The sequence below is a fragment of the Ranitomeya imitator genome, chromosome 4 (genome assembly GCF_032444005.1).
Source record: "Ranitomeya imitator isolate aRanImi1 chromosome 4, aRanImi1.pri, whole genome shotgun sequence".
Lineage (NCBI taxonomy): Eukaryota > Metazoa > Chordata > Amphibia > Anura > Dendrobatidae > Ranitomeya > Ranitomeya imitator.
In genome coordinates this window covers 653,057,459-653,129,547 of record NC_091285.1, presented here as the reverse complement: position 1 = coordinate 653,129,547, position 72,089 = coordinate 653,057,459, and the positions used below count along the sequence as shown (strand labels likewise).

Sequence of the window (72,089 nt, the reverse complement as noted above, 5' to 3'; positions counted from 1 at the left end):
CTACAAGCGGAACTCGAGATAACTGTGTTATTTCCTGCAGAGACGAGTCCTGGCTGGATGAAGTGATGGCGGTCTGTGCTGGATGAAAGATGAAGGACTTCACCTAGAGACGTCACTGGTGAGTCAGTGTTACCTGTACACTGACACTATACACTGTATACTATATGCAGAGGTCCTGTGTACAATGTCACCAGTGATCACTGTATTACCTATACATTATATACAGAGCTCCTGTGTATAATACCACCAGTGATCACTGTATTACCTGTAGACACTGCTTACTAATTACAGATATCCTGTGTATAATGGCACTGATGGTGATAGTATTGTGGGGGTTTTTTTTATTACTGATCAGTATTGTAGTATTCAGTCATTGGTGGTAATATGTGGTCTGGTCATGATGCGGTGGTATTTGTTCCTTGTATTTGATATTATTCGATCACTGTGGTGGTAATATGTCATCTGGTCATAGTGCTGTGGTATTTGTTCCTTGTATGTAGTATTATAGGTCATTTTAAAAATTAAAAAATAAATAAAAATATACCTAAATTGTATTGCATATTTTAACAAATATTTAATAGGTTACAGCAGAGTAGGGCCCGGCCAAAAGTGTCTACTATGTTATGGTGGCGGATTAAAAAATCTTTTGGCCAAAACAAAAGCTGCCGGCTATATGTGTGATCTGGTGATGGGAACTATTAATGTGTGATAGGTGAGAAGTGGAGATTTTCCAAGAGAGAGCGGTGGGACTGTGGACAGTTAGAGGGGTGGAGCCTGGAGGCGGTGCTGGGGTGGAGCCTGGGCGGAGTCTCAAGGGGGCCCTGAAAATTTTGCCAGTATGGGGCCCCAAAATTTCTAGTGGCAGCCCTGACGCCAGTCCTGTGGTACAGACCCTGTTATTATGGAGTCTTTAAAGATCTATAATATAACGCTGGGAGCGTCACTCTGTCCGAAGCCTCTATAGACTGCGCAAGCGCAAGCGCCGGCGCAGTCTGGGCCTCACAGAGCGACGCTCCCGGGAGATCGCGGTATGCGTAAGCACTGAACGCATACCGCGATCTCCACCGGAGAGTCAGGGACCTCCAGGAGGGAGGGTAAGTATACTCACCTTTCCCGGTTCCAGCGCTGCTTGCGGCTCCGTCTCCCGGCTCCTCTGCTCCCGGCTTCGGAGGGCGCGGACTGCGCAGGCGCCGATTCCTGCTGCCGGAATCGATGCCTGCGCAGTCCGCGCTTTCCGGCGCCATTTTCTTGAAGACACACTCCGGCTCCACTGCAGGTGTGTCTTCAAGAAAATGGCGCCGAAAAGCGCGGACTGCGCAGGCGCTGATTCCTGCTGCCGGAATCGGCGCCTGCGCAGTCCCCGCTTTCCGGCGCCATTTTCTTGAAGACATACCTGCAGTGGAGCCGGACGATAGGTGAGTATGGTATTTTTTTTTTTTTTTATATGGCAGCAGCATTCGGGGGCATATAATACAATGGTGGCGCAGGATGGGAGCAGCACATGACAGAACGGGCGCAGGATGGCAGCAGCACATGACAGAACGGGCGCAGGATGGCTGCAGCACATGACAGAACGGGCGCAGGATGGCCGCAGCACATGACAACGGGCGCAGGATGGCCGCAGCACATGACAGAACGGGCGCAGGATGGCAGCAGCACATGACAGAACGGGCGCAGGATGGCCGCAGCACATGACAGAACGGGCGCAGGATGGCCGCAGCACATGACAACGGGCGCAGGATGGCCGCAGCACATGACAGAACGGGCGCAGGATGGCAGCAGCACATGACAGAACGGGCGCAGGATGGCAGCAGCACATGACAGAACGGGCGCAGGATGGCAGCAGCACATGACAGAACGGGCGCAGGATGGCAGCAGCACATGACAGAACGGGCGCAGGATGGCAGCAGCAAATGACAGAACGGGGACGCAGGATGGGAGCAGCAAATGACAGAACGGGCGCAGGATGGCAGCAGCACATGACAGAACGGGCGCAGGATGGCCGCAGCACATGACAGAACGGGCGCAGGATGGCAGCAGCACATGACAGAACGGGCGAAGGATGGCAGCAGCACATGACAGAACGGGCGCAGGATGGCAGCAGCACATGACAGAACGGGCGCAGGATGGCAGCAGCACATGACAGAACGGGCGCAGGATGGGAGCAGCACATGACAGAACGGGCGCAGGATGGCAGCAGCACATGACAGAACGGGCGCAGGATGGCAGCAGCACATGACAGAACGGGCGCAGGATGGCAGCAGCACATGACAGAACGGGCGCAGGATGGCAGCAGCACATGACAGAACGGGCGCAGGATGGCAGCAGCACATGACAGAACGGGCGCAGGATGGCAGCAGCACATGACAGAACGGGCGCAGGATGGCAGCAGCACATGACAGAACGGGCGCAGGATGGCAGCAGCACATGACAGAACGGGCGCAGGATGGCAGCAGCAAATGACAGAACGGGGACGCAGGATGGGAGCAGCAAATGACAGAACGGGCGCAGGATGGGAGCAGCAAATGACAGGATGGGAGCAGCAAATGACAGAATGGAGGCGCAGGATGGGAGCAGCACATGACAGAACGGGGGCGCAGGATGGGAGCAGCACATGACAGGATGGGGGCGCAGGATGGAGCAGCACATACCAGGATGGAGACCATATACCAATATAAATGCTCGCCACCCGGGCGTAGAACGGGTTCAATAGCTAGTTAAAAATAATGGTCTATCAATGACTGTACTTAATTCCTGCAGTACTCGAGGGTGTATCCTATCCGGGCCCCTGAGATTTGTCAATTTTAGTAATTTTTAGACGCCGCCACACTTCCTGCTGGGTTAAGCAGGTGACATTTAATTGGGAATTTTTATCACTAGTCATTTTGTCTGCCATGGGATTTTCTTGTGTAAATACTGATGAAAAAAAGTCATTTAGCATATTGGCTTTTTCCTCATCCTCATCCATCATTTCACCCAGACTATTTTTAAGGGAATATCTCACATGCAGTGTGACCAGATAATGAAAAATGGTCACCACTATGGTACTGATATATAAAAGACAATTTTAGTAAGACAAAATTTTAAAATTTTAAATTTTCACGAATACAGTAAACAACATGTAAGAAAAAAGGGTGTAGAATCCACAAAAAGGGACCTTGCTGCCATAGGCTAACTCTAAACCACCGGGATAAGCACTAACATCAATACATGAAAAAGGCCCATGGGAAAGAACCACCTAAGTATGTCCAAGAATAACTATGTGAGGAACTATGAAGGCAATGTAAAGATGGCACCTACTACAATGTAATACCCTAATAGGAGAACCTAACAGCCATGTCACTCACAAAGATAAATGGCCTAAAGCCAAATAGGCATAAACTAGTGGGAAATATGGGTAAGTACCTTTTGTGCGTCCCGTGTGAGAGCCTCGGCGTCCCTCTGCCCCGACGCGCGTTTCGCGTTCGCTTCTTCTGGAGGCGTGCCAGGGCAGGGGGTAGGCCAGTATATATATCACAATTTGCACAGTTCATTGGGCCATACTGATGGGAAACCACCATCAGCTGTGAGAGAGCAGAGCTGTGTAATGTTGCGCCGGCGTCTAGGCTCCGCACCAAATGTACGGAAACCGGAGGTAACTACAAAGTACTCCCCGTCTACCAGGTAAATTAAGCAGTACTACGTGCTACTGCGCAGGCGTCTAGTCCCCGCATAGCATGTACGGAATCTGGAAGTAGAGAAAAAGCTTCCCCTCTATTACGGAATATAGAGCAGAGCAGAGTAAAACTGCGCAAACGTCTAGTGTCCGCACTCCGTGTAGGGAAACCGGAAGCCATACTAGAAAACTGCCCGTGAGAAACAGTGTACGGATACTCATAGTCCGTGGGAATAACGGCGCATGTACAGATTTATAGGCACCCGAAACAGAGAAGGCTAAAGGGATCACTGATGACACCGCATTGAAGACTCTCCCAAAGCATTTCAAGCGGTACCATCAATGTAATTCTAGATTGTTGAAAGTTACGGGCATTGATATACTTGATCTTGGACCTAGGGGAGGGGATATGGGGAAAAGATTGGCTAAAAAAGAAAGCCAATGGATATACAGACTGGGTACTCTCGTACCTCAAGGGCTTAATGAGAGCTTCGGCTTTGGTGCGTTTTTGTGATTTGTTACATGGCTTAGGAAGTAGGATGGTAGGGGGTTTTCTCTGGGTTTAAATTATTTTTGGTTGTTTTTTTTTGTTTTTTTGTTTTCATATCTTTTTATTACTTTTTAGATGTTTGTGGTATGATGCTTTTATTCATTTTATGTTTATATGCTTTACTACAGTTAACCATCCATGTATATTGGCCGTTCATGACAACCATTCTAAGCCGTGGGAGCAAGGATGAGAATTATATCTTCTCAACAGACTACATTCAAGAAATTGCTATTTTGGGATTGGACGTTTTTTGAAGACCTGAGGAATATCCACTACCATCCAAGCTATGATTAATATGACTTTTCATGGATTACATCTTGTACATTGACTATATTTATTATTTGATGCTTTGGTAGGATTAGTGGGATTTTGCCCCTCAGTATATCATGTATCGTCCATCCATTTTTTTGAAGTGTAGGATTTTTCTCTTTAGGTTTTTTCTTCTATTTATTCTCTTTCATTATTCGTTATCATTGTTCTTTCAGACTCCGTGTAGGTTTTTGGGCTATTATACATATTTGTGTCATAGGGATGTCGCTGTCTCTTGAGGATATCACTATAGGGGTTTACATTACTGCCTTTTTCCGAGTGCACATTCGATTCAACATTCACATTGGTGATTAATATACCTTTCATGTCAGTTATATTGTTTCTGACATATTGGATTTATATACTGCACCATATTCCCATTAGGGGTTTGTTATTCATTTCACTATAATATATTGATATATTTATTGTTTACCTTTTTTTTAATTTTTATTATTTTTTTATTTTATTTTTTTATTATTTTCATTAATTCTACACCTTGTCACCATGGCTATGATTTTTGTCATGGTTGATATTTAGTAATTATATCTATCCATGTGTACCATGGACATAACATCACATATAGGCATTATCATCATTAAATAAGCACATTGCACTTTATTGTTCCACCTTTTTATACAGGACATCTCTGTTTAGGATTTCTCATATCCGTGGGGGGTGCGCATGAATGGAGTGCGGACCTGAGGGATAGCCGGGCAGTGGTGTCGTTTGAGGTATGGTGTTATCGAGTCGTACTTTTGGACGACCTGGTGCCGCCGGCCTCATTACCGCTATCTGGCTTCCCATAGTTTCGGGTGCCTATAAATCTGTACATGCGCCGTTATTCCCACGGACTATGAGTATCCGTACACTGTTTCTCATGGGCAGTTTTCTAGTATGGCTTCCGGTTTCCCTACACGGAGTGCGGACACTAGACGTTTGCGCAGTTTTACTCTGCTCTGCTCTATATTCCGTAATAGAGGGGAAGTTTTTTCTCTACTTCCGGATTCCGTACATGCTATGCGGGGACTAGATGCCTGCGCAGTAGCACGTAGGACTGCTTCATTTACCTGGTAGACGGGGAGTACTTTGTAGTTACCTCCGGTTTCCGTACATTTGGTGCGGAGCCTAGACGCCGGCGCAACATTACACAGCTCTGCTCTCTCATAGCTGATGGTGGTTTCCCATCAGTACGGCCCAATGAACGGCACAAATTGTGATATATATACCGGCCTACCCCCTGCCCTGGCACGCCTCCAGAAGAAGCGAACGCGAAACGCGCGTCGGGGCAGAGGGACGCCGAGGCTCTCACACGGGACGCACAAAAGGTACTTACCCATATTTCCCACAAGTATATGCCTATTTGGCTTTAGGCCATTTATCTTTGTGAGTGACATGGCTGTTAGGTTCTCCTATTAGGGTATTACATTGTAGTAGGTGCCATCTTTACATTGCCTTCATAGTTCCTCACATAGTTATTCTTGGACATACTTAGGTGGTTCTTTCCTATGGGCCTTTTTCATGTATTGATGTTGATGCTTATCCTGGTGGTTTAGAGTTAGCCTATGGCAGCAAGGTCTCTTTTTGTGGATTCTACACCCTTTTTTCTTACATGTTGTTTACTGTATTCGTGAAAATTTAAAATTTTGTCTTAATAAAATTTTCTTTTATATATCAGTACCATAGTGGTGATCATTTTTCATTATCTGGTCACACTGCATGTGAGATATTACGTTTGGTCGGTACTTCCTCCACCCATGTAGGAGGGATGTGTATTATATTATTTTGAGCATTTTTTTGTGTATATATTTTTAAGGGAACCAACACTATCGTTTTTTAGTTTCTTACTATTTATGTAGTTAAAGAATATTTTAGGATTAGTTTTACTCTCTCTGGCAATGAGTCTCTCTGTCTCAATTTTTGCTGCCTTGATTTGCTTTTTACAGAATTTATTTAATTTTTTGTATTTATTTAATGCCTCCTCACTACCTACTTCCTTTAATTCTCTAAATACTTTCTTTTTGTCACTTATTGCACCCCTTACAGCTCTATTTAGCCATATTGGTTTCCTCCTATTTCTAGTATGTTTATTCCCATACAGTATATACTGTGCACAGGTGCTATCCAGGATGCTAATAAATGTCTCCCATTTTCTTTGTGTATTTTTGTGGCTCAGGATATCATCCCAGTTAATTGCACCAAGATCCTCTCTCATCCGTTGGAAATTTGCCCTCCTGAAGTTTAGTGTCCTTGTAACCCCTCTATTACACATCTTTTTAAAGGATACATGAAAACTTATTATTTTGTGATCGCTATTTCCCAAGTGACCCCCAACCCTTATATTTGATATGCGGTCTGACCTGTTGGTTAATATTAATATTGTCTAGCAGTGCCCCCCTTCTTGTTGGGTCCTGAACCAGTTGTGAAAGGTAATTGTCTCTCATAGTTGTCAGACACCGATCACCTTTGCTGGAACTTCAGGTTTCTGTTCCCCAATCTATTTCAGGGTAGTTGAAGTCCCCCATAATAATGACTTCTCCTTGAGTCGCAGCTTCATCTATTTGCTTTACGAGGATATTCTCCATTGCTTCCATTATTTTTGGAGATTTATAACAAACCCCTATCAGTAATTTATTATTTTTTCCCCCTCCCCTTATCTCCACCCACAGGGATTCTACATTTTCATTAAATTTACCTATATTATCACGCAGGATGGGTTTTAAGGACGATTTTACATATAGACACACCCCACCCCCTCGCTTATCTGTACGGTCATTTCTGAACAAGCTATAGCCCTGCAAGTTAACAGCCCAGTCATGGCTCTCATCCAGCCATGTTTCAGATATCCCCACCATGTCATAATTATGCTCCAACAACATTAGTTCTAATTCCTTTATTTTGTTGGCGAGGCTTCTGGCATTAGTATACATGCACTTGATGTTCCTCTCTGTACCTCTATTCTTTCTTAAATTATTAACTGTTCTAACCCCACCCCCCATGCCACCGCCACCCCCAACTTCCTTATTTGTGCCCAGGTCTCTATCTGCACTATCTTACCCTCCTATAAATTGAATACCCTCCCACCCAATTCCTAGTTTAAACATACCTCCCAACTTATGAAGATGGGAAAGAGGGACAAAGTTTGCGGGGCGCAACGCGGCAAATTTTAGGCTACGCCCCTGACTACACCCATTCATAATTAGTTACACCCATATCCACGTCCCAACCACACCCATTTAGCACTGCTGATCACACTGTTTCATATACAATAATTATAAGCAAAAAAAATGGCCACACAGTGCTCCATACTGTATAATGGCCACACATGATGCTCCATACTGTATGATAGCCACATATGACGCTCCATACTGTGTAATGGCCACACATGATGCTCCATACTGTATGATGGCCGCATATGATGCTCCATACTGTATAATGGCCGCACATGATGCTCCATACTGTAGATTGGCCGCACATGATGCTCCATACTGTATAATGGCCACACATGATGCTCAATACTGTATAATGACCGCACATGATGCTCAATACTGTATAATGACCGCACATGATGCTCAATACTGTATAATGACCGCACATGATGCTCCATACTGTATAATGGCTCCACATGATGCTCCATACTGTATAATGGCGACACATGATGCTCCATACTGTATAATGACCGCACATGATGCTACATACTGTATATTGGCCGCACATGATGCTCCATACTATATATTGGCCGCACATGATGCTCCATACTGTATAATGACCGCACATGATGCTCTGTACTGTATAATGACCGCACATGATGCTCCATACTATATAATGGCCCCACATGATGCTCAATACTGTATAATGACCCCACATAATTCTCCATACTGTATAATGACCGCATATGATTCCATACTGTATAATGGCTCCACATGATGCTCCATACTGTATAATGACCACACATGATGCTCCATACTGTATAATGGCCACACATGATGCTCCATATTGTATAATGACCGCACATGATGCTCCATACTGTATGATGGCCGCATATTATGCTCCATACTGTATAATGGCCGCACATGATGCTCCATACTGTATATTGGCCGCACATGATGCTCCATACTGTATAATGACCGCACATGATGCTCAATACTGTATAATGACTGCACATGATGCTCCATACTGTATAATGGCTCCACATGATGCTCAATACTGTATAATGACTGCACATGATGCTCCATACTGTATAATGGCCCCACATGATGCTCAATACTGTATAATGGCCCCACATAATTCTTCATACTGTATAATGACCGCATATGATTCCATACTGTATAATGGCCCCACATGATGCTCAATACTGTATAATGGCCCCACATAATTCTTCATACTGTATAATGACCGCATATGATTCCATACTGTATAATGGCTCCACATGATGCTCCATACTGTATAATGACCGCACATGATGCTCCATACTGTATAATGACCGCACATGATGCTCCATACTGTATAATGACCGCACATGATGCTCCATACTGTATAATGACCGCACATGATGCTCCATACTGTATAACGACCCCACATGATGCTCCATACTGTATAATGACCCCACATGATGCTCAATACTGTATAATGACCGCACATGATGCTCCATACTGTATATTGGCCGCAGATGATGCTCCATACTGTATAATGACCGCACATGATGCTCAATACTGTATAATGACTGCACATGATGCTCCATACTGTACAATGGCTCCACATGATGCTCAATACTGTATAATGACTGCACATGATGCTCCATACTGTATAACGACCCCACATGATGCTCCATACTGTATAATGACCCCACATGATGCTCAATACTGTATAATGACCGCACATGATGCTCAATACTGTATAATGGCCCCACATAATTCTCCATACTGTATAATGACCCCACATGATGCTCAATACTGTATAATGACTGCACATGATGGTCCATACTATATAATGGCCACACATGATGCCCAATACTGTATAATGGCCCCACATAATTCTCCATACTGTATAATAACCGCTTATGATTCCATACTGTATAATGGCTCCACATGATGCTCCATACTGTATAATGACCACACATGATGCTCCATGCTGTATAATGACCACACATGATGCTCCATACTGTATAATGGCCCCACATGATGCTCCATACTGTATAATGACCGCCCATGATGCTCCATACTGTATAATGACCGCACATGATGCTCCATACTGTATAATGGCCCCACATGATGCTCCATACTGTATAATGGCCCCACATGATGCTCCATACTGTATAATGATGACACATGATGCTCCATACTGTATAATGACCGCACATGATGCTCCATACTGTATAATGGCCCCACATGATGCTCAATACTGTATAAGGGCCCCACATAATTCTCCATACTGTATAATGACCGCACATGATGCTCCATACTGTATATTGGCCCCACATGATGCTCAATACTGTATAATGACTGCACATGATGCTCCATACTGTATATTGGCTCCACATGATGCTCAATACTGTATAATGACTGCACATGATGCTCCATACTGTATAATGGCCCCACATGATGCTCAATACTGTATAATGGCCCCACATAATTCTTCATACTGTATAATGACCGCATATGATTCCATACTGTATAATGGCTCCACATGATGCTCCATACTGTATAATGACCGCACATGATGCTCCATACTGTATAATGACCGCACATGATGCTCCATACTGTATAACGACCACATATGATGCTCCATACTGTATAATGACCGCACATGATGCTCCATACTGTAGCACTTCGTACCATATAATGGCGACACATAGCACTTTGCACCATATAATGGCGACACATAGCACTTTGCACCATATAATGGCGACACATAGCACTTCGCACCATATAATGGCGACACATAGCACTTGGTACCATATAATGGCGACACATAGCACTTCGTACCACATAATGGCGACACATAGCACCTCGCACGCACACGGCTCCGCACACCTCGCACGCACACGGCTCCGCTCCGTACGCCTCGCACGCACACACAGCTCCGCTCCGTACACCTCACACATGGCTCCGCTCCGTACACCTCTCACGCACACACGGCTCCGCTCCGTACACCTCACACACGGCTCCGCTCCGTACGCCTCGCACGCACACACACGGCTCCGCTCCGTACACCTCGCACACACACGGCTCCGCTCCGTACACCTCGCACACACACGGCTCCGCTCCGTACACCTCTCACACACACACAGCTCTGCTCCGTACACCTCTCACACACACACGCTCCGCTCCGTACACCTCTCACACACACACGGCTCCGCTCCGTACACCTCACACACGGCTCCGCTCCGTACACCTCACACTGTACACCTCCTGACCCCACACAAGGCAGCATACTTACCTCATCCTGCGTCTGCAGCACCATGTGGCAGCAAGTTGGCAATCAGCACAGGCAGCGAGTCCTGCAATCCACGGAGGTCCCGATCATGTGACCCCCTGACTCCTCCCCTCCTGTGACCTCATCACAGGTCCTGTGCACAGAAAGCAGGCAGCCATACGGAAGGGTAAGGGCACGGGGAATGGCTTAACATAAGGGGGCGTGTCGGTCCTGCTGTCTGCGGGTGCGGGATCGGAGCGTCCCGTGCAGGACAGCAGGGCAAAGGTTCAAATCCGGGACCATCCCGCACAATGAGGGACGGTTGGGAGCTATGGTTTAAACACTCCTCCAACCTTCTAGCCATTTTCTCCTCTAGCACAGCTGCACCTTCCCCATTGAGGTGCAGCCCGTCCCTAGTGTAGAGCCTGTAGCCAACTGAGAAGTCGGCCCAGTTCTGCAGGAACCCAAACCCCTCCTTCCTACACTAATTCTTGAGCCACTCCCTAATCTCCCGTTGCCTCTCTGGCGTGGCACGTGGTACAGGCAGTATTTCGGAAAATACCACGTTGGAGGTCCTTGCTTTCAGCTTGCGGCCTAATTCCCTGAAATCATCTTTAAGGACCTTCCACAAGGTGATTTTCTGGATTTGTGTTCTCATTTTGACTCTCATAGTTGTGGTCTACCTATGATGTCAATTACAGGCCTCTCTCATCTTTTTAAGTGGGAGAACTTGCACAATTGGTGGATGACTAAATACTTTTTTCCCCACTGTATACTCATCTCCTGTGCCAGTGACATTCCCACAGTGTCTGCACTCGCGGTTTCGGGGACTCATGCTGTGTTGTGACACGTGACGCCGGCACACAATCAGGACTGGAGTCACTGTCCCCGCCTTTGGACAAAACGAACATGAAGAGGAAGTCCGGGGTGCATCTAATCTCTGACTACCTCCTCCTGCTCAGTTCAACAGGCGGCGAGGACAGTGACGCCAGCGCTGATTGGGCACTGGTGTCACATGTCACAATATCGCATAAGAGCCCCAGGGAAAGTGTATGCCGACACCACTGGAACAACAGGTGAAATTAAGCTTTTTTATTTTATTGGGGCCAAGCGAGGGATGTGAGAAGTAGTTGTCCAAGTGGAGGACAACTTCTTTAATATTAATTGTATCACATAATATTGAGCAGAATTAAGTAAGCTGCCATTCAATTATATACCATATGAACCCCCACACAGTGCCTAAATACCATGATTGTAGATTGTAAGCTCTCACGAGCAGGGTCATCTTAATTCGCTTTAATTATTGTATTGTTAACGTTGTTACTTATGACTGTTGTGTTTGAAACTGTTAAACTGTAAAGCACTGTGGAATATGTTGGCGCTATATTGTCGGGATCACACTCAGTCGGAGCAGCCTTTGGAAGTGGGAAATCACCAGAAATAATACACTATACAAGACGTGTCTTGTGTATCACTGGGAAGTCTCTGAAGCACGCCTGCCTTCAAGCTGCTATCCCTTCTTTATATAGTTGTTTCAGTAGGTTTAGTGGTTATACAAGTTTTGCATGTTTAAACAAAGAGACAAAACAGGAAAGAAAGAAAAGAAAAGAAAACAGTTTCGTGGGCGGCAGTTTCACAACAAACAGTACAAAGGCAATTCCACAGACAAGAAAAACAGGATTTCATACTATAGCTAAAATGTCCTTGAATGGACAGGTCAATATTTATCACAAATTCTTTTTTTTTATTTTTGTTCATTGAGGTAATCATTTTTGTTCTGCTCTTCACAATCCCCCCTTTGACATATTCCATTCAAAACCTTGTCGATCATTTTAGTCATTCTTTTTGTGATATTACAAAAAAAAAAACTTTATATTCTCGCATCCATTACACAAAATTTATTTGTGCATACCGAGATACCCTTGAGTACAACCTTGAATAATACATATATAATTACAATAACCATAACTGTATGTATTAGGCTTTGCATAATCCCGGTAACCCACCCACCGATCCCTCTGAACCAATTGGCCGGGTTAAGAAAAGAAAAGGTATCTGACCACCAGCTATCCTTATTTTGGTCATTGTCTTTGTCATACTGATCCCTGAGTCGTTGTACGTCTTTTAGTGCTTTTTTGCAATGGCTTGCATGTATCCATGATGCCTTTCCTTCAAGCTTGACTGCTGTTGGAGTTGTTAACAGGACTTGGAAAGGTCCGTCAAATCTCGGTTCCAGAGTCTTTCTGGTGTGTCTTTTCACGTAGACTTGATCACCAGGTTCCAACTTGTGGCCTCCTTCGAGATTTTCTGGATCTGGAAGGGAAGCAAAAACTTGCGAATGCACTTTAGTTAAACGTTTTTGTAATTCTTGTACATAAGCAGTTAAAGTCTCAGTATTCAACATCAGTTGTTGTGGAAAATAACAACCCAAATTTGCTGCTCTACCAAAAAGAATCTCATGTGGTGACAGCTTAGCCTTCCCCCTTGGGGTGTTTCGGATGGAATACAGGGCAAGTGGTAGACACTCGGTCCAAGGCTTTCCTGTTTCTGCCATGGCCTTCTGGATTTTTTATTTTATTGTCCCATTTAATCTTTCCACTTTACCTGAACTCTGTGGATGATATGGAGTGTGAAACTGGTTTTCTACTCCCAACATTTTCATAACATTCTGGAATATTTCCCCAGTAAAATGGGTACCCCTATCTGACTCGATCACCTCAGGCATGCCGTAACGGGGTATCAGTTCATGTGCTATTTTAATGGCAGTAGTTTTTGCTGAGGCTTTACGAACTGGATAAGCCTCTGGCCACCCTGAGAACATGTCCACACACACAAGCACATATTCGTATCCATTGTACCTAGGAAGTTGGATGTAGTCGATCTGGAGTCTTTGAAAGGGATACAGTGGTCTTACATGATGCTTGGTTGGGGTTTTAATGGCCTGACCTGGATTGTGTGCCAGGCATATAGCGCTTGCAGCACACATGTTCCGAGCAAAATTACCAAAGCCTGGAGCCAACCACCTTTCTTTTACCTTGAGCGTCATACCATTTGCCGACACATGCGTGGGTAGGTGGAGGTCACTTGCCACTGCGGGGTACCAGGCTCTGGGTAAACACAACAAAGTTCCTTTTTTCCATAATCCTTGCTGATCTTCTGCCCCTTTTTTCTGCCACTGCCCTCGTTCTTCGTCGTCTACCTGTTTCTGAGCTTCCTTCAATCTTTCCTCATCATCTTCAGAGCTATCTAGTGTGTGGGCATGATGTAAGGGTTTACGTGCTGCCTGTTTTGCTGCCTTATCGGCTTTATCGTTACCCCTGGCTTCCTCGGTGTCGAGTCTCACATGTGCAGCTACCTTTATCACCGCTATTTCTTTAGTTTCTTGTGCTGCCTCCAGAATCTGTCTAATGAGGGAGGCATGTTTAACAGGTTGGCCTGAAGCAGTCATATAACCTCTGGCTCTCCATATTACGCCAAAATCGAAAATAATGCCATGTGCATATCTAGAATCAGTGTATATGTTTGCTGTCTGATCTTTGGCTATTTTTAGAGCTTCAACTAATGCCGTAAGTTCTGCTTCTTGTGCAGACTGATTAGCAGGGAGAGGTTCTGCTTTCAGCACTTCATGCTGAGTTACTACCGCATAACCTGTATGAAATTGTCCATTCATATCTGCATATCTACTGCCATCTATGAAAAGTTCAAATGTAGCATTACAGAGTGGCTTGTCACGTACATTACATAAGCCCTGAGTCTCTTGTTCCATTAATTGTACACAATCATGCATTGACTTTGATGGGTCAAAGGAGTTGGAGAGTGCAGTTGCAGTTTCCTCAGGTATGGTACCCCCCCTCAGACTCTAAAGGGAGCAAAGACGCGAGATTAAGAGTCTGAATCCTGGCAAAGGAAATGTTGGGCGGCAGTAGTAGGGAACATTGGAGACGGAGGTGTCTGGCCATTGAAATATGTTTAGGTTGGACCTGGTTAAGAATGCCATGTACATCATGAGTGGTCTGAACTAGAAGTGGGTGATCAAGAACAATCTCAGAAGCTTTATCTAATAACAGTGAAATTGCGGCTACTACTCTAAAGGTACCTTCACACATAACGATATTGTTAACGATATCGTTGCTATTTGTGACATAGCAACGATATCGTTAATGAAATCGTTCTGTGTGACAGCGACCAACGATCAGGCCCCTGCTGGGAGATCGTTGGTCGCTGAATAAAGTCCAGAACTTTATTTCGTCGCTGGACTCCCTGGAGACATCGCTGGATCGGCGTGTGTGACACCGATCCAGCGATGTCTTCACTGGTAACCAGGGTAAACATCGGGTAACTAAGCGCAGGGCCGCGCTTAGTAACCCGATGTTTACCCTGGTTACCATGCTAAAAGTAAAAAAAAACAAACACTAGATACTTACCTAATGCTGTCTGTCCTCCAGCGCTGTGCTCTGCACTCCTCCTGTACTGTCTGTGAGCCGGAAAGCAGAGCGGTGACTTCACCGCTCTGCTTTCCGGCTCACAGTACAGGAGGAGAGCAGAGAAGCAGAGCGCAGCGCTGGAGGACAGACAGCGGTAGGTAAGTATCTAGTGTTTGTTTTTTTTAACTTTTAGCATGGTATCCAGGGTAAACATCGGGTTACTAAGCGCGGCCCTGCGCTTAGTTACCCGATGTTTACCCTGGTTACCGGCATCGTTGGTCGCTGGAGAGCTGTCTGTGTGACAGCTCTCCAGCGACCAAACAGCGACGCTGCAGCGATCCGGATCGTTGTCGGTATCGCTGCAGCGTCACTTAATGTGAAGGGGCCTTTACACAAGAAGGTGCGGCTCTAGCTACAGGGTCCAGATGAGCTGATATGTATGCCACAGGTCTCTGTTTGTTTCCATGTTTTTGTGTGAGCACCCCTGTAGCATGTGAGGATATCTCAGCTGCCATCAATTGAAAAGGTTTAGTGTAGTCTGGGAGTCCCAAAGCCGGAGCTGATACCAGTGCTGTTTTCAAAGAGGAAAATGACTGTTTAGCCTCTTCACTGAGTGAATATGGTGTGTTGGCAATACAGTCATATAAAGGCTGCATGAGTTGACTTGCATGTATGATCCACTGTCTACAGTGTGAAACAATACCTAGGAAAGCACGCAGCTGTTTGTGATTCCTGGGTTCAAGCATGTTACGTATGGCTTCCGTACGGTGAAGTGTCTGATGCCCTGTGATATGCAGTGACCTAAAAACACGACTGTTTGTTGACAAGCCTGGAGTTTCTGTCTATTTACTTTACAGCCTTCTTGCGCTAGGAAAATTAAGAAATTAACAGTTGAGGTAACTGCCGTCTGCTCATCAGGGCAACAAATAAGTAAGTCATCTACATACTGTAGAATGACTACTCCTGGTTCTGGGATGAAATTTTTTAGCACGGTCTGCATTGCTTCAGAGTACAAAGTTGGTGAGTGTACCATACCTTGTGGCAATCTTGTCCATGCTAATTGTTTACCCTTGAATGTAAAGGCAAACAAATGCCAACAGTTCTTATGTAGTGGCACAGAAAAAAATGCGTTTGATAAGTCAATTACCGTAAAATATGCAGCAGTGCTGGGAATTTGAGACAGTAAGGTATGAGGATTCGGTACCACAGGGGTGACCGGTGCCAAAACCTTATTGATTTCCCGTAAGTCGTGCACCATGCGATATTTCACCATAGTTTCTTTGGAGGACACTTTCTTTTTAACAGGATATAAGGGTGTATTGGCGGGTGACCTGATTTCTACCAAAACACCTTGTAACACATAATCCTGAATTTGTTGAGAAATCGCCTGTTCTTGCTGGGCGCTGATGGGGTATTGCCTAAGCTGAGGTAATATGGTTCCCGGGGCAGTTTCTAACAGTATAGGAGCTACTGATAAAAATCCTACATCAGTGTCTCCTTTTGCCCATAGGCTGTCAGGAACCCAAGACAAGTCAATTTTTGCTTGTTGAGTGTAAATTTCGGGAAAATCCTCCATTGCCTGTATTCTAACATATGGTTCCAGAGTTTCTGCATCTTCAGGGATGGTCAGCATAACTGTGCCATCTTCTCTAAAATGGATGTTTGCATGCATTTTACTTAAGACATCAGTACCCAACAAGCAGGCAGGTGCACCTTTAGCAAATAAAAATTTGGATACAAAAGTTTTAGGGCCAAAGCTCACATTTAAAGGTTTTGTAAAGGGCAACGCCTGAATTTTACCATCATACCCTTCTGTATATGTAACCTTTGAGGATATATTGTCAGGATATGGTAAAAAGTCCTGATTTAAAATGGAGGATGTTGCTCCCGTATCTATCAGAAAAGGTACATTTTTACCCTCAACTTCAACTTGTATTATTGGTCTTCTAGAAGGAAGAGAGACCTGCATAACTTTCAGTCATTCTGAGCTGTCTGTTTGATCAGGCACTGGGTTATTTATCCTATTTTTGGGTACAAAGGTTCCTGAATCTATATCTGTCTTTCTCTTCCTACATTCCCTTTGGAAATGTCCTGGCTTCTTACAGTAATGACAAGTAAACTTTTGATTAGCAGAGCCAGTATTAGCCTGTGCAATTCTTACTGGCTTAGAATTTTCTCTTAAGTTCATTTCTATCCCTACAGCTTTCTGTCTAGCCAGGTGTGGGTCTTCCAAGGTTCTCCAATCAGGGGTTGCGGCCTTAAGCTTTTCCTTCACTTTTGGAGACAATCCATCTATAAAGGTTTTTGTAACTAACCTCATCATTCCTGGAGCGGTTAGATCCATGCCTTCATCTCTGAAATTATTTTCTACACTTAGATAATATTCGTCTACTGATTGTCCAGATTTCTGAGCCACCACTCCCGTTGTTCCTCTCTGCCTCTGTCTCTCCCTCATGAAAACCATTAAGTGATCTACAAATTGTGTACCTGATTCTATCGTTTGTAAGGCACCATCTCCTGCTTGGGGCTTATGTACCTGTAGATTTGCTAATAGCTCCTGGAAGAGTCCAGGAGTCATTTTCATTCTACATAATTCTTCTCCATCTGCCCAAACTCCAGCGTGAGTCTGCATAATTTGCTGTATATATTGTGCAAATCTAACTGGACACTGGGTGGGATCTGGTGCGTTATGCAAGAGAGACATGCCTTCAGCGGGGGACCAAGGGAAATATTGTCGAGTTTGGTGATATCTAGTTCCCATTACTCCGTCAGCACCAGGTTCCCTAAAGGGTCTTGGTACTACCCTAACAGGGGCAAGTACAGCGCCATGTCTAGGTGTACCACAGGCTAGGCAATCATTTCTCCAGTCTGGATTTTGTTGTCCACAGTGCGGACATACCCATCCTCCTGGTCCGGCTAAACTTTGAGGTGGTGTTTGGAGAAAAGATGGGGCATGTGGGTTAAGGTATGGGGGTGGGGTATTTTTAGATTCCACATTTTGTTTTTATCCACAGCCTGTGGGTCTAATACACCACTTTTTACTCTGTTGATTATATGTCCATCCCTCATTTTCTGCTACCCTAGAGACATCAATCAATGCTTGGATCTGATCTATCCATTTCTTGTCTCTGATTATGCCTTTTTTCCTTTCCTGAATTCCTTCCCATAGTTTTCTACTAAAAGCTTCTGCCCTAGTAACGCCAAACTTACTAAAAATCTTTTTCAGCCCCTTAGTGGCATCTTCACCACTTCTCTCCTTTATGATAGTATAGATATCTAATTCTTCTGGTTCCGACTTTGTTTGCTTATTCCCCATTTTCTTATCCTGAGCTTTCTTGCCCTAGGTGGCGTTTGGGTATGAGAATACCTCGTTACCTTCTTCCTAAGGAGCTAGGATGTCTTTTTCTTGCCCTAGGTGGCGTTTGGGTATGAGAATACCTCGTTACCTTCTTCCTAAGGAGCTAGGATGTTTAAACTGTGTTGATGTAAGAAAATCCTGATTCCTACACCTATAGCAAACAACACAAATGCAACCAGACAGAAAAAGAAAAAGAACATACAACGTATCTTGTCCCAGGCTAATTTATCTGTCCTGGGCTTATACTATCACATACAACGTATTCTTGTCCCAGGCTAATTTATCTGTCCTGGGCTCATACTATCATACACTTATCCGTCACCAGGTTTTTGTCAAAGACAGGATCAGAGATTGAACATAGGCGCGGAGGTCTCCCCGAAAGGACGCAACCACGTTGCCCAGTGGGACAGTCACTTCTTCTGTTTCAACCCCCTAGGCGGCTTATAGGGCTATTCCCAACTTCCACACACCTTCTATTCACATTCACTCTCATTCAATGCCGTACTCCGTGAGGTGATCAATTCCTAAATAGTTCAAGAACCCGAGCTATAGGTATCCTCCTCTACTAGAACTACCCGCTAAAGAACACGACACAGAAAATCTTACGGACAGTGCAGGGCAGATATAAGAGATCTAACAGTGTCTCTTACCTGGCCAGGTTTTTGTTCATCTGCCGTCCATTATCCCAGATTCTCTTTTCGTTCGTATTCTGCCGGTGTTCTTGAAGGAATACACAGACCTCGGGTCCCTGTTCAGGCGCCAGGAAATGTCGGGATCACACTCAGTCGGAGCAGCCTTTGGAAGTGGGAAATCACCAGAAATTATACACAAGACACGTCTTGTATAGTGTATCACTGGGAAGTCTCTGAAGCACGCCTGCCTTCAAGCTGCTATCCCTTCTTTATATAGTTGTTTCAGTAGGTTTAGTGGTTATACAAGTTTTGCATGTTTAAACAAAGAGACAAAACAGGAAAGAAAGAAAAGAAAAGAAAACAGTTTCGTGGGCGGCAGTTTCACAACAAACAGTACAAAGGCAATTCCACAGACAAGAAAAACAGGATTTCATACTATAGCTAAAATGTCCTTGAATGGACAGGTCAATATTTATCACAAATTCTTTTTTTTTATTTTTGTTCATTGAGGTAATCATTTTTGTTCTGCTCTTCACAATATAAATAAAGATTATTATTATTATACCCCCAGTCATCCCTTCATAAATGCCCACACATAGCCCCTACATACAGTATAAGCCCCACATAAACCCTGTATACATGATGAGCCCCCACATAGCCCCTCTATACAGCTTGAGCCCACACATAACCCTCTATATATAGTATGAGCCCCCACATAGCCCCATATATACACTATGAGCCCCACATAGCCCCATGTATACAGTATGAGCCCTCACATAGCCTCTCTTTATAGAGTATGAGACCCTCACATAACCCCCTATATACCGTATGAGCCTTCACATGGCCTCTCTTAATACAATATGAGCCCTCACATAGCCCCTATATACAATATGAGTCCCACACAGGCTCTTATATACAATATGAGTCCCTACAAAGCTGTCTATATACAATATGAGTCCCATATAGCCCACTGTTTACAGTGGGAACACCCACATAGCCTCTGTATAAACAGTATTATGAGACCCTAACATAACCCACCATATAGAGTATGAGCCCCGACAAAGCCCCATGTATACAGTAGGAGCCCCCCATAGCCTCCTATATACAGTATTATCCCCCACACAGCGCCCTTTATACACAGTAAAAGCCACCACATAGCCTATATATAATGAAACCCACATATAACCACTATCTATGAGCTCCCATATAGCCTCTCTGTATACAATATGACCCATTGTATAGTCCCATATATAGTATAACCCCCACTTAGACTTTTCTATACAGTATGAGCCCCCAAAAAGCCCTCATATAGTCTATATATATACAATATGAGGTCTCACATGGCTCCATATGCAGGGCCGGCATAAACACCCAGCGCACTCGGGCAAGTGCCGGGGCCTTGAGCCAGCAGGTGGGGCCCAAGAGTCGGGGAAGCCAAGTGCCAGGGCTTTGAGCAAGTGGGGAGGGGGGCTCACTGACGGGCACTGGCACTTGGCTTCCCCGACTCTTGGGCCCCAGCTGCTGGCTCAAAGCCCCGGCACTTGCCCGAGTGCGCTGGGTGTTTATGCCGGCCCCATATGCAGGGCCGGCATAAACACCCAGCGCACTCGTGGCAGTCAGTGAGCCCCCTCCCCCCCCCCCACTTGCACAAAGCCCTGGCACTTGCAATACTTACCTCTCCCTGTTCCGGTGTCTTTCACGTCTCCTGACTTTGTGATGCCTCAGGGCAGAGCGCACCATGAAGTCACTACAGCGTGGCCTCTGCAGAGAGTCAGAAGACGATAATGCTGAGGAGTCTGGACCTGCAGCCAGCGAGGATAGGTGAGTATTTATATAGGAGGAGGCTGATGGTGGGGTTAGACTTTGCTCCAGGTGGATGCCAGGTGCTACTCAAGGACAGACCCTGGAGCCATTACAGCTGACCCCAAAAGGAACAGGGAAGCAGGATAGGCCAGTAACTGGTTAAAGAAGAGCTATATGGCTGGTATGCAGATGATTAATCAGGCAGGTCAGGAAAAGGAACATAGGACGGCCACAGGTATGGAATTATAGATGCAAGTACACGGGTGCACGTTAAAGCAGATCAGGAGCAAGACCAGGCACGGGCAGGATGGATACGGGTGTAGACTCAGCTGGGACGGATTGGAACAGGTGAACACAGGGCGAACAGGATCAGGTAAGTGGAGCTGACAAGATCAGAGAGTACAGAGACCTTACAACTAGCTAGTAAGCTTTACACTGTTTGACTAAAGTTGCTAAAGCTCCTCCCAGGGTGCCTTATACAGGTCCTTCTCAAAAAATTAGCATATAGTGTTAAATTTCATTATTTACCATAATGTAATGATTACAATTAAACTTTCATTTATTATAGATTCATTATCCACCAACTGAAATTTGTCAGGTCTTTTATTGTTTTAATACTGATGATTTTGGCATACAACTCCTGATAACCCAAAAAACCTGTCTCAATAAATTAGCATATCAAGAAAAGGTTCTCTAAACGACCTATTACCCTAATCTTCTGAATCAACTAATTAACTCTAAACACATGCAAAAGATACCTGAGGCTTTTATAAACTCCCTGCCTGGTTCATTACTCAAAACCCCCATCATGGGTAAGACTAGCGACCTGACAGATGTCAAGAAGGCCATCATTGACACCCTCAAGCAAGAGGGTAAGACCCAGAAAGAAATTTCTCAACAAATAGGCTGTTCCCAGAGTGCTGTATCAAGGCACCTCAATGGTAAGTCTGTTGGAAGGAAACAATGTGGCAGAAAACGCTGTACAACGAGAAGAGGAGACCGGACCCTGAGGAAGATTGTGGAGAAGGACCGATTCCAGACCTTGGGGAACCTGAGGAAGCAGTGGACTGAGTCTGGTGTGGAAACATCCAGAGCCACCGTGCACAGGCGTGTGCAGGAAATGGGCTACAGGTGCCGCATTCCCCAGGTAAAGCCACTTTTGAGCTACAGAGAAGCAGCACTGGACTGTTGCTAAGTGGTCCCAAGTACTTTTTTCTGATGAAAGCAAATTTTGCATGTCATTCGGAAATCAAGGTGCCAGAGTCTGGAGGAAGACTGGGGAGAAGGAAATGCCAAAATGCCTGAAGTCCAGTGTCAAGTACCCACAGTCAGTGATGGTGTGGGGTGCCATGTCAGCTGCTGGTGTTGGTCCACTGTGTTTCATCAAGGGCAGGGTCAATGCAGCTAGCTATCAGGAGATTTTGGAGCACTTCATGCTTCCATCGGCTGAAATGCTTTATGGAGATGAAGATTTCATTTTTCAGCACGACCTGGCACCTGCTCACAGTGCCAAAACCACTGGTAAATGGTTTACTGACCATGGTATTACTGTGCTCAATTGGCCTGCCAACTCTCCTGACCTGAACCCCATGGAGAATCTGTGGGATATTGTGAAGAGAAAGTTGAGAGACGCAAGACCCAACACTCTGGATGAGCTTAAGGCCGCTATTGAAGCATCCTGGGCCTCCATAACATCTCAGCAGTGTCACAGGCTGATTGCCTCCATGCCACGCCGCATTGAAGCAGTCATTTCTGCCAAAGGATTCCCGACCAAGTATTGAGTGCATAACTGAACATTATTATTTGTTGGTTTTTTTGTTTGTTATTAAAAAACACTTTTATTTGATTGGATGGGTGAAATATGCTAATTTATTGAGACAGGTTTTTTGGGTTATCAGGAGTTGTATGCCAAAATCATCAGTATTAAAACAATAAAAGACCTGACAAATTTCAGTTGGTGGATAATGAATCTATAATATATGAAAGTTTAATTGTAATCATTACATTATGGTAAATAATGAAATTTAACACTATATGCTAATTTTTTGAGAAGGACCTGTATACCAGAAGTCTTGCAGCAATTGGCTGGGGACAATTTTGCAGCGCGCGCTGGCCCTTGGAAAGTCCGCACATTCCAAGGAGCCTCATCTGTACAGTGTAATCTCACCCATAGCCTCCTATGTACAGTATGAGCCACCAAATAAGATCTCTATATACAATAAGACCCTTCACATAGCCTTCTATATATAGTAAGAGCCACTACATAGCCCCCTTATATACAGTATGAGCCCTCATCTAGCCTCTTAGATACAATATGAGCCCTCACAAAGCCTCCTATATACAGTATGAACCCTAGTTTAGCCTCCTGTGTACAGTATAAGCCCCCACATAACCTTTCTATATACAGTGTGAGCCCCCACATAGCCTCCTATATACAATATGAACCCTCACATAGCCTCATATATTCAATATGAGCCATCACATAGCCCCTATATACAGTATGAGCCGATACACAGCATCTCCATATACATTATGAGCCCCTACATAGCCTCCTATATACATTATGAGCCCTCACGTAGTCTCAAATATACAGTATGAGCCAACACATAGCCTCTCTATATACAATATTAGGTTCCTGATAGCCTTTCTATATACAATATGAGCCCTCACATAGCCACAGATATTCAATATGAGCCATCACATAGCCCTCTACATACAGTGTGAGCCCCCACAAAGCCTCTCTATATACAGTACAAGCCCCTAAATAGCTTCCTATATATATTATGAGCCCTCACATAGTCTCCTTTATACAGATTAAGGGAGGTAAGAATCCTACAGTTTGATATAGAAATAACTATGCTTTTGTTCTCTTAAGATATGCTGCCACCAGAGATTTCTGGCAGGTTTCACCCATAGAAAGCATAGAGAGCATAGGAGTGGTTGTCAGTACAAGCGTCCCTGTGTATGATGGAGTTGAGTGAGATATCTGCAGACCAAATGATTGGCCAAACCACGGTTCATCAGATTGATATCTAAAGTGTATGGAGGCTTTAGTCAAACACTTGTGCAGCTGTCATATTTTGCCTAGTTCAGACAGCTATATTTTCAGTCTTTGTGTTATGAAATTGTACAATGGACAGCACACTGACCCTATATTGATCTGTTGTCAAGTCCACATGCTCATTATTACAGTATCAGAACCACCTTTCAGTACACTAATACATTACCAGAAGCATCATCAGTAAATAAATATATTGTTAGAACCATGATTCATACATAAATACTGCATCAGAATCTACATATGTACATTAATATATCACTAGAACTATCAACAGTACCAAAACAATCATCAGTCAAGGAATAAATCACAAGAACTGACGTACGTACGTGAATTCAGCACCAGAATTATCATCAGTACATGAATACAGCACTGGACCTCCAATGCCTAGTGGAAAATGTGTCCCTGACTTCTTGGCATGGAGGGAATAGCCAGTCACACGTTTCTGCTAGAGGGGAAATTCTGTAGAACCATCATCAGTATATGAATACATCACCAATCATCAGTCACGGAGTAAAGGACAAGAACTGCCATCAGTACATGAATACAGCACCATACCTATCATCAGTACATGAATACAGAACTGGACTTCCAATGGCTAATGGAAAATGTGTCCCTTCCTCCTTGGTGTGGAGGGAATAGCCACTCACACATTTCTGATGGAGGGGGAATTCAGCATTATTTGCCAGATCTTCAAATAAATAGACAGGGTTATCATTGTGCTGTGGATTATGCCGGCACTATAGAAATAAAGTTATTATAATCTTCGTAAGACAAAAATAATATGAAATATTGACAGCAAAAAAGGAGCTAAGAGTGTTAACAAAAAACTCAAATTCATGGTGAAATAAATTTGTTAAAAGTGTGTTATATAGGCATTAAAGGGTTTGCAGGGCCTTAAAGGGGTTTGCATGGGCTACCCATGCGTCGTAATAGAATCAGAGTTGAGAGGGACCTCCAGGGTCATCGTATCCAACCCCCTGCTCAATGCAGGAGTCTCTAAACTATCTCAGACAGATGTCTGTCCAGCCTCTGTTTGAAGACTTCCATTGAAGGAGAACTCACCACCTCTCGTGGCAGCCTGTTCCACTCATTGATCACCCTCACTGTCAAAAAGTTTTCCATTCAATGACGGTCTCAATATATTTCAACACAAAGTGACTGCAACAAGGCAAAAAAAATCAGTCGGATTGTAGGACACGAGTCGCATACAACCTACCAAGAGACATGTCTGCACTTTGGCTGCTATTTTTGTTAGACCGCAGCTGTAAAATCAGAAGCGTATCGTGCACTTTTACAGAAAATTTGGGGCATTTAGGGAACTAGACCTGTAAATATGGGCACGGGCGCCGCTACCATGTGGCAATATGAGAACTTTGCCTCAGGCGGCAATGCCTTCAATGAAGAGAACGTGCGGCAGATGTTATGATCTGGTGGTCTTGGGGCAGCATGAGACGTACTCTGGAGAAGGTGGAACCTGTACTGACCGCAAACCCTGAACTTAACAGCGCAACTAGAAGTAGCCGTGGGGGGTACCTAACACTCCCTAGACCCCTCGACACAGCCTAAGAAATAACTACCCCTAAAGACAGAAACAGGAAGCCTATCTTGCCTCAGAGAAAATCCCCAAAGGAAAGACAGCCCCCCACAAATATTGACTGTGAGAGGAGAGGGAAATAACATACGCAGAAATGAAATCAGGATTTAGCATAGGAGGCCATACTAGCTAAAAAGAAAGAATAGGACAGAGTACTATGCAGTCAGTATTAAAACACTAGAAAATATCCACCACAGAAAATACAAATCTCCACATCTGACTAAAGACATGGAGGGTATATCTGCATCTCCAGAGACACAGCTTGGCTGCAAAAAATCCTTCACAGACTAAGCTGGACAAGACAAAACATGAAAATGCACTGAACTATAAGGTCCACAGCAGGTGGACAGCAAAAACAAAGCCAGGACTTATCTTTGAAGAAAAGCACAGCAAACAGGAGAGACCAGAAGGGATGAGAATCCTACAAAAACAATGGACAACTGGCACTGACTAAAGGATCAAGCAAGGCTATATAGCCCAGCCCAAATTGCAAAAAATAGATACACCTGATAAATGCTGCGATCCAACTACCACAGCACTACCACTCATAACCACCGGAGGGAGCCCAAGAGCAGAATTCACAACAGGCAGATTCTGCTGGTGTAGTAACTGAATTTGCGTCGTAGACGCAGGTTCAGTTACTATTGTATTCAAGGCTATCCATCAATGTCAATGGCTGCTCACTTTCCCCAGTCCCACACGCCCGGTGCCTCGGGGTGATCCTCGACTCTGCCCTCTCTTTCAAGCCACATATCCAAGCCCTTGCCTCCTCCTGCCGACTCAAACTCAAAAATATTTCCCGGATCCGTGCTTTCCTTGACCGCGACACCGCAAAAATGCTAGTGCATGCCCTTATCATCTCCCGCCTCGACTACTGCAACCTCCTACTCTCTGGACTCCCCTCTAGCACTCTGGCACCGCTCCAATCCATCCTACACTCTGCTGCCCGACTAATCTACCTGTCTCCCCGCTATTCCCCAGCCTCTCCCCTATGTCAAGCCCTTCACTGGCTTCCTATCGCCCAGAGACTCCAGTTCAAAACCCTCACAATACATACAAAGCCATCCACAACCTGTCTCCTCCATACATCTGTGACATGGTCTCTCGGTACTTACCTACACGCGACCTCCGATCCTCCCAAGATCTCCTCCTCTGCTCCCCTCTCATCTCTTCTTCCCACAACCGCATCCAAGACTTCTCCCGTGCTTGCCCCATACTCTGGAACTCTCTACCCCAACACATCAGACTTGCGCCTACCATAGAAACCTTCAAAGAGAACCTGAAGACCCACCTCTTCCGACAAGCCTACAGCCTGCAGCGATCCAGAAGTTACTGAACCGCCACACAACCTGCCCTACCCTCTCCTAGTGTTTCATCACCCATCCCCTGCAGACTGTGAGCCCTCGCAGGCAGGGTCCTCCCTCCTTATGTACCCGTGTGCCTGTTATCTGCTCATGTTTAATGTATTTGTCTATATTTGCCTCGTATTCACATGTAAAGCGCCATGGAATAAATGGCGCTATAAAAATGTATAATAATAATAATAAAATAATAAAAGGCTCCCAATCATCCCGAATGGTCGAATCCCCTCATCTAGCCCTCCCCGGCTCATGTGACCGGTCACGTGATCGTGACATCATCACAGGTCCTCAACCTGAAGTCACTCCTCTCCTGCATCTGCTGGGGCTGCTCATAGAAGGCTGTTCTGTGCGCACAGGACAACGTCACCGGATGGGAGGAGTCAGGGGTCACATGATCAGCGGCCTCAGTGTATGCAGGACTCTGCTGTGCTGGTTGTCATGGTGCTGGAAGAGGGAAAGCTTATGTGTGGGGTCAGGAGGGGTTTACAGTGTGGATGTGGTGGAGCCGTGTGTGCACGGAGCGGGGCCGTATGTGTACGAGGTGTGCGGAGCTGAGCCGCGTGTGTGTACGAGGTGTGCGGAGCTGAGCCGCGTGTGTATGAGGTGTACGAAGCGGAGCCGTGTGTGTACGAAGTGTGCGGAGCTGAGCCCCGTGTGTAAGAGGTGTACGGAGCGCAGCCGCATGTGTATGAGGTGAACGGAGCGCAGCCGCATGTGTATGAGGTGAACGGAGCGCAGCCGCATGTGTATGAGGTGAACGGAGCGCAGCCGCATGTGTATGAGGTGAACGGAGCGCAGCCGCGTGTACGAGGTGTATGGAGCGGAGACGCGTGTGTGTACGAGGTGTAAAGAGCGCAGCCGCCTGTGCGAGGTGAACGGAGCGCAGCCGCGTGTACGAGGTGAACGGAGCACAGCCACGTCTACGAGGTGTATGGAGCGGAGCCGCGTGTGTACGAGGTGTACGGAGCGTAGCCGCGTGTGTTTGAGGTGTACGGAGCGTAGCCGCGTGTGTACGAGGTGTACGGAGCGTAGCCGCGTGTGTACGAGGTGTACGGAGCGGAGCCGCGTGTGTACGAGGTGTACGGAGCGGAGCCGCGTGTGTTTGAGGTGTACGGAGCTGAGCCGCGTGTGTGTACGAGGTGTACGGAGCGGAGCCGCGTGTGTACGAGGTGTACGGAGCGGAGCCGCGTGTGTTTGAGGTGTACGGAGCTGAGCCGCGTGTGTGTACGAGGTGTACGGAGCGGAGCCACGTGTGTGTATGAGGTGAGCGGAGCCGCGTGTGTGTACGAGGTGTAAGGAGCAGAGCCGCGTGTGTGTACGGAGCGGAGCCACGTGTCTGTACGAGGTGTACGGAGCGGAGCCGCGTGTGTGTACGAGGTGTACGGAGCCATGTGTATGTACGAGGTGTACGGAGCTGAGCCGTGTGTGTGTACGAGGTGTGCGGAGCTGAGCCACGTGTGTACGAGGTGTGCGGAGCTGAGCCGCGCGTGTGCAAGGTGTGTGGAGCTGAGCGGCGCGTGGGCGAGGTGTGCGGAGCTGAGCCGCGTGTGTACGAGGTGTACGGAGCGGAGCTGCGTGTGTACGAAGTGTATGGAGCGGAGCCGCGTGTGTAGAGGTGTACAGAGCAGAGCCGCGTGTGTTTGAGGTGTACGGAGCTGAGTCGCGTGTGTGTACGAGGTGTACGGAGCGGAGCCACGTGTGTGTACGAGGTGTACGGAGCGGAGCCGCGTGTGCGTACGAGGTGTACGGAGCGGAGCCGTGTGTGCGTACGAGGTGTAAGGAGTGGAGCCACATGTGTGTACGAGGTGTACGGAGTGGAGCCGCGTGTCTGTACGAGGTGTACGGAGCGGAGCCGCGTGTGTGTACGAGGTGTACGGAGCGGAGCCGCGTGTCTGTACGAGGTGTACGGAGCGGAGCCGCGTGTGTGTACGAGGTGTGCGGAGCTGAGCCGTGTGTGTGTACGAGGTGTACGGAGCGGAGCCGCGTGTCTGTACGAGGTGTACGGAGCGGAGCCGCGTGTGTGTACGAGGTGTACGGAGCGGAGCCGCGTGTCTGTACGAGGTGTACGGAGCGGAGCCGCGTGTGTGTACGAGGTGTGCGGAGCTGAGCCGCGTGTGTGTACGAGGTGTACGGAGCGGAGCCGCGTGTGTGTACGAGGTGTGCGGAGCTGAGCCGTGTGTGTGTACGAGGTGTACGGAGCGGAGCCGCGTGTCTGTACGAGGTGTACGGAGCGGAGCCGCGTGTGTGTACGAGGTGTACGGAGCGGAGCCGCGTGTCTGTACGAGGTGTATGGAGCGGAGCCGCGTGTGTGTACGAGGTGTGCGGAGCGGAGCCACGTGTGTGTACGAGGTGTACGGAGCGGAGCCGCGTGTGTGTGTACGAGGTGTACGGAGCGGAGCCGCGTGTATGTACGAGGTGTACGGAGTGGAGCCGCATGTGTGTACGAGGTGTACGGAGCGGAGCCGCGTGTCTGTACGAGGTGTACGGAGTGGAGCCGCGTGTGTGTACGAGGTGTGCGGAGCTGAGCCGTGTGTGTGTACGAGGTGTGCGGAGCTGAGCCGTGTGTGTGTACGAGGTGTGCGGAGCTGAGCCGCGTGTGTACGGGGTGTACAGAGCGGAGCCCTGTGTGTACAAAGTGTATGAAGCTGACCCGTGTATGTGTACGGAGCGGAGCCGCGTGTGTGTACGAGGTGTACGGAGCGGAGCCGCGTGTGTGTACGAGGTGTACGGAGCAGAGCCGCGTGTCTGTACGAGGTGTACGGAGCGGAGCCGCGTGTGTGTACGAGGTGTACGGAGCGGAGCCGCGTGTCTGTACGAGGTGTGCGGAGCTGAGCCGTGTGTGTGTACGAGGTGTGCGGAGCTGAGCCGCGTGTGTACGGGGTGTACAGAGCGGAGCCCTGTGTGTACAAAGTGTATGAAGCTGACCCGTGTATGTGTACGGAGCGGAGCAGAGCCGTGTGTGTACGGGGTGTATGGGGGGGCGCCATTTTGCAGTTCGCCTCAGGCAGCAGAGCGGCTAGGTAATACGGGGCGTCGTGTTCCACAAGCATCTCGCCTTCCTAAACGGCTCCTATAAAATTGCAAATGTGCATATAAGTTAGGTTGGTGCTGTGTAATAGGCGGCAGCAGAAGATGAAAATATGAGCAAAATAAAATGAAACTTAGCCTTGCACATTTCTCATATCCATCCCATAAATAATGTGACGTAGATCTCTCAGTGAGAAGTATCTCCACACACCAGCTCTCCCCCCTCCTGGCTGCACTGGTTCTCACACTGTTAGCAGCACACAATCAACAGCAGGCGTTGGTGGTATAGTGGTGAGCATAGCTGCCTTCCAAGCAGTTGACCCGGGTTCGATTCCCGGCCAACGCAGCAGAGAATTTTGTTTTGCTAAACTCTTATGATAAATGTTTATTTCTACAATTTTCACATTATTTTTCAGCATTTTGTTTTTTTTTACTAGTTTTATTCATTTACTAATGTAACAGCGTTGTCATGCTTCCTCCTCACACTAACCCTGATCAGCTGCATTATAGCATAGGAGCAGCAGGAGGACTGACTTCCGTCCAGGGAGAATATAGAGGATTGGTAAGAGGACTCAATCATTTACTCTGAGGTCTCCTGCTGGGCTGATCAGCTGCTTGGGTGGAGATCTTTAATTTGGCAGCAAGGTGATCAGGATAGCTGCAGGTTGTGGCCAAATAACTGAGAGTCCGTGTAAGTAATTTCTGCAAAACTCCATGTGTGACTATAGGGAACCTTCATGTGAGAGGCAAATGCTTACATGGCAATTCCTATATATCTATATATATATATATATATATATATATATATATATATATATATATATCTATATATTTATCTGCTTGTGCCTCAGCGTTCCCTCAGAGATGTGCAGCTTCTACATCACGAGACAATAGAAGTGAATGGAGTCGTGTTCCAAATCCTAGGATTCCGTAAATTGCCAAAAATCTGACACCGTGGGTTTTTTTGTGACTCTGAGCATGTTCGGGTGCTAACCGAGTGTCTTCGGCGTGCTCGAAAAATATGAGCCCCCGCGGCTGTTCGACAGTTGCAGCACGTGCAGGAGTTGCCTGTTTGTTAGACAATCCCCGCATGCGTTGTGCCTGCCGAACAGACGCAGGCACTGGAACGTGTTTTTCGAGCACCCGAGCACGCACTCTCATCCCTAAAGGCAATCTTTGGCCTCATGTCCTGGCCCAAGTTGCCATGTAGCCTCAAGCCTCCTTCACGGGTGGCGCCATTTTGTTTTTCTCTTCACGGATGCCGTACGTACCCATTACAACCGATACTAACGTTCACATGTTCGTGTTTTTCACGTATGTCCTTCCAAAACACATGAGACGTCCATTTTTATTTTTTTCCGGCAGCGCGGACGACAAGGGCCAATACAAGTCCGTGGGTCTGTGAAAAACGCGTACGGAACACGGCTGGCGTCCATGTTCAACAATGCAAAGTATAGGAGAAGCCTTTGTCATTTATTTCTTCATCTGTCAGAGAGAGAACACTTGGGACACATTAATGTTAAAAACAGGACCAAACGCTGATGACACTCGTGTCTTTTTTTTTTTTTTTCATGTACGTGTTTTAAACACCGATGTGAATCCTGTAGCCGCACGCTCAGTCGCAACATAAGCCTCGGTTCACATGTTGCGCAGTTAGTACAAATTATACAGGTGAAAAGTGGATGAGTATAAACTGTCTTAGGCTATGTTCACACCTTGCGGCGTCCCTCTGCGGGTTTTCCCGCAGCGGATTTGATAAATCTGCAGGGCAAAACAACTGCGGTTCTCCCTGCAGATTTATCGCGGTTTGTTCCGCGTTTTCCGCTGCGGGTTTCCGCCTATACTATTGATGCTGCATATGCATCAATAGTAATGTTAAAAATAATAAAAATTGGTTATACTCACCCTCTGACGTCCCGATCCCTCGGCGCTGCACCCGGCGGTCCGGTTCCAGAGATGCTGTGCGAGAAGGACCCTTCGTGACGTCACGGTCATGTGACCGCGACGTCACCGCAGGTCCTGGTCGCACAGCAACTCTGACCGGACAGCCGCGTGCAGCGCCCAGGAGCTCCGGACATCAGAGGGTGAGTATAACCAGATTTTTTTATTTTTTAACCCCAAATATGGTTCCCAGGGCCTGGAGGAGAGTCTCCGCTCCTCCACCCCGGGTACCACCCGCACATTATCCACTTACTTCCCGCAACGTGGGCACAGCCCCATGCGGGAAGTAAGCGGTTCAATGTATTCCTATGGGTGCAGAATCGCAGCGATTCTGCACAAAGAAGCGACATGCTGCGGGTTGTAAACCGCTGCGTTCCCGCGCGGTTTTTCCCGCAGCATGTGCACAGCGGTTTGCGGTTTCCATAGGGTTTACATGTTACTGTAAACGCTATGGAAACTGCTGCGGACCCGCAGCATCAAAATCGCGGCGGTTCCGCGGTAAAAACCGCTAAGTGTGAATATAGCCTTAGGCCTCATCCGGACGTCACATTCAAGAAAAATGGAGCGATGAGGGGGGGGGGGAAAACAAAGATTTTCCAATTTCTCTTATGTGATAGTCTGTGAAAATTTGACATTTGAGTGCGGTCTGATCTGTTGTTTGTTTTAGTTTTTTTTCACGGACCCACAGATTAGCATTTCCAATTTTTGATCAGACCACTGGATCAAAATTGGACATTTCTGTGCTTCGTCAAAGACCCTCTCAGTCCACAAAAACTCAGATATCTAATGATGGCCCCATAGACCATAACAGGTAGGAGTGCTATCTGTGAAAAACATGGCTCGCACTTGTACAAGAATATCGGACATCTGTATAAGGCCGGGATCACACATGCGAGAAATACGTCCGAGTCTTGCACGGTAACACCCGGCACTGCCGCCGTCACTCAGGAGCGGAGCGTGCGGCCGCATAGCAATATATGGAGCGGCACGCTCAACATTAACATGCGAGACTCGGACGTATTTCTCGCATGTGTGATCCCGGCTGAAGTGTGTCTTGTGTGTTTTTGTTTTTTTTTTGTTTGTTTTTTTTTTTTCTGTCAATTTCTTTCTGATTTTTGAATCCGGGGCTTCGTCATTTTTGTGCCGATTACACCATTTCAGTGGGAACGGTAAAACTTACAGGCTATATTTCTGGCGTTGTTTGGGTACTAATCTCCCAAACGCTTGGAGTCCGACCACTGCGTCCATCTTAATGGCAAAATTGAAGATGGCGGCGCTCCTAATTTGTGACCACAGTGAATTTCATCTATTATTTTTTTTTTTTTTTTTTTTGCTGCAGTTTTCTGTAAAAGGTCAGAAACACACTTGCAATAACGCAGTGTCAAGAAATTTCAACAAAAATGTACCACAGCTGCAATCTGTGCTCATAGCCTAATGGTGGATTCAGTTTTTTTGGTGGTTTGTTTTCCCCTTTGACACGGTCAGTGTCAATTTTTTTTTTTTTTTTTTTTTTTAATGGAAACTGCTGGAGGAAACACTTTCTTTGGAAGATCTTTCATTCCTTTGTGTGCTTTTCAAGATTTCACTGTATTTTGGGGGACATGGGCAGTGACTAGTGTTGAGCATTCCGATACTGCAATATCGGGTGTCGGCCGATATTCGCGGTTTCTGAGTTCCGATACTTTCAGTATATCGAATACCGGAATCGGAAGTTCCCATAATGCAATGACCCAGTTTGATTTGATTCAGCCAATGAGGAATCCTAATGTGGGCACATCCTGTTCTGCATGGTAGGAATGTAAGTAATGGCAAGGCTGTGATTGGCTGCTGAAATGATGTCATGATGCACTATAAAAGCCGCCGCCGGCATTTTGGGTTCACTCTGCTGTCAATTCAGTTAGGGACAGGATGCTGTGTTCTGACTGAGGGCCAGTTTGAGATAGCGATTTGCTTCATTGTGCTTTACCCAGACAACTTTAGCAACTGCTGTGAGAAGCTTTTTTTTTTTTTTTTTTTTTTTGCCTTGCAGCGCTGTTCACGGCTGTCTGCAAGGTCTCTGTGAGTGCAGCTCACGCTGTAGTCTGTTCTGCAGCCACCGCTGGTTGTAGTCTGCTCAGCGTGCGTCACTGCCTCATACTGTTACATTATCCTTTTTTGCATTAGTGCTGCTGCACTTTATTTGCTGATTTCTCCTATTAGGGCTCTTTTCCACTTGCGAGAAAAACGGACGAGTGCAATCCGATATAAAATCGGATTGCACTCGGACCAATCTTATTCAATGGGTGACATCTCATCATTTTTTTTTTTTTTTTTTTTTTTTTTTTTTTTTCTTTGCTGAATTCTGACTGAGAAAAAAAATCGCAGCATGCTGTGTATTGCTGCGATTCTCGGATGAGACTCGTCAATGTAAGTCAATGGGTGCGAGAAACAATTTTTCACAGCACTCGGACCATGCGAGTGCTGTCCGATTTTTACGCACCGGTGTCCTTTGAAAAGCTGGCAATTCATCGCGGTGTACAGTAAAATCAATACTGACAGGTTAGAATAGTATAGATATATACACATAGAATAGATGTGTGTATATGTGTATATGTGTATATATATGTATGTATGTATGTATGTATGTTGAGCGATTCCCTTCCGATATTCGAAAGTATCGGATTGGATCGGCCGATTCCGGCAAAATATCGGATCTCGCCGATACCAATGCAAGTCAATGGGAGCAAAATATCGGTATTAAAATAAACCCTTTATTTCCTTGTAGCCTAATTCCACATGAAGGAAAACAACTAAGAATAACGTAGAATGTATCGGAGGAGGTGAAGGGGACATTAAAGGCATAGAGGTTTAGCCCATTAAAAAATGTATAATTCCTGCTATTCCATTTGAAGATGTTTGGAGTTACAAAGATTTTGACTATGTTTAGATTTGTTAGATTTTGTCAGATATTTGTTTCTCTACTTCCATGCTCTGCACCTTTTTTTTTTTTTTTTTTAACTTCTACCACACTTTCTTCTTCATCATCCTCAGCAGCAACATCTTTTTCATCAACTTCTTCTCCACCTTATTCATCTTCTTCTTCACCTTCTTCCTATTATTTTTTTTTTTTTTTTTTAATCTTCATATTCTTCTTATTCAACTCTTCTTCTTCATATTCAACTTCACAATCTCCTTCATATTCCTCTTCTTCATCAAAATCTTATGTGTGACAGGCATTCCTGTAGTTATCTATCAAAGTTTGAAGATTACACCTTCCGTTCTGCCTGTCACAAAAGATTTAAAACAGGATTTTTCCGCGTTCAGTTTGGCCTGCAGCAGCAGGTTTTATCCAGGGGCACCACGAGGATGAACGGAATCTCCCCCATACACTGCTTAGTCTTCTTCTGCTTATAATTTATATAATATCTTTTGCTCTGTTTTTTAGTCTTATGCTTAATGTTCTGCTTTTTGTTCTGCAGCTTCTTGTTCTTTTGCTTTTCGGTCTTCAGGGTCGTCATGCTTAGGCTCTTGAACTTGGAACTGTAGCAGGAGGTACAAGAGGGCCGAGGAACTGCCGAGAACCAGCTGACGGTACTGGAACCCAGATGGCTACCCGAAGGTAGAAGAGCCAATGGCACGACCGAGGACCAGCTGACGGTGCTGGAACCCGGTTACTAAGCAGGAGGTACCCGTGCCTGAAAGCACTACCAAGGACCACCTGACGTTGGTGGAACTCGGATACCCAGAAGGAGGCACCTAAGCCAAAGGCTCTGCCCGGAACCAGCTGACGGTACTGGAACCAGGATGGGGAGCAGAAGGTACAAGAGCAAAAGACACTGTCGAGAACCAGCTGACGGTACTGGAACCCCGGATGGCTACCCGAAGGTAGAAGAGCCAATGGCATGACCGAGGACCAGCTGGCGATGCTGGAACCAGGATGTGGAGCAGAAGGTCCACAGGAGAAGAAATAGCTAGGCCGCGAGGCTGCCGCAGTTACCGAAAACCAACAGTCCTACAGGGGGAGCTTGTCTTATTGGCACTACAGAACCAGTCTTGATTGCCACTTCCCGCAGCCCACATAGGAAGCTCCTAAACTGAAGGCACCATGGAGTCGGCTAACCCGACCGCAACACGACAGGACAACGTATTGGAGTCTAAGTGACCTTGACACTACCCGGAACCAGCTGACGGTGCTGGACCCCAGCTGGGCAGGAGGCAGTACCCATTACAAAGACACTGCTGAGAACCAGCTGACGGTACTGGAACCCGGATGCGTTGCCCAAGGATGCAAGAGCCAATGGCATGACCGAGGACCAGCTGACGGTGCTGGAACCCGGTTACTAAGTAGGAGGTACCCGTGCTACAAAGCACTACCAAGGACCACCTGACGTTGGTGGAAATCGGATACCCAGAAGGAGGCACCTAAGCCAAAGGCTCTGCCCGGAACCAGCTGACGGTGCTGGAACTAGGCTGGGCAGGAGGGAGCACCTGTGCCAAAGAGACTTCTGAGCAGCAACTGGTGGTGTTGGAGCCCAGGGATTGCTTGAAAATAGAGTGTAGGCTGAGGCCTAATTGGAGCAAGATGAAAGGAAACCTTTAACCCCCCCAGGCGTTAGCAACTGAAAGAGCCATCTTGTGCAGCACTAATGCTGCACAAGGAAAAGGTGGCTCTTTTCATTATGCTCCTTACACACGCTGAACTAAACACTTATAAAATGTGTCCCCTGACACCGTGAAACCGTCCCGGAGGTGGGACTTTGCTTCATAATGACACGCAGCACAGCCGGCATTCTTACCCCTTTGGCGCCAGGCGCCGCCTCCTCGGCGTTGTTTGAATCTGTCACAGAGCCCACGCTGTTGTGTTAAACCTTGGCCATGCGCAGTTAGCGCTGCCCATCTTCTGACATCTTTTGGTGTCAGGATGACTGTGCCTGTGCGGCCGCGCAGCCCGAGATCCCGCCACAGTGTCTTCTGATTTACTCACACTGTGGGGCTGGGATTCATGGGCATGCGCAGTGCATATCTTTGCCTCTCCCACCTCTACATCCGCCTTCTTCAGAGTGTGTGGCGTCAGCTGATCCCTAGTCACATTCCACGGCCGTGACGCCGAACAGTCAGAGGAAGGCGGAAGGAGATGATAGAAAGGCGATTGGCGAAGATATGCACAGTGCATTCCCATGAATCCCAGCCCCGCAGTGTGAGTAAATCGGAAGACACTGCGTGGCGGGATCTCGGGCTGCGCGGCCGCACAGGCGCAGCCATCCTGACACCAAAAGATGTCAGAAGATGGGCAGCGCTAACTGCGCATAGCCAAGGTTTAACACAACAGCGCGGGCTCTGTGACAGATTTCAAACAACGCTGAGGAGGCGACGCCTGGCGCCAAAGGGGTATGAATGCAGGCTGTGCTGCGTTTCATTGCGAAGCAAAGTCCCACCTCCGGAACGGTTTCACGATATGAGGGGACACATATTTTGTAAGTGTTAAGTGCAGCATCTGCACGGAGCATAACAAAAAGACCCACCTGTTCCTTGTGCAGCATTACTGCTGCACAAGGTGGCTCTTAGTTACAAACGCCTGAGGGGGGGACAGGTTCCCTTTAATTGCTGTTATTGTGCCAGCGTGGCGGTCGCATGACACGTTGCCGGATACACAGCAGGGGAGCAGCTGGCGTTACTGAACCCCACTAACACATTGGCGAGGTGTTTGGCTCTGTGCAAACAGCACTTCCGGGCAGAAACCAGCGTTGTTGGAGCCCAGGTACAGCAGGAGGAGCAGAGTGTAGGCCGAGGCCTAATTGGATCAAGTTTAAAGTGAACCTTTAACCCCCCCCATGCGTTAGCAACTGAAAGAGCCAACTTGTGCAGCACTAATGGTGCACAAGGACAAGGTGGTTCTTTTCATTATGCTCCTTGCACACGGTGAACTAAACGCTTATAAAATGTGTCCCCTGATACTGTTACACCATCCCACAGGTGGTACTTTCCGTCATGATGAGACGCAGCACAGCCGGCATTCATACCCCCATGCCGACGGCCGCCGCCTCATCAGCGTTGCTTGAATCTATCACGGAGCACGCGCTGTTATGTTAAACCTTGGCCATGCGCAGTTAGCGCTGCCCAGCTTCTTACATCATTTGGTGTCGTGGTGGGTGTGGCTGTGCGGCCGCACTGCCAGAGATCACGCCACGCTGTGTCTTCTGGTTTAGTCCCACTGCGGGGCTGGGATTCCGGGGCCTGCGCAGTGCATATCTTCACCTCTCCCTACTCTACATCCGCCTTCTTTGGAGTGTGCAGCGTCACGGCCATGGCATGTGAATTGGGATCCGCTGACGCCACACTGTCTGTAGAAGCCGTAGGGAGAAGAGGGAGAGGCGAAGATATGCACTGCGCAGGCCCTGGAATCACAGCACCACAGTGTGACTAAATCAGAAGACACAGCGTGGCGTGATCTCTGCAAGCGCGGCCACACAGGCACAGGCACCATGACATCAAATGATGGCAGAAGATGGGCAGCGCTAACTGTGCATGCCCAAGGTTAAACATTACAGCGTAGGCTCCGGGACAGATGCAAACAACGCTGAGGAGGCGGCGCTCGGCACCATGGAGGTATGAATGCCGGCTGTGATGCGTCTCATAGCAAAGGAAAGTCCCACCTACGGGACGGTGTCACGGTATGAGGGGACACATATTTTATAAGTGTTAAGTGCAGCGTGTGCAAGAAGCAGAACTAAAGGAGCCACCTGTTCCTTGTGCAGCATTTGTGCTACACAAGGTGGCTCTTTCAGTCACAGATGCCTGGAGGGGGGACAGGTTCCCTTTAATTGTTGTAGTGGCGGTCGCTGGACACGTTGCTGGATACACAGCAGGGGATCAGCGGACGTTACTGAAACCCAATAACACTGGGTCATGTGTTGTCTGTGCAGCCGGCACTTCTGGACAGCAACTGGCGGTGTTGGAGCCCAGGGATTAAAGTTCAGGTGGTTGAAACATGAACACAGCTGGAGACCTGGATAGTGTTGGCAACCAATTACTTAATCGGTTTGAGGAGTGGCAAATTCCTGTGAGATCCAGGCCTTGTTCATTTTCAAAAAAGTAAGCCGGTCAACGTTATCGGATGATAGTCGCATGCGATGGTCTGTTAGTACACCACCTGCAGCACTAAAGACGTGTTCCGATAATACACTGGCAGCAGGGCAAGCCAGCACCTCCAATGCATACTGGCTAAGCTCTGGCCATGTATCCAGCTTAGAGACCCAAAACTTGAAGGGGGAAGAGCCATCTGGGAGTATGCTGAGAGTGCAAGACATGTAGTCTGTCACCATCTGACGGAAACGTGGCCTCCTGCTGACTGGATCCGTCACCGTCGGTGATGGTGTAGACATTTGTGGCGGGCACACAACTTTGCCACTGTTGGAACAGACTGGTCTTGGCTTGTGCTGGGCCACTGCTCCTGCTACCTCTTTGTGCAGAGATTCCTCCACTGCCTCTATGCACAGCTGCTTTGTAAAGCAGTAGCAGGCGCAGCACTTCTCTCTATTGGACTGGAGAAGATGATGGACTGCACCAGTGTGTCTTGGTACAGCCGCATTTTATGCTCCCGCTGCAACGGTGGTATGAGGGTTTGCAAATTGTCCCTGTAGTGTGGGTCGAGGAGGGTTTACACCCAATAATCAGCCATGGTAAGAATGTGGGCGATGCGGCGGTCGTTTCTCAGACACTGCAGCATGAAATCAACCATGTGCTGCAGACTGCTAACTGGCCAAGAAACGCTGCCCCCTGCTTGAGGCGTGATGTCTGCCTGCTCTGCATCACCCCACCCTCGCTCTACATACTGACTACTGGAGATTTGTGTAACTCCCTCCTCTGGAAAGATGTCTTCCTCCATTGACTCCTCCTCAGCAAAGGTCCCCTGCCTATTCCTTTGTGAGGAACCACGTCGCGCAGACTGTCCAGAAGCCGATGGCATTTCTGACTCCTCATCCTCAACCTCTTCCACCACCTCATCCCTTAGCGCTTGCAGGGTTCTTTTTTTCTAGCAGGCAGATAAGGGGGACAGTCATGCTGACTAGTGCATCATCTGCACTCGCCATCCACGTGGATTCATCAAAGGCCCGCAAAACCTGGCAGATGTCCTTCATAGTGGCCCACTCAGTGGTTGTGAAGTCAGAACGGCACGCACTGCGACTTCTTTGCGCCTGATACAGCTGGTACTCCATTATTGCTGGCTGCTGCTCACACAACCGCTCCAACATATGTAACGTGGAATTCCACCTGGTGGGGAGGTCACATATGATGCGATGTTCCGGAAGGCAGAATCGGCGCTGCAGAGTTGCAATGCACGATCTGGCCAACGCCGCAAGTGAGCACACTCAAGGCGGACCTTGTGCAGCAGTGCATCAAGATCCGGATAGTCCCTCAGAAAACTCTGCACAACCAAATTGAGCACATGTGCCAGACATGGGATGTGAGTGAGGTTGCCAAGGGCCAAAGCTGCCACCAGATTTCGGCCATTGTCACACACTACCATGCCTGTCTGGAGATTCGCTGGCGCAAACCACTTGTCGCTCTCAGAATTGATGGCATTCCAGAGCTCCTGCGCTGTGTGGCTTCGATTCCCCAAAGAAATTAATTTAAGTACGGCCTGTTGACGTTTGGCCACAGCTGTGCTCATATCAGTTATAACAGGTAAGCGTTCACGGGTCAAGGTGGAGGTAGACCGTGATGGCTCCTGCAGCGATGATTCTGAGGAACTGGAGTATGAGGAGGAGTCAATGTGCACAGACTGGATTCCTGCAATCCTTGGCGTTGGCAGTACACGTACAGCGCCACTCGCCATGTCTGTACCCAGCTCCACAACATTGACCCAATGGGCTGTGAGGGAAAGGTATCGTCCCTGTCCATGGTGACTGGTCCACGCATCGGTGGTGAGGTGGACCTTGCTACTAACGGCGTTTAGTAGCGCATGTTTGATGTTTGCTTCCACATGCTTTTGCAGGGCAGGGACGGCTTGCCTGCTGAAATAAAAGCGGCTGGGCACATTGTATTGTGGGACTGACAGTGCCATCAAGTTACGGAAGGTGTCAGTCTCCACCAGCCTGAATGAGAGCATTTCCAGTAATAGAAATTTGGCAATGCCTGCATTCACAGCCTGTGCTCATGGGTGGTTTGCCGAGAATTGCCACCTTTTCTACCATACCTGTGCTACGGATGACTGGGAACGTGGTGCTGTGGGTGGAATTACACTGGGTCTCTGGACAACAGTGCCAGAGGTTCTTCCATGGCGATCCTGTAAGGATGCCGAACCAGCAGTGTGTGAGCTGGAGGAAGAGGCAACACGAGCTGAAGAGGTGATAGGTGCCGCTGTAGGTTGGCCTAGGTCTTCAGTGTGCTTTTGTAACTCCACCGCGTGCTTGGTCCGCACATGTTTGAGGTATTGAGGTTGCTGACATTTCTACCTTGTTTGATTTTCTGACTACACAGCTTGCATTTGACAAAGCAAATGTCATCTGCAACTGTGTCAAAAAAGGACCAGGCACTGCAAGTCTTGGGAGCGCCCGCTTTGGATTTTGGAAGAGGCATGCTCCTAATGTGTGCCGAATTGGAGGCTCCAGGCGCCGCAGTCTTCCCCCTCCCTCTCCCAGCCGTTCGGGGAATCTCTTCCTCAGAGCTGCTCCCACCACCTTCCTGTTCCTCACGCCATGATGGGTCGAGGACCTCCTCATCTACGCTACCCTCTGCCACCAACTGCTTCCCCTGGGTAGTCTCGGCAGCACAGTATGCACCAGAAACTGGCACCTGGGTCTCCTCATCTGATGCGTACTGAGAAGTTGTAACCGGAGGCAGTGTCCCACCCGCCTCTTCTGATTCAGAGAGACAAAGCTGTTGGGCATCACTGCATACGGCCTCTTCTGATTCTCTAATGCTGCTTGGCTGGCCTCCTGTTTCCAAGCCAAGAGAATCAGAGAACAGAAGTAGAGATGGCTCCTGTCCTGGGCTCTGACTGCCTGGGCAATTTGGCAGGTGGTGAAGACAGATGGTTGCTCTTCAGTGCTCTGTGCCTGAGAGGATGTGGCACTAATTGAAGTTGATGCGTTAGCTGCCATCCATCCGACAACGGCTTCAATTTGATCGACCCGCAGCAGCGGGGTATGGCGAGCTCCGACAAAGCTGCGCATGAAGGTCTGCTCCCTGCTGAAACTGGGGGATGATGAGTCACCGGTGCCCACAGCTGGCGCAGAATCCCCACGTCCTCTCCCTGCTCCACGCCCACGTGCCTTACTCCCTGCCTTCTTCATCGTGATAGACTAAAGGCTTAGTGTGCTTATTCCTGAACAGCTGCTAACAGGTATAAGAAACACTGATTTTTATGGAGTATGGACTAGACTTTATTATGCGCTTATGTGGCCTACACAACAGCAAAGTGTGTTTGGTGAACTTTGGGTTTGTTTTGCAGAACAGACACTACAGACCGTGCAGACAGCCGCGAACGGCGCTGCAAGGCCAAACAAAGCTCCTCTATCTAATCCTATATAGTGATTTTCCACAATCTAGCAGGATACAGATGGAAAGCCACTAATATAGGATATATTTGAAAAAACGTGCAGCAGGCTGCACTAATTGCCAAAAAAAAAGGTTTTAGCAGTATGAGGCAGTGAAGCACCCTGAGCTGACCACAACCGGCTGTGGCTATGGACAGACAGCAGAGTGAGCTGCACTCACACACACAGACCTTGCAGACAGCTGTGAACAGCGCTGCAAGGCAAAAGTAAGGTTAACACACAGCGGTTGCTAATTTAGCCTGGATTAAGCACAATTAAGCAAATCGCAATCTCTAAACTGGCCCTCAGAACACCGTGTCCTGTCCCTAACTGAATTCACAGCAGAGTGAGTGCAAAATGGCGGCGGCGACTTTTAAAGGGCGTCGTGACATCATTTCAGCAGCCAATCACAGCCATGCCAGTAGTTACATGCCCACCATGCAGAACAGGATGTGCCCACACTTCAAATCATTCCTCATTGGCGGATTCATAAAAACCCGGAAGTTTGCATGATGGGAATTTCCGATTCCGGTTTCCGATACACTGAAAGTATCGGAACTATATAGGAGTAGATAGAGGAGCTTTTCTGCAGCCTTGCAGTGCTGTTCACGGCTGTCTGCGAGGTCTCTGTGTGTGAGTGCAGCTCACGCTGTAGTCTGTTCTGCAGCTACATCTGGTTGTAGTCCGCTCAGCGTGCATCACTACCTCATACTCTTTCATTGTCCTTTTTTTTGCATTAGTCCTGCTGCATATTTTACCTGAATTCTCCTATTAGTGTGGTTCCATCCGTATCCAGCTAGATTGCGTGCAAACGCTATGTAGGAGTAGATAGAGGAGCCTTTCTGCAGCCTTGTGCCCTGCAGCCCCAGTCAGATTAGTATTAGCCTATTTTTGGAGCCTCATCTATTGCATTGTAGGTTAAATAAAGTTCACCAAACACTCCACTTTACAGTTGTGTAGGCCACATTAGCTCATATTAAAGTCAAGTCCACACTTTATAAAATTTGTGCTTCTTATACCTGTTAGCAGCTGTTCAGGAATAAGCACACTAAACCCTTAGGCAGAAAGTACTATCTTTATCAGTCTACCAAGATGAAGAAGGCAGGGAGTAAGGCACATCATCGTGGGTGTGGAGTTTCTGCAGGGAGAGGACGTGGGCATTCTGTGCCTGCCTGACGTGGGCACGAGTGACTCAGCATCCCCCAGTTATACCAGGGAACAGTCCTTTATGCGCAGCTTTGTAGGAGCTCGCCATACCCCACTGCTGCGGAATGAACAAATTGAAGCCGTTGTCAGATGGATGGCAGCTAACGCATCAACTTCAATTAGTGCCACATCCTCTCAGGTCCAGAGCACTGAAGAACACCCATCTGTCTCTTCATCACCTGCCAAATTGCCCAGGCAGTCAGAGTGCCCTGGACAGGAGCCATCTCTATTTCTGTTCTCTGAATCTCTTAGCTTGGAAAGAGGGGGCTAGCCAAGCAGCATTCGAAAAATTGAAGAAGAGGCAGTATGCAGTGATGCGCAACTGCTTTGTCTCTCTGAATCTGAAGAGGCGGGTGGGCCAGTGCCTATGGTCAGCACACCTCAGTACGCATCTGATGATGAAACTCAGGTGCCACTTTCTGGTGCATACTGTGCTGTCGAGACTACCCAGGAGAAGCAGTCGTTTGAAGAGGGTAGTGTAGATGAGGTCCTTGACCCATCATGGCGTGAGGTACAGGAAGGTGGTGGGAGCAGTTCTGAGGAAGAGATTCCCTGAACGGCCCAAAAAGGAGGGAGGCAGCAGACTGGGTTGCCTGTAGCCTCCACTTCGGCACCCATTAGGAGCATGCCTCTTCCAAGACCCAAAACGGGCGCTCCCAAGACTTGCAGTGCCTGGTCCTTTTTTGACACAGTTGCAGATAACATTTGCTTAGTCAAATGCAAGCTGTGTAATCAAAGTCAAAAGAGGGAAAAGTGTCAGCAACCTCAATACCACAAATATAGAAACATGTGGAAAAATGTACAGACAAAGCACGTGATGGAGTTACAAAGACACACTGAAGACCTAGGCCAACCTACAGCGGCACCTACCACCTCTTCAGCTCGTGTTGTAGCCTTTTTCTCCAGCTCACACACAGCTGGTTCGGCTTCCTCACAGGATCGCCATGGAAGAACCTCTGGCACTGTTGTCCAGAGACCCAGTGTAATTCCACCCACAGCACCACATTCCCTGTCATCCTCACACTCCCAGGCCAGTCTACAGCCATCGGTAGCACAGGCATGGAAGAAAAGGCGCCCATACTCGGGGAAACCACCCCCGAGCCCAGGCTCTGAATGCTGGCATTGCAAAACTACTGTCCCTTGAAATGCTGTCATTCAGGCTGGTGGAGACTGACACCTTCCGTAACTTTATGGCATTGGCAGTCCCACAATACGTGCCCAGCCACTTTTATTTCAGCAGGCAAGCCGTCCCTGCCCTGCAAAAGTATGTGGAGGGAAAAATTCAACATGCGCTACTAAACACCGTCAGTAGCAAGATCCACCTGACCACCGATGCGTGGACCAGTAACCATGGACAGGGACGATACCTTTCCCTCACTACCCATTGGGTAAATGTTGTGGAGCCGGGTACAGATCAAGAGTGGCACTGTACGTGTTCTGCCTACTCCAAGGATTGCAGGAATCCAGTCTGTACACATTGACTCCTCCTCATACTCCAGATCCTCTGAATCAGTGCTGCAGGAGCCGTCGGTCTACCTTTACATGCACCCGTGAACGCTTACCTGTTACAACCGATATGAGCACAGCCGTGGCCAAACGTCAACAGGCCATATTGAAATTAATTTCTTTGGGGAATCGAAGCCACACAGCGCAGGAGCTCTGGAATGCCATCAAGCAGCACAGCGACGTGTGGTTTGTGCCAGCGAATCTCCAGCCAGGCATGGTAGTGTGTGACAATGGCCAAAATCTGGTGGCAGCTCTGGGCCTAGGCAATCTCGCTCACATCCCATGTCTGTCACATGTGCTCAACTTGGTCATGCAGTGTTTTTTGAGGGACTATCCGGATCTTGATGCACTGCTGCACAAGGTCCGCCTAGAGTGCGCTCACTTGCGGCGTTCCAGCAAGGCCAGATCGTGCATTTCAGCTCTGCAGCGCCGATTCCGCCTTCCGGAACATCGCATCATATGTGACCTACCCACCAGGTGGAATTCAACCTTACATATGTTGGAGCGGTTGTGTGAGCAGCTGGCAGCAGTAATGGAGTACCAGCTGCATCAGGCGCAAACAAGTCGCACTGCGCGCCGTTCACACTTCACCACCACTGAGTGGGCCTCTATGAAGGACATGTGCCACGTTTTGCGTGTCTTCGATGATTCCACGCGGATGGTGAGTGCAGATGATGCACTAGTCAGCATAACTATCCCCCTTATCTGCCTGCTTGAAAAAACACTGCAAGCACTAAGGGAGGAGGTTGTGGAAGAGGTGGAGGATGAGGAGTCGCAAATGCCATCTGCTTCTGGACAGTCTGCGCAACGTGGTTCCTCACAAAGGCCTAGGCAGGCGACACTTTGTGAGGAGGAGTCAATGGAGGAGGAAGACATCTGTTCAGAGGAGGGAGGTACACAATGCTCTAGTAGTCAGTATGTAGAGCGAGGGTGGGGTGATGCAGAGATGACATCTCAAGCAGGGAACAGCGTTTCATGGCCAGTTAGCAGTCTGCAGCACATGGTTGATTTCATGCTGCAGTGCCTGAGAAACGACCGCCGCATCGCCCACATTGTCAACATGGCTGATTGGGTGTACACCCTCCTAGATCCTTGCTACCGGGACAACTTACAAAGCCTCATAACACCGTTGAACCGGGAGCGTAAAATGCGGGAGTACCAAGACACACTGGTGCATTCCATCATGTTCTCCATTCCAACCGAGAGCAGTGCTGCTAGTGCTTTACAAAGCAGCTCAGTGCCTCAAGGCAGTGGAAGAAGCTCTGCACAAAGAGGGAGCAGAAGCAGCGCCTCAGCACAAGGCAAGACCAGTATGGCCCAAATGTGGCAAAGTTTTGTGTGCCCGCCACAAATGTCTACACCATCACAGATGGCTCCACTCAGCAGGAGGCAACGTTTCCGTCAGATGGCGACAGACTACATGTCTTGCGCTCTCAGCGTACTCCCAGATGGCTCTTCCCCCTTCAAGTTTTGGGTCTCTAAGCTGGATACATGACCAGAGCTTAGCCAGTATGCATTAAAGGTGCTGGCTTACCCTGCTGCTAGTGTATTATCGGAACACGTCTTTAGTGCCGCAGGTGGTGTACTAACAGACCGTGGCATGCGACTATCCTCCGATAATGTTGACCGGCTTACTTTTCTGAAAATGAACAAGGCCTGGATCTCGCAGGAATTTGCCAGTCCTCTTCCAGATTAAATAATTGGTTGGCAACAGTATCCAGGTGTCCTGTTGTGTTCATGTTTCTACCACCTGAACTGTAATCCCTGGGCTCCAGTTGCTGCTCAGAATTACCATCTGCACAGTCAACACTTGCTGCCATGTTATTGGGGTTCAGTAATGTTAGCTGTCCCCCTGCTGTGTATCCAGCAATTTCTCCTGCTCCGTCCACACTCGCGCTAATACAGATATTAAACTTGCTCCAATTAGGCATCTGGCTAGACTTTCTCCTGTAATCCCTGGGCTCCATCACCACCAGTTGCTGCTCAGAAGTCTTTGGCACAGGTACTCCCTCCTGCCCAGCCTGGTTCCAACACGCCAGCTGTTTTCGGGTAGTATCAACGTCACTTTGCCTCCAATACGTTGTCCTGTCGGGTTAGCCGACTCTATTGTGCCTGCAGATTAGGTGCTTCCTATGTGGGCTGCAGGATCTGGCAATCAAGGCTGGTTCCGTAGTGCCAATAGGACAAGCTCCCCCTGTTGGACTGTGGGTTTCGGTAACTGCGGCCGGCTCGTGGCCTTGCTACTTTTTTTTTCATGTGGACTTTCTGCTGCCTGAGTTCCAGCACCATTAGCTGGTTCTTTGGAAGTCAATATTGAATAGGTCCCCCTGGGTTCCAGTAACGTCAGCTGGTTCCTGGCAGAGCCTTTGGCTTGGGTGCCTCCTTCTCGGTATCCGAGTTCCACTAACGTCTGGTGATCCTTTCTGGCACGGGAACTTCCTGCTTAATAAATGGGTTCCAGTACAGTCAGCTGGTCCTCGGTAGTTACATTGGCTCTTGTACCTTCAGCTATCCATCCTGGTTTCAGTACCGTCAGATGGTTCCCGGCAGTGTCTTTGGCTCTTATACCTTCTGCTACATTTCCAAGTTCAAGCTTTTTGACATGGTTTTTAGTAATCGCTCTGAATCTCCCAGACGACGACCCTGGAGACGATGACCCAGAAGCAGAAGAACAAGAGACAGAAGACTGAAAATCAGAGCAAAAGATATTATCTAAATTATACGCAGAAGAAGACTAAGCAGTGTATGGGGTGAGTCCGTTCCTCCTCGTGGTGCCCCTGGAAAAAACTTGCTGCTGCAGGCAAAACTGAACATGGACAAATCCTGTTGTAAATCTTTTGTGACAGGCAGAACGGAAGGTGTAATCTTCAAACTTTTATAGATAACTACAGGAATGCCTGTCACAAATAAGAATATGAAGAAGTAGAATATGAAGAATAATAATAGTTGAATAAGAAGAATATGAAGAATGTAAAAAAAAGAATAATAGGAAGAAGGTGAAGAAGTTGTTGATGAAAAAGATGCTGCTGAGGATGATGAAGGAGAAAGTGTGGGAGAAGTAAAAAAGGTGAAGAGCATGGAAGTAGTGAAACATAAATATCTGTCAAAATATAAAAAAGATTAACATAGTCAATATCTTTAACTCCGAAAGTCTTAAAAAAAAAAAATAAAATAAAATTATTTCTGAAATTCCATTTGATTGGGCTAAACCTCTTTGCCTTTAATGTCTCCTCCACCTCCCCCTATACATTCTACATTATTCTTAGTTGTTCTTAATGTAGAATTAACCTACAAGGAAAGAAAGGGTTTATTTTAATTCCGATATTTGTGTCCAATTGACTTGCATTAGTTTCCGGTATCGGAATTGGCGATACCCGATATTTTCTTGGGTATTGATCCGATCCGATATTTCCCGATATCGGAAGGTATCGCTCAACACTAGCAGTGACTGAAAAACAGCAGTTTTTTATTTTTATTTTTTTCACTGTTTTGGCTGCTTCCATTGATTGGACTATTGCAGCCTTACAAATCTTATTTATTTTCTTGGGAAAGCAGAATGTGTTTTTTTTTTTTTTTTTTTCCCCTTCCCCCTTTCTTTTGGGTTTTCTGTTTTGTTTATTGGCTTCCTATCTATTTTTTTGGTTTACATTTGGATGCTTTGTGGCTTGTTGCTTGAGGAACTATTGCCCCCACATTAGGACTGTGCTGCTGTTGTTCCTTATGTTGTAGTTGGGGTGCAGCTGTCAGTGAAACACATTGACTCGTGTGGCCCTGTACCAGGAAAATGGAGCTCTTCACTTTGTCCTGCTGTTCATCTCCAAGGTTCTCCACAAGTAATGTGCAGCCGTCCAGGGCCACCAAGAATGCACCTCTGGATTGTGCAGGAAATCCGCTTCTGCACATCTGCATATCTGTTTTGTCAGTAAAAAGGACTTTTTATTTTTACAAATGGGTCTGGTGTCCTCATTGTTGGTTTAAAGGGTTCTGGCACCTCACAAATCGCGGCAGAGCTGAACCTGAAGGTGTCCGTGGCAGCATCCTGACCCCACACACACAAGTCAGGACCCCATTTTTGTGGTGAGGAAGATGAGCATCTCGCTAACACCTACCACCCCGCGCCACGTTACATGGGTGATAACTTTCAAGGCATGTTCATGCTGGGTTTTTCAACGTGGACTTTGGAGCTGATTCTGCTCCAAAACCCACATGAAAACACTCTTCTCCGTTTTAATGGGAGAAAACATCTACAGTGCTGTGTTTTTGTTTTTTGTTTTTTTTATTTATTTTTTTTTTTCCCCATGTGATTTAAAAAAAGCAATGCGTCACTTTTTGAGGAATCTCAGCTTGAAATAATTCTCCAGACTTGACTTCTAAATTACCGTAATAGTAGCAGGAAAAAAAGCCACAAACTGAAAAACTCTCCATAAAATGTGGGGTTTTGTAACATTAGTTTTTTTTTTCTTGGATCTTTCAAATGGAAAGTAATAAAACTGTATGAACATCTCAGTATGGAGAATCAGGCCATGTTCACACAGTGCGTTTTTTACTGCGGAACCGCAGCGGTATTGCCGCTGCGGTTCCGCAGCAGTTTTCCATGCAGGGTACATAACAATGTAACCCTATGGAAAACAGTCACTGCTGTGCACATGGTCCGTAATTTCGTTTAAAAAGCCGCGCAGAATAGCTGCGGCAAAAAAGGAGCATGTCACTTCTTTTTCCTGAACCGCAGCGGTTCTGCACCCATAGACCTCCATTGTGAGGTCAAAATCGCAGTAAAACCCGCAGATCAAAAATATATCTGCGGGTTTTACTGCGATTTGATGTGCAGAACCGCTGCAGCAGGAAGTGTGGGGGAGCGGGCGGAAGTGCGTGGGCGGAGTGTGGCTGCCCCCCCCCCCCCCCCCCCGTGCTCCGATCCCGCCCCCCCCGTGCTCCGATGCCCCCCCCCGTGCCCTAATCTCCCCCCCCCCTTATACTTACCCGGCGTCCCGGTGTCCGTCCGGCCGTCTTCTCCCTGGGCGCCGCCATCTTGCAAAATGGCGGGCGCATGCGCAGTGCGCCCGCCGAATCTGCCGGCCGGCAGATTCGCTCCAAAGTGCATTTTGATCACTGAGAGAGGTTATATCTCAGTGATCAAAATAAAAAAATAGTAAATGACACCCCCCCCACTTTGTCACCCCCATTGGTAGGGACAATAAAAAAATTAAGAATTTTTTTTTTTTTTTTTTTCACTAAGGTTAGAATAGGGTTAGGGGTAGGGTTAGGGTTAGGGGTAGGGTTAGGGTATTTTCAGCTATTTTAGCCCTAAAAAGCTTCCTAGGAAACACACAGTCTCTGCATAGAAAACTGCATAAAAAAAGATAAAAAAAACGCATCAAAAAACGACAAAAAAAGGACCAAAAAAAGGACCTGCGTTTTCTGCCAAGAGCTGCAGTTTTTTAAAAAAACTGTCCTGAAAAAAAAAAAGGATGGAAATCCTGAACGTGTGAACATACCCTAACCCCTTTTTTTTTTTTGTTTGTTTGTTTTTTTTGTTTAAAGGTATGGTTAGACATTCTTTTGGAAATTAACTTTACTTTATCATTTTGGAACGTTACAATCTACAGAGCACCCGCCAACCACCGAGGTACATGCAGCACATTGAGGAGCACAAGGACAACCATGACACACTGCAAAATAGCATCATTGCAGGTAAGATGGCGCTCCTGTGTCACCGAGAGCAGCTCTAATCACTCACTTGGCCAATACCTCTCATGGCTAGGGGATAAGCAATCTTTTGCAGTATTTATTTATTTTTTTTTCCTTTTAATGCTTCTTTTTGCCTCTTGATACAATATATTATTACTGTTTTATGTCCTTCGATTTCCATTTTTTTTTAAACTTAGGATTACGAGCGTTTTATCTGTCAGAAATCCTGTGTGATGCCACTATTGAGACGGCAGGTAAAAGGTTCCTTTGTCACAGGTAAGTATTGAATTAAGCGGTCTGATTTTCTGTTCCAGAGATGGCGGCACTCTTGTCAGTACGCCATGTTGAGTTGTTACTTTCGCACCATTTAAGTAAATGGGGTTAAGCTATAAAACCAAACAGCCCGTTTATAGATGCGGTGCCGGTTCTGCCAATAAGGCCACGTTCACACGTTCAGCATTTGGTCAGTATTTTACCTCAGTATTTGTAAACCAAAACAAGGAGTGGAACAATCAGAGGAAAAGTATAATAGAATCACGTCACCACTTCTGTATTTATCACCCACTCCTGGTTTTGGCTCACAAATACGGAGTTAAAATACTGAGGTAAAATACTGATCTTGTGAATGTGGCCTAAATCAAAATATTTTCAATTAAACTCTACTAGGGTTGAGTGAAATGGATCGGTCATTTTCATAAGTCGCCGACTTTTGGCGAAGTCGGGTTTCGTGAAACCCGATCCCTGTGTGTGGTCGGCCACGCGGTCGGCGACCTTCGTGCCAAAGTCGTGTTTCAATGACGCGAAAAGCGCCATTTCTCAGCCAATGAAGGTGGACGCAGAGTGTGGGCAGCGTGATGACATAGGTCCTGGTCCCCACCATCTTAGAGAAGGGCATTGCAGTGATTGGCTTGCTGTCTGCGGCGTCACAGGGGCTATAAAGGGGCATGCACGCCGACCGCCATCTTACTGCTGCCGATCTGAGTATAGGGAGAGGCTGCTGCCGCTTCGTTATTAGCAGGGATAGCGTTAGGCAGGGTCCATTAACCCCCAAACCGCTTGTGCTGTAGCGATTTCCAATGTCCAACACCATCTTTTGTTTGCAGGGACGGTGGAGGCAATTTTTTTTTTTTTCCTCAGCGCTGTAGCTCATTGGGCTGCCCTAGAAGGCTCCCTGATAGCTGCATTGCTGTGTGTACGCCGCTGTGCAAACCAACTGCTTTTTTCAAAGCACAAATCCTGTTGCGCCTTCCTTTCTGCACAGCTATCTGTTTGTTTGTCCACACTTTATACTTTTGTGTGCAGCAGAGCAGTCCTTTTTATTGCTGCCTGCCATACTTTTCTGAGATTACTGTAGGGAGATAGTAATTGTAGTACAGTCCCTTTATTATTATTATTTTTTTTTTTAAATCTCTTCAAGCCACTTTCTGCCACAGAAAATATACTCTAATACAGTGGGCCTGATTTATTCACAATTCTCCCAGAAAAAAAATAAAACAAGTGGGAGATTAAGATTGGCAAATCTGCATCTGTGCCATTCCTGTCTGTGGCATCTGTCTTTCATTTTCTGCCACAGAAAATATACTGTATAAGAGTGGGCCTGATCTCTTTAATATTCTCCCAGAAAAAATAAAAAGGGGGAGATTTTTATTGGTAGTGTGTGCATCAGCGTCAGTCCTGTTAGTGGCATATCTGTCTGCCACTTAAGCTGTGTACTGTTATACATTGGGCCTGATTTTCCCTGCAGTCTCACCCACCTATAAAGGGAGATATAAATTCACCACAAGTTTGAGTACACTTTGTAACAGGTTTTACAGTAACAAATACCATTTGTTTGGTTACATTTTTCAAACAATGAGGAAGTCTGGTGGAAGAGGTCGTGGCTGGGGGCGGTCATTGCCAGCTGGTAATGATGGTAGTGGTGGTGGAGCATCAGGTGGTCGTGGGAAAAGCAATGTAGCACCTAAGTCTCGAGTTGTTGAGCCAGCGTCATCGTCTGGCTACACAAGGCCTCGAACGCTCCCTTTTCTGGGAGTAGGAAAACCGCTTTTAAAGCCGGAGCAGCAGGAACAAGTTTTGGCTTTCCTTGCTGACTCTGCCTCTAGCTCTTTCGCCTCCTCTTCCGATACTGCTAAATGTAAAAGCAGCGTGTCGTCAGTGAATGTTCCCGGTCAGGGACCCAGAACAACAGAGAAGGATGCGTCAGGCGACACAACGGGTTACTCCATGGAGCTCTTTACACATACCGTTCCTGGGTTAGAAAGGGAAATTAACAGGCCATGCCCATTACAAGTTGAATCGGACATGGAGTGCACAGATCAACAGCCAGATTACTATGCTGTTCCTTTGACTCAGATCAGAACATTGCCCTGGCAGTGTAGTGATCCAGAATCTGACCCTGATGAGACTATAGAGCACCGTCACGAACGCCATAGCACCGGCTTACAGGTTGACACAGAGGAAGTTGCACACGACATAGAAGAGGTCATAGATGACCCAGTTGTTGACCCCGATTGGCAGCCATTGGGGGAACAGGGTGCAGGCGGCAGTAGCTCTGAAGCGGAGGAGGAGCCGCAGCAGGCATCAACATCGCAACAGGTTCCATCTGCCAGGCCCGTATCTGGCCAAAAACGCGTGGCAAAACCAAAAGCAGTTGTAGGACAGCGTGGCCATCCGGTTAAAGAAGCTCAGTCTGCAATGCCTGAAAAGGTATCCGATAGTAGAAAGAGTGCAGTCTGGCATTTTTTTAAACCACATCCAAATGATCAGCACAAAGTCATCTGTCAAAAATGTTCAACTACCTTAAGCAGAGGTCAGAATGTAAAAAATCTAAATGCAAGTTGCATGCGTAGACATTTAACCTCCATGCATTTTCAAGCCTGGACTAACTATCAAACGTCCCTTAAGGTTGTAGCACCCTCTGCCAATGAAGCTAGTCAGCAACGCTACATCCCTTCCCTCACTGTAAGCCCACCGTTTACCGCACCACCTGCAGTAAATGTGGAGGTTTCGTCGCCAGGCCAAAGCAGTCATGGAATCACCAGGTTCGTGGTAGGAAACACTATATGTAGGGCACCAGCAAGAATACCATCTCCAACCCTCTCTGTCTGCCATGTCCACCGGCACCCCCGCTAGTTCCACCATATGCAGCTCTCCAGTCCAGCTCACCCTACATGAGACTCTTGTTAGGGAAAAGGAAGTACTTAGCCTCGCATCCGCGTACACAGGGTTTGAACGCCCACATTGCTAGACTAATCTCGTTAGAGATGATGCCCTACCGGTTAGTTGAAAGCGAAGCTTTCAAAGCCCTGATGGACTACGCTGTACCACGCTACAAGCTACCCAGTCGACACTTCTTTTCGAGAAAAGCCATCCCAGCCCTCCACCAGCATGTAAAAGACCGCATCGTCCATGCACTCAGGCAATCTGTGAGTACAAAGGTGCACCTGACAACAGATGCATGGATCAGTAGGCATGGCCAGGGACGTTACGTGTCCATCACGGCACACGGCGTTAATGTGGTGGATGCAAGGTCCACAGGGGACAGCAATATTGGGACAGTTCTGCCTAGCCCACGGTCTAGGAAACAGTTGGCTGTAGGCGTTCGCCCCCCCCCTCCTCCTCCTCATCCTCCTGCAGAAGCGAGAGCTTGTCCACAGACAGCAGTCGCACGAGCACTCCATCCGCAGCTGCCACTGTCGCACACGAGGTGTCCCATTATGGGACCGCTAGTGGCAAGCGTCAGCAGGCTGTATTGGCAATGAAGTGTTTGGGCGACAACAGACACACAGCGGAAGTTCTGTCCGAGTTCTTGCAGAAAGAAACTCAGTCATGGCTGGGCACTATACATCTTGAGGCAGGCAAGGTAGTGAGTGATAACGGAAGGAATTTTATGGCTGCCATAGCCCTTTCCCAACTGAAACACATTCCTTGCCTGGCTCACACCTTAAACCTGGTGGTGCAGTGCTTCCTGAAAAGGGAGTTACCCGACCTGCTCCTCAAAGTGCGCAGACTTTGCTCGCATATCCGCCGTTTGCCCGTACACTCCAGCCGTGTGCAGAACCATCAGCGGTCTTTGAACCTTCCCCAGCATCGCCTAATCGACGTTGCAACAAGGTGGAACTCCACACTGCACATGCTTCAGAGAATGTGCGAACAGAGGCGTGCTGTTATGTATTTGTGGGAGGATACACATACACGGGCAGGCAGTTGGATGGCAGACATGGAGTTGTCAGGTGTGCAGTGGTCGAAGGTACAAGACCTGTGTCAAGTCCTTCAGTGTTTTGAGGAATGCACACGGCTGGTTAGTGCAGACAATGCCATAATAAGCATGAGCATATCCCTAATGCGTCTCCTGATGCAAAGTTTGACGCACATAAAGGAGCAGGCGTCTGCAGCCGAGGACGAGGGAAGCCTTGATGACAGTCAGCCATTGTCTGGTCAGGGCAGTCTACAGGACGAGGTGGCGGGCAAAGAGGAGGAGGATGATGGGGATGAGTATTTTTTGGATGAGGAATCTTCTCAGGGGTCAATAGAAATTGGTGGCGTTGCAAGGGCGGGTTCAGGGTTTTTGAGGGAGACAAATGACGTTGATTTGCCAGAAACTGCCCCTCAACCCAGCACAAGCGCAGATTTGACAACTGGAACATTGGCCCACATGGCGGATTATGCCTTGCGTATCCTCAAAAGGGACCCACGCATTATAAAAATGATGACCGATGACGATTACTGGTTGGCCTGCCTCCTTGATCCTCGCTATAAAGGCAAATTGCAAAATATCATGCCACATGAGAACCTCGAACAAACATTGGCAAACAAGCAAGTCTTGTAGACCGTTTGATTCAGGCATTCCCAGCACACAGCGCCGTTGATGGTTCTCACACGAGGTGCAGGGGGCAACAGGGCAGAGGCGTTAGAGGTGCACAAATCAGAAGTGGCATTGGACAGAAGGGTTTTCTGACCAGGTTGCGGAGTGATTTCGCAATGACCGCAGACAGGACAGGTACTGCAGCATCAATTCAAAGTGACAGGAGACAACATTTGTCCAGTATGGTTACTAACTATTTTTCATCCCTTATCAATGTTCTCTCTCAACCGTCATTCCCATTTGATTACTGGGCATCCAAAATAGACACCTGGCCTGAATTGGCAGAATATGCATTGCAGGAGCTTGCTTGCCCAGCAGCTAGTGTGCTATCAGAAAGAGTATTCAGTGCCGCTGGTTCAATATTGACCGAAAAAAGGACTCGTCGGGCTACCCAAAATGTTGATGATCTAACCTTCATTAAAATGAACCACTCATGAATTTCTAATTATTTTGCCCCACCTTTCCCAGCTGACACCTAGCTTTCCTATAAAAAGGTAAAGCCTGTGGACTGGTCTTACTGACTGTTCCAATCTCTAAATTTGCTGCTGCCGTTTGTCCAGCATACGACATGTTTACACCTCCCTAAATGGTGTAACTCCCCCCCAGGGGGCCGTGGGCTCGCCACTTGGTGCAAGCACCCGTGAGAGTGCCGTTTGTCTGAAGAGGTGGGTGTGCCCACTTTAGGTCGACGGCACTGCCACTGGGTCCCTCATAGTACAATGAAGTGTCTCTGGCGGTGGTGGCGCGCAACCAACGTCAGACACACTGTTGTAACATGGGGGGGCCCTGCGCCTGTACCGCCGGCCGCAAGAGTGCCCCCCCCCCAGCTCAAACAGTGCTCTACCACTTGCAAAATTATCTCTCACAGCTCCACCAATGTTTAGTCTATGCGCTGAAATCCTTCAATGCCTGGCACTGACAATACCAATTTGTTGACATTTATGATGCTAGTTAAAATAGTCATGGGCCGTGTCCTATATTTACACCAGTAAATACTTTGCGCCAAATTACTATGTCTGAAAGTCAGCATAGGAGCCCACCCCTGTACCTAAGTATGCCACCCTGTTTTTTTTTTTTTTTTTTTTTTTTTTTTGTTTTGTTGTTTTGCGAGACAATAACATCTATTTATTTTTTGGGAGTACTATTTATTTTTTGGGAGTACTGTGTCAGACAATCATTCCAATAGTCCTCCGCTGACCACACCAATGCTGCCCGTGTACCCCTACAAAATAATCGAAGCTGCATTGAGCCTATTTTGTTATTTTAGGCCTACTAAGTCTGTCTGCTGTCTCTCCTTCCAATAGTCCTTTGCTGACCACACCAATGCTGACCGTGTACCATGTAACCTTTTTTAAACCTGCGTTGAGCCGAATTTGTGGTGTAAGGCCTACTAGCAGTGTCTGTCTGCGCCACTCTATACAGCTGTCCTCTTTAAAAAAAAAAAAAAATGACCTTCAATTGTCAGGTTTTCAGCCTATCGGAATTTTAAAACTGCAGTGGGGCTACTAGTGTGGTTGGGGCCTACTAACGGTGTCTGCCGCTCCAAGGTGTTCTCCAGGTTGCCTCTCTCTTGCTTCTATCTTCAGGCTCTCGTTAAATTGTTTTTAATATAACACTGCATTTGGCCTACTTGTTTTGTTGGCCCTACTAACGGTGTCTGCCGCTCCTTGATGTTCTCCACTGAACAAACCAGTGCCGCCTGTTTACTACTGTTACCAATTTTGAACTGCAGTTAGCCTACTGACTGATTTGGGCCTACTCACTGTGTCAGCCTCTCATTACAGTTGTACTCCACTGAACAAAGCAATGCCGCCTGGTTAGTCCTGTTACCAATTTTGAACTGCATTTAGCCCACTTTATTATTTGGGCCTATATCTGTGTTTCCTTCTCATCCTGCCCATTGCCCAGCCAGTGATAGATGAGTCTGCTGGTACATTGACCCAGAACGCTACATTCCCTGTGCAGGCTACACAGCCAGAATGTGACCCTGCTGAAAGTCAGGTTCCCCTTCCCGCATACCATACCACCTTATACGGGGACAAAGAGGAAGGTGCAGATGAAAGTGCAGGTTCCTTCATCAGGTGGGGGGGATACTTGTTGGCGACGTCACGGGCACAGGGCCCCTCATAGTACGCAAAAGTGTCGGTGGGAGGCGCCCCCGCCGTGCAAACACACCGCCTTACTTTGAGGGGCCCTGTGCCAGTGCCAATGCCAACGAGTGGGCCCCCCCTGCTTGCTCAGGATCACAGCACTTGCAAAGTTTAAATACTTACCTCTCCCTGCTCCACTGCCGTGACGTGGTCCAGATTACCTGGGCCCACTAAATACTTGAACCAGCCCTACCCCCCCACAACTTTAGCCAAATGACCCCCAATTTCCAATGCCTTACTATTTTTATAAGGTAAATTAATATTGACAAGCTTCAGTAACAAGAATGGATGTTTTTGCCATTAAAATGGGCACTGTACGTGTTTTCCTGGCCTCCACTCACTGCCGACTATGCTCCCCCATTGACTTGCATTGGGTTTCGTGTTTCGGTCGATCCCCGACTTTTCGCGATAATCGGCCGATTTCACTCGACTCGACCCTAAAAAACCAAGTCGCTCAACACTACTCACTGTCCTCCATTCACACATCTACATGTAAAAACAATTTGTATTGGGTGTCACACTAGATGTTTTTGACAAATTTGGGAGGATTAGACTTTTTTTTTTTTCTCGCTCTTAAAGATTATGATGGAACATGGCATGATTCATGTCAACATCTATGGGCACTGAAAAGTTGAACAGTGCCATAATATGGTGGTGTGTGTGTGTGTGTGTTATGCCGGGCTGATGCGGACCAGGAGACCTGCAGATGTCATGGACATTGGACCTTGTTCAGACTGTGAATGTTGGACGTGTGTATGGGCAATACACATATAGGACGTTTTGGGATTTATGAAATATTGTCACACTGAAAAACAATGTACCTTTTTTTTTTTTTTTTAGCATGTCCTGTTGGTTACAGACTTATGATTTCTTTTTTTCTTTCTCCACCATATACTGCCATCCCTCTCTGCAGAGTTGTCCTTTCATCGCTCAGCCCCTACTTTCAAGTGCTGTTCACCTGTCCGATGAAGGAGTCGAAGAGCGGAGAGGTGTGTCTCCTGGACATCCCCGCATCAGTCATGGAGATCGTCTTGCGCTTTATATATACTGGTGAAGTTGATATCAACATGGATAATGTGGAGGAGCTGTTCACAGTATCCAGTCGCCTCCAGATTGTCCTCCTGCAGGAATTTTGCACCAGGTAATGAGTGTTATCAGTCATAATTCACATGTGTTTCCTTCTAGTTGAATAACATTTGGCTCTCCGCAGTTGGGCAGCAGGGAGCTGGCTGTCAATCAGCATGATATCATTAGTCATGCCCAGTCAACAGAGTAGAACGGAAGAGAAGCCGCTGCTCTGTTGACAGGACATCAGCAGAAGCGGTCAGTGACCTGCTCTGTGTCGGCAGAGATTGACGCCGGTCACAACAGGCAGGTAGTTACTAACTACCTGCCTGTTAACTTTTTAAGGCTAAGCTCCCACAGTGCAAAATTACAGCAGATCTTCCGCTGTGTATTCACTTGCTGAAAATCTGCTGCATTTTAAGAAACCTTATTCACGTTATACAAAGCATATCTGCAGCGTACATGAAGAGGATCGGCACCATGTCATTGTATGCTGTGGATGCGGCTGAGGTAGGCGTGCTTGTGTTTTAGAATGTGGAAAAGGCAGTAAGCTGCTGCCATTGACTTGTGGCAGTGGCTCATTTCTCCTGAAAACAAAATGATTGGGTATATTGAAATCAGTCAGTCCTATCTTTCTTTCCCCTCACGTCTGTTGTCAGAGGAAAGCTAAGGCACTCCCGTACACATGAGATGCTCAGATACACTAGCTGAAATCAATAGGTTTGGCCAACATTCACCTATTATGTATACCTTGTTGTAAAAATTGGCAGATCTCCGTCACTTGCCATTATTCAGGCCATGCGTTCTCTATTCTGCCTATTAACCAAAGTTTGTTTGAAATTTCCCAAATTCTACATAGAAAACAAACAAAATGTTACCAAAATTTTTAACGGAATCTGTCAAAGAAATCTGGAATGTAATCTGAGATCATCCTGATGTAGGGACTGAGGCCATGGTCTGCAAGCTGTCATTTTGATGCAATTTTTTTTGTTTTGTTTTTTTTTTCTGCTGGAGATATACAGAGCTCAGCATTCTGAGCACTGCTAGAACCCCACCCACCTTACTGACTGGCAACTTTCTGTGTATACTGCTAAGTTGTGTTAGGGGTGGGTTTGCACTGCAATTGACTAGGAGGCACAAGGCAGCTAGTCCTGATAATCTCCTCTTAATAAAACACTGATTTTGTTGAAGCAACAACATCCTAGTCAGTGACACATAGGTGGATCGGGGTCTCATCTCTTACCTAATGCTGCTCTCAGATTACATGGCAAATTGCAGCTGAGATTCACTTTTGCATGCGGATTATAAAATATGTTTCGTATTTAATGTGATATTCTTGTATCTTCTCTAGTTTTTATTTTATTTTTTTTAGGTTTCTTAAAAAATATATTGATGGTGAAAACTGCCTATGGATCTACAGACTGGCTCATAGTCACAATAACCAAAGCCTCCTGGATGTAGCTATGCAATACATCAGCCTACATTTAATCAGTTTAGTAGAAAAAGAGGACTTCTTTCATTTGGAGCTGTCAGAGTTAACCAGAATTCTCTCCTCCGATCAGTTGATGGTTTCATCAGAGCTCACCATCTATAACCTTGCATGCCTGTGGTGGGAACTTCACTCTGACAAAAATAGCCCTCTTCCAGAAAAGTTAGTGAAGGTTGTCAGATTTCCACTTATGGACCCATGTGAGTTAACAGAAGTCAAGATCGATATTCCAACTTCAGACCCTGCACGAAACTCAACAGAATTCTACCTGCGCCAAGGAATGTTTGAAGATCGGATACTATGCATGGACTTGTCGGAAAGACATGCACCCTTTTCGGAACAGGAAGATTATCATATAAACGCTTACGATCCACTTATGGAATCGTGGGAAAAACTTCCATTCATCATTCCTCTTTATCAGCCTGGACTTTTAGCTGTGGGCAACATCTTGTACGTATCTGGAGGTCAAGATGAAGACAATTCTGTTTCGAATCAGTTACATATGTATGACTCGGTCAAAAATGAGTGGAAGGATTTTCCGCCGATGGCTAAACCCAGATATGGACATGGTTTTTTACATTACAGAGATGCACTATATGCGGTGGGGGGATGTGATGGCCAAGAAGCAGTTAATTCAGCAGAATGTTTCAGTCTGGTGGAGAAATGTTGGACAGAGGTCTCCTCCATGCCATCAGGCTTGCGAAGTTTTACGTCCGCTCAACTGAAAGGGAGGCTGCTCCTCATAGGTGGATTGACTGGTTCCGTTAAGGAATCATCAAGCCATCAGGGATTTCTGATTTACGACATATCTTCTGACACTTGGAACAAGTTTCCTCTTCCCGTCACCTTTTCGGACGCAAGAGCTGTTGTTTTTAATGAGAAGCTATATGTCATTGCGAGTTATAATTCCAGACATGGGAATTATGAGCCATACCCACCCTACGATGAGTATCAGGCCTTTCTGTTGTATTATGAGCAGCCGAATACCATTCCTAGAAGTTTTTGCATGGATTATTTGGGAAGAATTTGTTACTGTAAAATACCACCCATTCTTGAAAGTGTCTCAGAAGCTACAGTGGTTGTTTGGAGACATAGGATCTACATTGTAGGAGGAAGAGGAAGTGATGGTTTCAGTCATCAAAAGATGTACTACTGGAACCCTGGGGATCCTAAATGGACCAGATCTAGCAAAGATATTCCATTCTTATTTGATGGCCGCTTTGGAGGAGTTACTATGCAAGTTCCCAAGAAGTGCTTTCACGATCTTATTCCCGGCAGAAAGTCATCGTATAATTTTCGAATTGGAGCGTATTATGAAGAGCAAGAAGAGCCGTGATGGCAGCCTAACCATTCAAAATAACCGTAAATGTTTTGTACAAACCTTTTATTTGTTAACCGGGTAAGGATAAATAAAGTCTTATGTGCACGTGTACTTATTTCAGCTTTCGGCAGAATCATTGATCGCTAAGAGAATGTGGGAAGGGAATCGTTGGGATATACAGCAACCTTAATCTTCATCCTTGAAAGATGAAGAATTGCAGGAGGAACCTGCACCACCAACCACAGAAGAGACACAGTAAAGTATTACCAAACTTCAATCATTAACAGAGCGCCTTCTTCTCAACAGTCCGTCCTCGTCCTTGCTGTTTAATTTAGTGAAGACATTGTATTATTAAACACATTTTGAATGAATTTTTCTGCCTGGGCCAAATGCCTTTTGAAGAAGAAGAAAAAAACAACCTTTTGCACCTCATGCTTCCAACAATAATCTCTACTTACAGTCCCTATGTTTCCATGAACAATTTATATATACATATGGTACTGACAATTTATTGTCACTTCTAGGAACAAAAATATCTCCAGAAATATGTCATGTTCCCTAAAGCCAAATATGGCGATTTGTGCATGTAAGGTCTGCATAGAACAGATTGGGTGGGAATAAGGACCACGTGTCCCAAGAGCTTCCTTCACAATGGTGACCTTGAACAACAGCTATATCCCATATATTGTGTCTAGGCTTTCCTCACACTGTCTAATCCACACAATAAATAAATATAGTTCCTAACGCCCACAAGGATTTTTTTTTGAGCCACCATAATGGAAAGCTGTGGAACCCATTCTACTTATTGGGCTGGGCAGGCATTCCTGGTGTCCAGCATGCAAGGGTCCACATTGCATTTATTTTCATATGGGTCTGTCAACTATTACACAAACTGTTCCACCTTTTAGGCTTCGTCATAAAAGGAATCATGGCCAACTTATGAGAAGTAGTAGTGGTTATCAGCAATTCTCTAGCAGTCAGAAATGGCACGTTCTCCCAACACATTGGGGACCTTCACAAGTGCTACCACCTAGATGCGGTCTCTCTAGGACTGTATCTAGACCAACTGTTTTAGTGTCTTTGCCATTTTATGAATTATAATAGTCCCCAGGGCTCAAAGGAATTGTTTCCCTCTTTCTATGGCATCTGGCTACAGTCTTCATATGTGCGAAGGGACTCTATCAGCACAAACTGACTTTTCGAGCTAAGCACAGAAGCTCGGTGCACTCTTGGATTGGCCAGACATCTAAGGTTGCCTTCTCACCTACATATTTTCTTCGATCTCTGCTTTTTTTTATTCTTTTTTTTTTCCCCCTGACTCTATAAAGCCAGAGCTGTCAATCAAAATAGAGAGGCGTAGAGATGGAGGGAAAACAAGTGGGATGGTCCATGTTATGTTTGGCCACATCAAGGGTGAAAAGAGCGGAAGTACATCATCTGAACAGTCATTCCGTGCTAACACTTTTTTTTTTTAACCCCTTTCTGACATCAGACGTACTATCCCGTCGAGGTGACCTGGGCCCGTATGACCATCGACATGATAGTGTGTCTTACGCGATCAGCTGCGCTCACGGCTGGGTGTCAGCTGATTATTACAGCTGACACCCAGCACTATGGGCCAGGAGCGGTCACGAACGGCTCCTGGCACTTTAAGGAATGTGTCAGCGATCTGACACTATATAGTGATGTCCCACCCTGGGACAAAGTAAAAAGGTAAAAAAAAAATATTAACGTGTAAAAATATATATATTTTTTTTAAATTCCTAAATAAAGAAAAAATATATATATTGTTCCAATAAATTTCTTTATGTAACAAAAAAACAATAAAAGTACACATATTCAGTATCGTCGTGTCCGTAAGGACCCAACCTATAAAACTGTCCCGCTAGTTAACCCCTTCACTGAACACCGTAAAAAAGAGGCAAAAAACAATGCTTTATCATCAAACTGCCGAACAAAAAGTGGAATAACACGCGATCAAAAAGATGGATATAAATGAACATGGTACCACTGAAAACGTCATCTTGTCCCGCAAATATCGAGCCGCCATACAGCATAATCGGCAAAAAAATAAAAAAGTTATGGCCCTCAAAAATAATTTTTATATAAAATAATTTTTATTGCATAAATGATATAAATGAAGTATTGCTGTAATCATACAGATCCGAATAATAAAACTGCCTTATCAATTTACCACACGCGGAATGGTATAAAGGCCCCCCCAAAAAAAAAGAAATTCATGAATTGCTGGTTTGTTTATTCAGCCTCCCAAAAATCGTAATAAAAAGCGATCAAAAAATGTCATGTGCCTGAAAAATGGTACCAAAAAAAGGAAACTCCTCCCGCAAAAAACAAGACCACGCATAACTCTGTGGGCTAAAATCAGGAAAAATTATAGCTCGCACAATGTGGAGACGCAAAAACTATTTTTTTGCACTAAAAAGCATCTTTAGTGTGTGACAGCTGCCAAATATAAAAACCCACTATAAATAGTAAATCAAGCCCCCCATCATCACCCATTTAGTTAGGGAAAAATAATAAAATAAAAAAAATATTTATTTCTATTTTCTCAATAGGGTAGGGTTGGGGCTAAAGTTAGGGTTTGGATTACGTTTACGGTTGGGGATAGGGTTGGGATTAGGGTTAGGGATGTGTTTAATCCACATAAAGCTATAGAATGGGACGGCACTAGAACGATACCATATACAGCAGTCAGGACTTGAGATGGGATCCAGAGTATTAGGCGTCACGCTTACTCCGGGGTATGAGGTGCTCAGCAGCTGAAAACTAATAGTTCATTTGTACTCATAAGTAAGAAAATATGCGGCACTCACCCCAAATTCTGCAGTGGAAAGCGTGAATTTTAATGGAAAACTTCAACAGATAAACATCCGTTACAACATAAGGTAAGCAGGAGGGTGCGGTGTTGGAGCTTGGACGACGGCCGTTTCGCACAGCAGGTGCTTCAACGGGTCCAGATGGTAGATTGCTACACGTCATTTCCTTATAAAGGTTTCTTGACGTGCAAGCGTTATTCAGAAAGTGAAAATACATATATAAAAAATATGTGAAATGGTGACAAATTATAACATAATCTACATAAACAGAACCTGCAATATGAAGGATTAATGCAATTAGTATTTTATACAACATTAAATATTAAATATTCTTATTAGTAATATTGCTTTTTATTTTTTACTTTTTAAGAGCTATATTTATAGTATTTTTCCAAAAAGAAGCCAAATGGATCCTAAATGCTAACGCACAAGGTCCGATAGGATTAAACGACAGGCTTGACATGTCTGTATTTTTATAATAGTATAGGTCGGAAAAATACTATAAATATAGCTCTTAAAAAGTAAAAAATAAAAAGCAATATTACTAATAAGAATATTTAATATTTAATGTTGTATAAAATACTAATTGCATTAATCCTTCATATTGCAGGTTCTGTTTATGTAGATTATGTTATAATTTGTCACCATTTCACATATTTTTTATATATGTATTTTCACTTTCTGAATAACGCTTGCACGTCAAGAAACCTTTATAAGGAAATGACGTGTAGCAATCTACCATCTGGACCCGTTGAAGCACCTGCTGTGCGAAACGGCCGTCGTCCAAGCTCCAACACCGCACCCTCCTGCTTACCTTATGTTGTAACGGATGTTTATCTGTTGAAGTTTTCCATTAAAATTCACGCTTTCCACTGCAGAATTTGGGGTGAGTGCCGCATATTTTCTTACTTATGAGTACAAATGAACTATTAGGGATGTGTTTGGATTAGGGTTTCAGTTAGAATTGGGGGCTTCCACTGTTTAGGCACATCAGGGGCTCTCCAACCACGACATGGCGTCCAATCTAAATTTCAGCCAATTCTGCGTTGAAAAAGTAAAACGGTGCTCCTTACCTTCCTAGCTCGGCCGTGCGCCCAAACAGTAGTTTACCCCACATATGGGGGATCAGCGTACTCAGGACAAATTGGACAACAACTTTGGGGTCCAATTTCTCTTGTTACACTTGGGGAAAATAAAAATTTGGTGGCTAAAAAAATCATTTTTGTGGGGGAAAAAATGATTTTTTATTTTCATGGCTCTGCGTTATAAACTGTAGTGAAACACTTGGGGGTTCAAAGTTCTCACAACACATCTAGATAAGTTCCTTGGGGGGTCTAGTTTCCAAAATGGGGTCACTTGTGGGGGGTTTCTACTGTTTAGGTACATCAGGGGCTTTGCAAATGCAACGTGACACCCGCAGACCAATCCATCAAAGTCTGCATTCCAAAACGCCACTTCTTCCCTTCCGAGCTCCGTGTGCCCAGACGGTGGTTTACCCCCACATATGGGGTATCAGCGTACTCAAGACAAATTGGACAACAACTTTTGTTGTCCAATTGCACCTGTTACCCTTGGGAAAATAAAAAATTGGGGGCAACAAGATCATTTTTGTGAAAAATGATTTATTATTTTTACGGCTGTGCATTATAAACTTCTGTGAAGCACTTGGGAGTGCAAAGTGCTCACCACACATCTAGATAAGTTCCTTAGGGGGTGTACTTTCCAAAATGGTGTCACTTGTGGGGGGGGGTTCCACTGTTAAGGCTACTTTCACACTTGCGTCGGTACGGGTCCGTCGCTGTGCGTCGGCGCGACGTACCGACGCACATTGTGAAATTTATGCGTGGGAGTTCCGGCCGCGCATGCGTGGTAGAAAATGGCGGACGCGACGTACGAAAAAATGTTCACTTGAATGTTTTTTTTTCGTGCCGACGGTCCGCCAAAACACAACGGATCCCTTACACGACAGACGCGACGCATGTCCATACATCGCGATCCATCAGCAATACAAGTCAATGGGCAAAAACGCATCCTGCGAGCACATTTGCAGGATCCGTTTTTTGCCCAAAACGACGGATTGCGACATACGTCACACGACGCAAGTGTGAAAGAGGCCTAAAGCATATCAGAGGCTCTCCAAATGCGACATGGCATCCTATCTCAATTCCAGCCAATTTCGCATTGAAAGGACAAACGGCGCTCCTTCCCTTTCGATCTCTGCCATGCGCCCAAACAGTGGACATGTGGGAAATGTTACTTAAGTATTTTGTGTGACATATCTGTGTGATTTAAGGGCATAAAAATTCAAAGTTGGAAAATTGCTAAATTTTCAAAAATGTTACCAGATTTCCTTTTTTTTTTTCACAAATAAACGCAAGTCATATCAAATAAATTTTACCACTATCATGAAGTACAATATATCTTGAGAAAAATAATGCCAGAATCACCAGGATCCATGGAAGCGTTCCAAAGTCATTACTTCATAAAGGGACAGTGGTCAGAATTGTAAAAATTGACCCGGTCATAAGCATGTAAACCACCCTTGGGGGTAAAGGGGTTAAAAAATGATTATTGCTATTGAAGTGAATGGAGAAAAAATGGCTAAAATTCTAAGGAGATCCCATGAAGTGATCTCAGTAGTCCCATTGTAACATATAATACCTACAGTGCCCCATAATAACACTTGCCACTTGCCACTAGTGCCTTCATTATAGTGTCAACCACAATTATTTGGAGAAGGTGCAGTCATAGCCATACATAATAATAATAATAATTTTTATTTATATAGCGCCAACATATTCCACAGCGCTTTACAAATTATAGAGGGGACTTGTACAGACAATAGACATTACAGCATAACAGAAATACAGTTCAAAACAGATACCAAGAGGAATGAGGACCCTGCTCGCATACATCCCACTTTATAAAGATGGAGAGAGGTACATGTATTGCAGCACTTTTTGTCCTTATTTTTTATAATCACTTTGTTCCTTCGTGCTCTCACCCTCTGTGATATTTTATTTGAGCTCTGAAAGGGGTATGATACTCATAGTAACGTAGTTAGCAAGGCCGAAAAAAAAGACATTTGTCCATCCAGTTCAGCCTATGTTCAGTCAGAATAAATCCCCAGATCTACGTCCTTCTACAGAACCTAATAATTGTAAGATACAATATTGTTCTGCTCCAGGAAGACATCCAGGCCTCTCTTTAATCCCTCAACTGAGTTCGCCATCACCACCTCCTCAGGCAAGCAATTCCAGATTCTCACTGCCCTAACAGTAAAGAATCCTCTTCTATGTTGGTGGAAAAACCTTCTCTCCTCCAGACGCAGAGAATGCCCCCTTGTGCCCGTCACCTTCCTTGGTATAAACAGATCCTCGGAGACATATTTGTATTCTCCCCTTATATACTTTTACATGGTTATTAGATCGCCCCTCAATCGTCTTTTTTTCTAGACTAAATAATCTTAATTTTGCTAAACTCTCTGGGTATTGTAGTTCCCCCATCCCCTTTATTAATTGTGTTGCCCTCCTTTGTCTTCGCTCTAGTTCCATTATATCCTTCCTGAGCACCGGTGCCCAAAACTGTACATCGTACTCCATGTGCTGTATAACCAGAGATTTGTACAGAGGCAGTATAATGCTCTCATCATGTGTATCCAGCCCTCTTTTAATGCACCCCATGATCCTGTTTGCCTTGGCAGCTGCTGCCTGGCACTGGCTGCTCCAGGTATGTTTATCATTTAACTAGGATCCCCAAGTCCTTCTCCCTGTCAGATTTACCCAGTGGTTTCCCGTTCAGTGTGTAATGGTGATATTGATTCCTTCTTCCCATGTGTATAACCTTACATTTATCATTGTTACACCGCATCTGCCGCCTCTCGGCCCAAGTTTCCAACTTATCCAGATCCATCTGTAGCAGAATACTATCTTCTCTTGTATTGACTGCTTTACATACAGTCATGGCCAAAAGTATTGACACCCCTACAATTTTTTCAGATAATACTCAGTTTCTTCCTGAAAATTATTGCAATCACAAATTCTTTGGTATTATTATCTTCATTTAATTTGTCTTAAATGAAAAAACACAAAAGAGAATGAAGCAAAAAGCAAAACATTGATCTTTTCACACACAACTCCAAAAATGGGCCAGACAAAAGTATTGGCACCCTCGGCCTAATACTTGGTTGCACCACCTTTAGGCTATGTTCACACTTTGCAGATTCCACTGCGGATTTTTCCGCAGCAGAATTCCAAAATCCGCAGTGAAAACCCGTCGCGGTTTTTACTGCGGATTTATCGCGGTTTTTACTGTGGTTTCTGCTGCGGATTTTCATCTGCAGTTTTCTATTGGAGCAGGTGAAAATCCGCAGAAAAGAAGTGACATGCTGCGGAATGTAATCCGCAGTGTTTCCGCGCGGTTTTTTCCGCAGCATGTGCACTGCGTTTTTTGTTTCCCATAGGTTTACATTGTTCTGTAAACTCATGGGAAACTGCTGCAGATCCGCAGCGGTCAAATCCGCTGCGGATCCGCAGCAAAATCCGCAAAGTGTGAATATAGCCTTAGCCAAAATAACTGCGACCAGCCGCTTCCGGTAACCATCAATGAGTTTCTTACAATGCTCTGCTGGAATTTTAGACCATTCTTCTTTGGCAAACTGCTCCAGGTCCCTGATATTTGAAGGGTGCCTTCTCCAAACTGCCTTTTTTAGATCTCTCCACAGCTGTTCTATGGGATTCAGGTCTGGACTCATTGCTGGCCACCTTAGAAGTCTCCAGTGCTTTCTCTCAAACCATTTCCTAGTGCTTTTTGAAGTGTGTTTTGGGTCATTGTCCTGCTGGAAGACCCATGAACTCTGAGGGAGACCCAGCTTTCTGGGCCCTACATTATGCTGCAAAATTTGTTGGTAGTCTTCAGACTTCATAATGCCATGCACACGGTCAAGCAGTCCAGTGGCAGCAAAGCAACCCCAAAACATCAGGGAACCTCCGCCATGTTTGACTGTAGGGACCGTGTTCTTTTCTTTGAATGCCTCTTTTCCCTGTAAACTCTGTTGATGCCTTTGCCCAAAAAGCTCTACTTTTGTCTCATCTGACCAGAGAACATTCTTCCAAAACGTTTTAGGCCTTTTCAGGTAAGTTTTAGCAAACTCTAGCCTGGCTTTTTTATGTCTCGGGGTAAGAAGTGGGGTCTTCCTGGGTCTCCTACCATACAGTCCCGTTTCATTCAGACGCCGACGGATAGTACGGGTTGACACTGTTGTACCCTCGGACTGCAGGGCATCTTGAACTTGTTTGGATGTTAGTCTAGGTTCTTTATCCAACATCCGCACAATCTTGCGTTGAAATCTCTTGTCAATTTTTCTTTTCCATCCACATCTAGGGAGGTTAGCCACAGTGCCATGGGCTTTACACTTCTTGATGACACTGCGCACGGTAGACCCAGGAACATTCATTTCTTTGGAGATGGACTTGTAGCCTTGAGATTGCTCAGGCTTCCTCACAATTTGGTTTCTCAAGTCCTCAGACAGTTCTTTGGTCTTCTTTCTCTTCCCCATGCTCAATGTGGTACACACAAGGACACAGGACAGAGGTTGAGTTAACTTTAATCCATGTCAGCTGGCTGCAAGTGTGATTTAGTTATTGCCAACACCTGTTAGGTGCCACAGGTAAGTTACAGGTGCCGTTAATTACACAAATTAGTGAAGCATCACATGATTTTTCGAACAGTGCCAATACTTTTGTCCACCCCCTTTTTTATATTTGGTGTGGAATTATATCCAATTTCACTTTAGAACAATTCTTTTTGTGTTTTTTCATTTAAGACAAATTAAATGAAGATAATATCAAAGAATTTGTGTTTGCAATCATTTTCAGGAAGAAACTGAGTATTATCTGACAGAATTGCAGGGGTGTTAATACTTTTGGCCATTACTGTAGTTTTGTATCATCTGCAAATATCAATATTTTACTGTGTAAACCTTCTACCAGACGCTGCTTCCTGTCCTGGCCGCACCTTCTACTGTATGAGTGGTCACGTGGGGCCGCCAATTACAGTCATGAATATGCGGCTCCACCTCCCATAGGGGTGGAGCCGCATATTCATTACTGTAAATGAGCGGCCCCATGTGACCGCTCACACAGTAGAAGGTGCAGCCAGGACAGGAAGCAGCGCCAGCCAGCGAGGGAGCCAGGTGAGTATTTTAATAACAGCGGGGGGGGCGCACAGGGGGTGGGAGGGGGTGGGGACATGGAGCTTTATTTTAAACACGATTATTCATATCTTCTCTACAGCAAACGCTGCTGCAGGGAAGATATGAATCACGGCTTCAGCACCAGATGCTGGTGCGTGTGGTACCAAGCATGGTGTGTGTGGTACCCAGTGGGCACACGGGCGGCACACGTGTGCCACACTGATGTGCCACAGAAACGCACTGGCACACGGACATGGATAATTCCAGTACCGAAATTATCTGGACGTGTGGGACTGCCCTTACACACATTTTCCCCCAGACCAAGCATTCTCATTTTGTGTACCAACCTCTTGTGCGGCACGGTATCAAACGCTTTGGATAAATCAAGATATACCACGTCCAATGACTCACCGTGGTCCAGCCTATAGCTTACCTCTTCATAAAAACTGATTAGATTGGTTTGACAGGAGCGATTCCTCATAAACCCATGCTGATATGGAGTTAACCAGTTATTCTCATTGAGATAATCCAGAATAACATCCCTCAGAAAACCTTCAAATATTTTACCAACAATAGAGATTAGACTTGCTGGCCTATAATTTCCAGGTTCACTTTTAGAGCCCTTTTTTTTTATATAAATACCACATTTGCTATGCGCCAGTCCTGTGGAAAAGACCCTGTTGCTATAGAGTCCCAAAATAATGGTTTGTCTACTGCATTACTTAGTTCTCTTAGTACTCGTGGGTGTATGCCATCCGGACCCAGAAATTTATCGATTTTAATCTTATTTAGCCGGTTTCGCACCTCTTCTTGGGTTAGATTGGTGACCCTTAATATAGGGTTTTCTTTGTCTCTCAGCAATGAATTACTCACAATGAATGCCCATACATTGACCCCTCCTCACACACTATAATGTCAAAACAGTGCCCCCAGCAAAGTACAATCCCACGAAGGTGCCCCCAACACAGTATAATGCATCCATAATACAGTATAAAAACATATAAAATTGCTTCCAGCTCCTGGGATAAAATTCAAAGTTTCTTTATTCGAAAAACATTAAAATTCCATAGGAAATTCCAGGACATAGAATATCGGACAGATAAAAAGTGACGCGTTTCGATCAACGA

General features: G+C 46.2%; 1 protein-coding gene across 1 annotated transcript; it reads left to right on the top strand.

The window, feature by feature from the left end:
• The first annotated feature begins 50,985 nt into the window (after positions 1-50,985).
• Positions 50,986-61,947, top strand: LOC138674664 (kelch repeat and BTB domain-containing protein 8-like). Its single transcript, XM_069762478.1, has 4 exons — positions 50,986-51,046; positions 51,241-51,319; positions 58,971-59,198; positions 60,495-61,947. Exons 1-4 carry the CDS (start codon positions 50,986-50,988, stop codon positions 61,945-61,947), a joined length of 1,821 nt encoding a protein of 606 aa, XP_069618579.1.
• Positions 61,948-72,089: the final 10,142 nt, after the last annotated feature.

Excerpts from the sequence above, each read along its gene's own strand:
- LOC138674664 (XM_069762478.1), top strand. The coding sequence starts at position 50,986 with ATGCAGCACATTGAGGAGCACAAGGACAACCATGACACACTGCAAAAT. Across the intron at positions 51,047-51,240 it reads GCAAAATAGCATCATTGCAG|GATTACGAGCGTTTTATCTG; the intron begins GTAAGATGGCGC and ends TTTTAAACTTAG. Across the intron at positions 59,199-60,494 it reads CTGCAGGAATTTTGCACCAG|GTTTCTTAAAAAATATATTG; the intron begins GTAATGAGTGTT and ends TATTTTTTTTAG.